This window comes from Spinacia oleracea, chromosome 3 (assembly GCF_020520425.1).
Source record: "Spinacia oleracea cultivar Varoflay chromosome 3, BTI_SOV_V1, whole genome shotgun sequence".
In the NCBI taxonomy this organism is placed as follows: Eukaryota; Viridiplantae; Streptophyta; class Magnoliopsida; order Caryophyllales; family Amaranthaceae; genus Spinacia; species Spinacia oleracea.
Genome location: NC_079489.1, coordinates 107,621,032 through 107,693,120, shown reverse-complemented (window position 1 = coordinate 107,693,120; position 72,089 = coordinate 107,621,032). Strand labels below are relative to the sequence as shown.

General features: G+C 37.8%; 1 protein-coding gene across 2 annotated transcripts; it reads left to right on the top strand.

The window, feature by feature from the left end:
* The first annotated feature begins 41,060 nt into the window (after positions 1-41,060).
* LOC110788478 (protein ESMERALDA 1) lies at positions 41,061-61,090 on the top strand. 2 transcript variants are annotated; one of them, XM_021993117.2, is made up of 10 exons: positions 41,061-41,590; positions 44,355-44,427; positions 47,297-47,364; positions 47,480-47,568; positions 48,439-48,636; positions 53,058-53,262; positions 53,392-53,559; positions 57,687-57,854; positions 57,957-58,147; positions 60,331-61,090. In XM_021993117.2, exons 1-10 carry the CDS (start codon positions 41,213-41,215, stop codon positions 60,491-60,493), a joined length of 1,701 nt encoding a protein of 566 aa, XP_021848809.1. In that variant the 5' UTR covers positions 41,061-41,212; the 3' UTR covers positions 60,494-61,090. The 2 variants fall into 2 exon arrangements, with proteins under 2 accessions (XP_021848809.1, XP_021848810.1); XM_021993118.2 differs by having other exon boundaries at positions 41,530-41,590; positions 44,355-44,432.
* The last annotated feature ends 10,999 nt before the right edge of the window (positions 61,091-72,089 follow it).

Genomic DNA, 72,089 nt, shown 5'->3' with positions numbered 1-72,089 from the left:
AGAGCACGTGTAAAAGAGGCAAAGACTACTTATCGCCCAAATGCAAGCCACACGACTTCTACATTAAGGATTAAAAGTAGCAAAACATTACCTACCACGGAAGGGATAGCTCGCACCTACACGAGTAAAACCCCAAGGCATCTTTCTCAAAAGAACCTACAAAAATCGTACGCCAAAAGGAAGCATCCCAACATGCATACTTGGGGGCTCCAAGCTACGAAACGACTATAGCAAAATAAAAAAAAAAATCGAAAAAGCAAATGTTTGAACAATCGAAAGGGTACGATGTTTAAGCCCGCTTCATGAATGGGCCTGAACCCTGTCAAGCTTCTAAGCGAACTATTCAAAATCAGTCATTGCTCAAAAAAAATGATTCAAGCAAACTGATTAATGGACCGCACACAACGGCCATTCTATGAACGCTCGTTCGCACATACATATCATCATTCACGAACACGTTCAAAAAAATATAAAAAACGATCAAAGTCTTACACCTCAAGGTATGTTCCTCGGGCCATATAGACTCGCCCGACTATTGCAATAACTGTACGCCTTAAGAGCAACAGTTCCTTAAAATAATCGCCCCAAAGCGACAAGCACCGTAGTCCACCAATCGGCTAAGGCTTCTCAAGAAAATCATCACGTTCTAAAAACAAAGAAAAAAACAAAAGAAAAGAGAATACATAGAACTTCCAAGTGAAATAAACGAATGAACAAGAGGCCAACTGTGTCATCAAAAGACCAGCCCGAACAACACTTTCAACGCCCCACCTGGGCGTGAATTATTTCAACGCCCAGGCCTGGGCGCCAAAAATGTACCCATGCTCAAAAAAGGCCCTAACTTCTAGTGGGCCCTGTCATACTCATTCGACTTGAAAATTGCTGAAAGTCGCACCTCACGACTTTGTTAAGAGTAGCACACCACTACAAAGGTCGCTCGCACATACGAGCATGACCCCAAACATGATTACAAGATGCGAAAAACAACCGACGAGCCCCAGTGCTTGGGGGCTCACGAAAAAAATAGACTCCAACGAGGAGCGCGTGATCAAAATCACATTCCCGGACTGCGCCATGCACCATGTCATGTTTGGATATCTCAAAAAATATATTGTTAAACAAAAATATACACAGTGTGGACCCACTTATAGGACACATCTAAAAATATTACGACCCACCAACAGGTTGTAATCACAAAAGCCCTTCTACATAGACAAAATAAGAAATTCAAAATGGGCTCGCCCACCCTCAACGGGCGGGGTCTGCGTCTCTAAGCCGCGTAGGTCCTCAGTTTTCGAAAAATAAAGTCTTCAAATTTAAAATAGGCTCGCCGTCTTCAGCCGGCGGGGTCTACGGCGCAAACCACGTAGGTCCTTATTTTCAAAAAAAAACAAAATAAAAAAAAAAATTCAAAACAGATTCGTCCACTTCTATCGGACGGGGGATCCACCCTCAGCGGACAGGCTCGCCATCTTCAGCCGGCGGGGTCTACGTCACAAACCGCGTAGGTCCTTATTTTCAAAAAACATCAAAACAGATTCGTCCACTTCTATCGGACGGGGGGTCCACCCTCAGCGGACAGGCTCGCCATCTTCAGCCGGCGGGGTCTACGTCACACCGCGTAGGTCCTTATTTTCAAAAACATCAAAACAGATTCTTCCACTTCTATCGGACGGGGGGTCCACCCTCATCGGACAGGCTCGCCCACCTTCAGCGGGCGGGGTCTGCGTCACTAACAGCGCAGGTCCTTAGTCGCTGCAGCGATAACTTTTATTGGTTTTCCCTTTTTCCAAAAATTAAAGGATTGGTGTTGGATTTTCCTTCGTTTTACGTCCTATAAAAACAAGGGGGTTTTCTCGTTTAGCTAGCCCTGAAAATGAGAATCTTTAAAAACGTTTTACCTCGTGATTGGGCTTGGCCAGGCCCAATTACACTTTACAGCTTTAATTTCGAAAACATCTGTAGTTACTCCCAATGACAAAGTGAGGGAGTTTCTACGCATCTTTAGATCCTTCCAATGACAAAGTGGGGAAGTTTCTATACTATCAGTTGACAAATCCCAATGACACGTGAGGGATATGTCGACACTTCAAGTGATGACCCTTAAGTCAAATGTTATCACTCGGGGGCTCGTGAGACCCTCGCAAAACAGGTCACATACACCATGGCTTGTGTGACGCACTCCGTCTAATACTTTGACCATCGTCTTACTCCAAGACTCAGTCAAAGTGGGGGCTAACTGTAGACACCTACTTTTGTCCCCATTCCCGCAAGGGAAAGGTTCGATGATGAAAGCATAAAAGCTCCACTTGACAACGCATCTCCTATAAAATAAACGAATCTCGATTCCCCATTTCATTTCACCTGAAACCTGCTGTTTATAGAAACCTGCTAAAAATAGTAACTGCCGTAAAAGGTAGCGTCTAAAAGTGGAAAATCATAAAAGATAGAAACCTGTCAGAATTAGGTGTTGCACTCCAACATAAATCCTAAATGAGATAGAAAACCGCGAGAATCCTATTCCTAATAGGATTCGGAAATAAGAGTTACGTATTAATTAAAATCCTAACGAACCTAGAGTTTGTAACGGGCCCAGACGCATTCCGTCATGAAATTGATACGCGCTAAAAGACTCGAATTAATCTCAAACTCTCCGGATTCTAGGAATTCGAATCTGACAAAGAAACGGCCCAAACAGCAATTTCAACGCCCAGCCCTGGGCGCTGAAATTGCCAGGATCCTATTTTCAACGCCCAGAGCTGGGCGCCGAAATCTTTGACGCCCAGAGTTGGGCGCTGAAATTACCTGGGTACGTCTCTTTTCCTAATTCTTTGTGGATTAGAACTCTGCAATTCTATCTTTCCACGAACTCTTCCCTATAAATAGGCCCCTAGTTTCGACGTGAAAGAACAAACAACAACACATATATTCTGAGTATTGACTCCAACCCTTAGCCTAAGCCTCTCGCTACGAAACTGTTCACGCGTTCTGTCGCAATCGATCCATAAATCGAACAGAACGTATCCTGTCCCATAATTGAGATTCGTTAAATAAAAAGGAGAAATAGCAAAGTCAAAGTGGTTAGTTTTCTGAGAACCGTGACGCACCTCTCAAGGGTGCGTCGTAATGTGTCCCTATTCGATGATTTAACTGCTTTCCTCGCCCTTTTTATGAACTGTTAAACTAACCTAATATGATTGTTCTATCACGCCTAACAAATATAATATTCTTGGAAAATTGGATTATCATGCTAGGTCCCTTAATGCTATTTAAATCAGATAATCACGATCGAATTAGTATTATATGTTGCATATTGCTAAAATCAACTCAGATTAGTTTAATAGTTAACGCATGTCCCTTCAATTATTTATGCTGAGCTAGTAAGGATATCCTGCCTCTGGAGTTATCGACGAGCGAATTACTCCTCTCGGTAGTTACAGTCCCCCGAACCCTCAATCTCTACCTTGCGGGTGTATATTGAGAGGTCCCCACACCAGGGATCACAAGGGAACCTACGGCCGTCGTGGTCAAACATAATTGCACTCCCTTTATGTCACGATAACCGGGTTTTGTCAGTTTTTCTCATTGTCGTTAAAAACTGAATGGCGACTCCTATATTACTAGTCAATTGGGTGTATACTCACAGGAAATCCAATTACACTTGATTGAATAAAAAGAATCGTCACACCCACGAGGGACAAGGTCGCGCATTAGCCTCGCGCTTTTTCGACCCCCTCACAGTCATGCGCCATTTTGCTTAATGTTTGGCAAGGTAGTTAATTGGGGAGATCGAATTTCCATTTTTACAAGACCAGTATCATAAGTGCGGCTTCCCTCTTAGTGTGTATTGCTTTACCCCCATGGTAGCTTTATGGCATGCCGATTTGGATATTTTCATGGTTCGTCATGTTGTATTCATGGAAAATCTTTTTAGTCCGTATTTAGGGGTACTTCAAGGAGCGAGTGGCTCGAGAGAACTACGATGGTCGTGACCCAATGTGATCATAAGCCTTGAGGCCATTAATAATTTTTTGCCAATGGTATTGATACCTTAGGTTCACTTTGGGGGTTGTGCGACTATGGAGGAATGATTTTCAAAATGTGACTGTTTCCATTTTGCAAATACTATAACATATTCTTTTATTGGTGAGAGAGAGTATTGAGGCCGTAGACTCTTAGCAAGAGATGACAATTACATATGGGTGCCTATTGATTTAAATGTCAGGAAGGGAGACTCAATATGGTTTAACCTTTTAACTTGCAGAACGACACCAAGCATTAGGACTGATTCTATGGATAAGACAACTGAGACTTAGGATTTAGATTGTACTTCAGCATAGCCTAGTCTAGACTCGGATTTATTTATTTTTCGAACATTAATTTTCTTGAAAACTTCATTTGAACATTATTTTTTTGAATACTTGGCCCATGTGACATTTAAGGTTATTTCAATTAGCGTGCTCGGTTTTGGTGCCGAACATCGTCGTCGTAGGAGGCCTAACAACGACACAAAGAGTTATTTATTTTTATGAGTCGCTTTTATAATCGAGTGCTTTTCTTACGCCTTCGCAGCAAAAAAATAAAAAATTACGAACGGTTTTTTTTGCTACGTGTTTTCTTTTTCGCGGGCACTGAGGCTGTTGCGCCTGACCAGAAGGCCAAGCAGCAACTTCAGCGCCCGGCGTAGGGCGTGAGAAATTCTGGCGCCCAGCCAGGGGCGTTGAAAATGCGTCCCTGGCTAGTTCTCGTTTTCTGTTTGCGTCTACTTTTGTTTATGCGACTTCGATTTTGCGTGCTTGCCTAATAACGTCCTTTACGCGTTGTGCAGCGTTTGTGGGATTCGTTACAGGCCATCCCGAGCGTCGCTTATTTTTGTGGCGATCGTTCGGGTTTGCGGAACACGTATTTCGGTATAACTCTTAGGCAAATTGGTTTATGAATGTTTGGGCAATTTTTAAGGTCGTTGGTTTCGCTACACATAACTAACATTCCATCATGAGGCAATAATAATATGTCATGTAGTTTATGATAGGCTTCTATGGGTAGTTATTTGCGTCTGGCTTGGTACCGCTTCTATCGTAGATCCAACACCTGCCCCAGTCGAGGTAGTGTCTTCAGCAGACGAATTTCGCTCAAGAGGCCAACCTGCAAGTGCAAGCCAATAGGGCATGCAGGCGAGAGGGACCTAATGGGCGAGCGATTGGGTTTGGGACGGGTGTACTACTAGCGAAAGTGCAGAGTGGACAACATTCGAAGCGTATGCACCCCCGGTTGGCGATGGGTATCCTTAGTCCCAACTCCCAAGATGAAACACCAAGGGAGCCAAGATTCGTTATACGGTTCTTCCCGTTCACATTAGTAAACTGATTTTCAGGTCGTCCCAACTTGATTGGGAAATAAACGCGGGGTAGGATCGTTTCACCCTTCGGCTATTTTGATTACCTACAAGCACGAGTATTTCCTTCACTATGCCCAGTGGAGTCGCCACTGTGAGGGGGTCGAAAAAGCACGAGGCTAATGCGTGACCTCGTCCCTCGTGGGTGTGACGCTTTTTTTTGTCAAATCAAGTGTAATTGGATTTCCTGTGAGTTTACACCCAATTGACTAGTAATATAAGAGTCGTCATTCAGTTTTTAACGACAATGAGAAAAACTGACAAAACCCGGTTATCGTGGCATAAAGGGAGTGCAATTATGTTTGACCACGACGGCCGTAGGTTCCCTTGTGATCCCTGGTGGTGGGGATCGCTCAACCTACACCCGCAGGGTAGAGATTGAGGGTTCGGGGGACTGTAACTACCGAGAGGAGTACTCGCTCTTCGATAACTCCAGAGGCAGGATATCCTTACTAGCTCAGCATAAATAATTGAAGGGACATGCGTTAACTATTAAACTAATCTGAGTTGATTTTATCAATATGCAACATATAGTATTAGGTCGAACGCGATTATCTGATTTAGATTGTTTTAAGGGACCTAGCATGATAATCCAATTTCCCAAAAATATCATATTTATTAAGCGTGATCGAACAATCAGATTTTAGTTAGTTTAACGTTCTCATAAAAGGGCGAGGAAAGCAATTAAATCATGGAAAAGGGACACATTACGACGCACCCTTGAGAGGTGCGTCACGGTTCTCAGAAAACTAACCACTTTGACTTTGCTATTTCTCCTTTTATATAACGAATCTCAAATTATGGGGCGGGATACGTTCTGTTCGATTTATAGATCGATTGCGACAGAACGCGTGATCAGTTTTGCAGCGTGAGGCTTAGGCTTAGGGGTTTAGAGTCAATACTCAGAATATAATTGTGTGTTGTGTGTTCTTTTCACGTCGAACTTAAGGGTCTATTTATAGGAAAGAGTTCGTGGAAAGATAGAATTGCAGAACTCTAATCCACGAGCAATTAGGAAAAAACACGTACCAGGTATTTTCAGCGCCCAGAGCCAGGCGTTGAAAATAGGGTCTGGGCTGTTTTCCTTAGTCAGATTCGGATTGCTAGAATCCGGAGTATTTGAGATTTAATTGAGTCCTTTAGTGCGTATTAACCTTGTGACGGGATGCGTCTGGGCCCGTTACGAACTCTAGGCTCGTTAGGATTTTAATTAATACGTGACTCTTACTTTCGAATCATATTAGGAATAGGATTCTCTCGCAATTTCTATCTCATTTATGATTTATGTTGGAGTGCAACACCTAATTCTGACAGGTTTCTATCTTTTATGACTTGCCACTTTTAACAACTACCTATTACGGCAGTTACTATTTTTAGCAGGTTTCCATAAATAGCAGGTTTCTATAAATAGCAAGTTTCGGGTGAAATGAAAAGGGGTAATGAGATTCGTTATTTTATAGGAGATGCGTTGTCAAGTGGAGATTTACGTTCTCATCATCAAACCTTCCCTTTCGGGAATTGGGACAAAAGTAGGTGTCTACACTAGCCATATTACAAGCCCATGAAAAACCCCATTGGTTACTAGTCCCAAGCCTAGCTTGGGGGAGCTAATAGTAGTGAGGTGAGGGAGTTGTAGTGTGCTACATTTTGAGCACAAAGTGGGTATTGAAAATGGAGTTCGTCTTATCATGTTTGTTGTTGAAAATGAGTTGAAAATGAAAAGAGATGAAAGAACAAAACAAATGTGAAGGTTGCTAAAAAAGAAAGAAAATAAAAAGAGAGATTGAAAAAGAAAAGAAAGAGAAAAATCTATTACTCTCATAAAAAGTTCAAAGTGTTGTTTCAATCAAGTTCTGCAAATTCATATCCTTATGAGTGATTGGTTACAATTGTGAAAAAAGGCAAGAAAGTATGGTGTTGGCTATTTGTTGTTTTGTCATGTGTTGAGTGGGAGATTATGGTCATTATGTTGATTGATCACGGTTGTTTTTAGGATTTATGCTCCCCAAAGCCAAGGCTTTAAAGCTCACATTATACCCAAATTTACCGCACCCTTACCTAAGCCTAACATTACAAGCTTTGAAGACCTTCCGACCTTTGTGCATAGAGTCGTACTTATGTGAAAATAGTTGTTTATCAATGCAAGTTATGACATGACACATTTCAAATCGACTACTAGGTTGAGTGTATGTTTTTCTAGACACATGAGTGTTGTGAGTTTGGGAGGGCATTGTTCACTTATATGTTGGGAGGAGAGCGAACGGGTACATCTTTTACCCGCCACATAAATGAGTGATGAGTGTGTGAGCACTAGTCTTGAATTCCATTGTGCACTTGTGGTTCGCTTTGCGTGACGATTGTTAGGGAGGATTTGTGGTTGGGTGGATTTGATTGGTTGACATTGATGCATGCTCGTTAGATTTTGCCTTGAATTATGTTTTTCATTTTGAAATATGGTGGGGGTGAAGTTGGTCTTGTATTCATTGATGATTTTCTTGCTTAGGGACAAGAAAGGATCTAGCTTGGGGGAGTTTGATATGTGTGTTTTCTATAGAGTTTGTACCCCCGTCCCTTAGTACTTTTTGATCTCAAATAAGCTATTCGGAGCGATTTTTAGTACTAATGTGCTCCTTGTAGTGTGTTTGTAGTTTCAGGTTCATCATTGTAGGAATTAGCATATTTTTGTGCATTTCCTACTCATTTCAATCAATACAAGAGATTATGTAATTTCGAGAGCACAAACAATAAGTTTGAAGAGTTTTGAAGCAAAGCGAATAACGAAGGAAGTACAAAAATGACTATAGTCCACTATTTTAAGCATAACTCAAGTTCTACAACTCCAAATGATGTAATTCTAATTGGGTTTGATCCGAGACTTCAATAGCTTTCCAACAAGTGGTCACTCGCCTAATTCCGACGAATAACGAAGGAGATATGACGTTTTGAAGATAGAGGATTGTGCAGTTTCAACACGCGCCCGATCGGGCGGGCTTCGCCCGATCCGGATCGGGCGGTCATTCTGGGCGCTGTTCTGGGCATTTTGCAACCGCCCGATAGGGCGGAATTTCGCCCGATTGGACCGACTATCGAGCACATCGCCCGATCGGGCGACGCCAACCTCCAGCGTATTTCGTGAGTTTTTATTTCCGAGTTTGGGCTCTATTTTGGGCAAACTATAAATACTAGCCCCTTATATTTTTAGTGACATCTATTATTTTAGTTTTGAATACTTAGTTTATTTCTAGTTTTCTCTCCAATTATTCAAATACTTAGTTTTTAATTTCAAGTAAAGATTCAAGCTTTATTATTTATTTGTTCTTCAATTCGGTATTGCTTCTTACTTTAATTCGTTTTATTGCTTTAATCATGCTTTCCATTACGTTAATTGCTTTGTTATTTATTATCATGAGTGAGTAGTTTAATTTCTAGGGTTTAGGGGATCCATGAATGCATGATTGGGATTATATGTGGACTTGATTATTGATTGATTGATTATAATTTCTATAGCTTATTATTATTGCTCGTCAATTCTGTTCGGCCGGACTATTTTGATTTGAGTTTTATTAGCCTTAGATTATGCGCCGAGAGGTATAAATCTGATGTTTTTGGTCTGTGTCTATTAGATAGGAATTATTTCTAGTACGTAGCGAGAGCCCGCTAGTTGTTCTATCCTAAGGAATTCATAAGATTCGAGAGATGCATGTTTTCCTAGTTATGATTGTTAATTGATTGTTATTGTCCGTTGTCCAATCCCGATCTGCATTTATGGTGAACCGCTGCCCTAGATTCCTTTAATATTGTTATTTTCCGATTTGATTACTTGTTTTAGTTTAATACACAAACCAATCCAAACTCTTGTTACCAGTAGTCTAGATTAGTAATTTAATAGTAGAAAGAACGCATGTTTCCCTGTGGATACGATCCCTGCTTCCCTTGCTATATTTTTAGTTGGTGAATGTTAGGTTTATCTTTGATAGGAGTGCGATTTAGCCTGTCAGCTAGCCACCTCCCAACGAGCTTCCTCAAGCTGAGACTCCAATGAGCCAAATCTGTTGCTTAATTGCGTCAACTCTTCTTCCTTTTTCTTGTGCTCCCTGGCAAGATCTTCCATCTCCTGGAAGTTCTTGTCAATCTGATGAAGATGCTTTGTGTTATCAGCACAAAAAGTAGCCAAGGAATCAACCGTCTCTTGCATGGTGAAACGGAGTTCCTCCAAGGAGGCATAATGTTGATCGCCACATTGAACGGCGAGATTCCGAGCTCTGCTCTCTCCTCCTTCACCAAGGCGGCGCGCCACTCCTTCAGCGAGTCTAACTGAATAAACATCTGCAGACCAGCAAAAGTTAGATTATAAACATAAGAAAAGCATAACGTCACAAACCGCGGAGTAAAATAACTTACATCCAGCGCACAAGATTGCAAGGCCGCAAGTTGAGTTTGGGCCGCTTCAGGGAGAGTTTCGGCATACTCTGTCGAAATAGCACTACGCGAGCAGCCCATAACTTTAACCTTGTTGTAACACCCTAATAATTCCTTGCTTTTATAAAACCATTTTCCAACTTAAAATAAAGGAATTACTAAAGTATTACACCGTGATAACGGTTAAGGCTGTTACCAGAATTACGCAGCGGAATTTAATGTCAACTAACTTTAAAACCAAACATAAATGATAATTATTGAGGCCACCTACAAGTTGGAACCATAACGGCCCAAAAACCAAAGTATTAAAAATCCATAAACTCCAAAACATAATTAAAGTATAATTTAAAAATAGTTTTAAAGTACGAAAGCATGCAACTCTCTCAATCATCCCAAGCCACATGATTTCGATCGTACTTCGATCTACCAACCTGCTATATTATTCTACTCCCCAACAATGCAAGTGCAAATGATGGATCATCATAGGGTCATTAAGGCAAAGGCCATGACCAAAGGACACAAAGCACGTAGTCAGCAAGAAGCTGAGTACTTACAAGACTAGAGTGAAATAAAACTATAAACATACATCACTCGCTAAAGTACTAATCAACATGCAAAAGCCATTTAATAAATAACAAGCAAATCATGAATACAAGACTCGACTCTTGACTCGACTCTTGACTCACAATTTAATTAGAATAAGCTTCGAACAGGCCAAAATAATATTCCATAAAGAAAGGGTGTTGGGAGCCAACCATACACCAAAAAATAAATAATAAATATCGGACCATACCGAGTGTCCCGCCATACCAACGGAATTCCAGCGCATAAAATGAATGAAACAACGTCTTGTATCATTAGTAGGAGAGCAAACTTTCCGGCAAGTCTCCCCCCATTGTTCATACTCAAGTATATACGTTCCAAGAGTTTTGAAGCTTGTTCTGGTTGCACTTTACGTTTAATAATATTTTATTAATGGTGAACTCGAGACTCGAACACACATACGTTCATACATACAATTAATAAACGACAACCAAAACAATTCATTTTAATTCCTTTAGGACTTGTGATCAATAAATCAAGACGTAGTGAAATTACTACCAAGTTTCTTCTGACCAAAGGTGAGATTCCACATCATGCCTGTTAACATGAGGGTTGTTCCCTTGCACGACAAATCCTAATTCATTTCATATAAAATATTCCCAACTGAACCCTACATGTGCGGTGGCTTACGTGAGCTAACCCTTCACATGTGGTAAAATAAATAGTACAACGTGGTACGAATAATTGGCTCAAAAGTATGCTAGACATCCCGTACAGTAGCATAACAATAAGTAATTCATCCCTTTCATGTGAAATAAACCATACATGCATAAATATTGAACAACATGATTGACAATGAAATCCATCACTACTACAAAAGCCTAGGTTTCTAGACGCCTGGAGCTCAGCACCTGGGTATGAGCGTTGGGGGGAAAAATTAATTTACGTTATTTCACGACGCCTTTCATCGTCTAAAACTCTCTCGACCATTTTTGGCGTCGAAAGTACACGTGAAACCCACGTGATAGCTGGCTAATTAGCTACTACTACATGTTAGCCCGCAACTTCAGTTCTTTGGAAAATAAAAACCGCCTAGTTGAATAGCCCTCACCGCCTCTCATCTCTTGCTAAAAAAATCTCAAATCTACTCTCCTCTCATTGGAATTTTAAGGTTCTCCCTCAAGTATTTTCCTCAGTTGTGTTGTCTTGTGATTGTATTTCTCTTTCTCGCCTTCTCATTGTTTTTCTATGACCTGTAAATTTTGTTCTTCATATCAATGGGTTTAAGGTATTGTGAAAGGTAACATTATTTTTTTGTTTATTATTCTTTTTGCAATTTTCGTTCTGTTTTTCAAAATCTGAATTTATATGGTTTTTAGGTATTTCTTTGCAGTTGAATCATATTGTTTGATTTTCGTTCTTTTCATATAATTAGTTTAGATCTGAGTAATACCGAGTTCACTTTAAACTGGGTTTAGATTTGTCTATGTGAAGGAAATAATGCCCTTGGTCCAAGTATGCATTCTATGTTAAGTCTAATAAATGCGGTTCAGTATTAATTAACAAGTTAATAATTCAGTGAGATCAAGTGAGCTGAATGCCTAGCTAGAGGCCGCTTCAGTTCAAGTGGAATTAATGATATTAATCCACAGCTTACTCTTGACTGAACCCGTAGGGTCACACAAATAGTACGTAAACGGATCAAGTATTTAATGGCATTAAATACTCCATCTATGAATATTCGGAACCGACGGATCTTGGTTTCAGTGGGAGCTAAGATCGTCACAGGCAAGAAATGAATACTCCGGAAACGATGATATTGCCGGAAACGGAAATATGGATCGTATCGGAAATATAAATATTATCCAAGTCGTAGATGTTGCCAGAAACGGAAACATGGTACGTATCGGAAAATATTATCGGAAATGGAAATATTGCCAGAATCGGAAATATTGCCGGAAACGGAAATATTGTCAGAATCGGAAATATTACCGGAATCGGAAAATAATTCCGGAAACGGAAATATTAAATATTTGTTCGAAACGGAAATTAATTCCGGAATCGGAAATATTAAATATTGTTCGTATCGGAAAATGAATTCCGGAATCGGAAAATTTAATCGGAAGCGCATCGTACGAATAAGCATCGGACGAGGCCTGCCGGACGAGGCCCAGCACGAAGCCAGGCCATCGCCCAGCAAGCCAAGCGCGCCGCACAAACAGCCACGCCAGGCCCAGCAGGCTGCGCAGCGCGCACAGCGCGCACAGCACGCGCAGCGCGCAGCGCGCGCGGGCGCTGCGTGGGCTGCTGCTCGCGCGCACGCATGGGGCCCATCGTGGCAGCCGTGCGTGTGTGTGCAAGTGTTTGTGTTCGTGCACGTTTCCTAAAACATGCAGAGTTCTATTAATGATTAAATTCCTAATTTTATTTGATAAATTAATTAAATTAGAGTTCTTGTAGGATTCTAGGTTTAATTAATTTGTATCTGAATAGGATTTCGATTCCCTTTCCATACCCCTATAAATATTAGGGCTCACAATTTATAACAAGTTTCAAAGTATTCAAAAGTGAGTTTTTTGAGAGAAAATTAAAACACACATCTTGCTCATAAAAGTGCCGAAATTTTCTAGTACCTTAAGGGCGATTCTAGTTGGTCAATCTTAAGGCGGATCCGGACGTGCTGTGGACTATCTACGGAGGGACGACACTTGGAGTCCTAAAGACTTGTTCTTGTTCGGTTCGGGCGCAGCTAGGGAGGGCACGCAACAAAGAGTATGCATCTAAATTATGCTATATGATTATGTGTAAATAATATGTTGTCCTGGGTTAATGGTTGTTTCCGCATGATCTATGTAATGTCATATGTATCATAACCTAACAGTGGTATCACGAGCCCCTAATTTTCATAATCTAAATTGCATGAACATGGTAAAATATTACAAATTTGCAAGAATTAAAAGGGGTGATTAATTTTCGTAATTGTTAATTAATTGCAAATTGCGTTTATTTAATTATACGTACGCAGTTTTTCGGCAGTTTCTTCGTTACTCATCCGAATTGAGTGATTTTTGTGTCAATTCCGCATGTAAAAGGCATTCTAAAATTTTGACAAAAAGAGGTTTTTTCTGCCGAACCCAGAATTCTCAAATTCGAAGCCTAACTATGACTTTTCGAAGGTTTTAGTTTTTCGAATGCAAAATTTCGTAAATTTAAGATGTTAAATTAAATATTTGCGATTCTTGTTGATAAATCTTGAATTTTTGATTGACCTACTGCATATGTTTAACAAGTTTGAATGCCTAGTCTTGTTAATTATGCAATCTAATTTGTAATTATGATTAATTTGTTGAAAATTAGAATAATTTAGAATTAATTTGATTTTCATAATTAATTGTAATTTAATTAGAAACCTATGATTAAAAACCACCATAAAAATTGTAAATTTATGATAAATTTTAAATTTTTATGACCTAGACTTGAATCCATAACAATCGGAAATCAATTGGATAATAAATTTTCGATTTTTCGCCCTAAAATTATGAAATTAATATTATTTATTAATTTGTCATTAATTTTAAATATAAATTTTAAATTTTTATGCGATTCGTTCATAAAACTTGCACGCACGAAGCAATGGACGCTTCGTGTTACCCTTAAGGGGTGTTGTATAATGCGGGCATGCGACGACGAGCAAGGGAGCTCGTCGCCCGTGCGGCACGAATGCAATGAGCAAGGGCGTAGTGCACGAGCACAAGGCAGCAGCCCTGCCTTGTGTCGTGTGCCACGAGCAATGGACGAATGGGCATGGGCGAAGGGCGAGCCAAGGCAGTCGCGTGTGGGCAGCAAGCGAGCTGCGCCACAACGCGCGCTGCCTCGCACAAGAGCGCGCAGCCTCGCGCGCAGCGAGCGCAAGCTCGCGTGCCACGAGCGCTGCGCCCAGCATTGCTCGCGCGCACAGCGAGCGATGTCGCCCGCCCAGCGAGCGATGTCGCGCGCCCAGCGAGCAATGGCTCGCGCGCCCAGCGAGCGATGTCGCGCGCCCAGCGAGCGATGTCGCGCGCGCACTGCGAGCGATAGCTCGCGTGCGATGAGCGCTGGCGCGCGCAGCGAGCACCAATGCGTGCGGAGGCTTGCGATGGGGATGCAGCAGCTATGCGACGAGCGCATGGGCTGCGCGCACATGGCCAGCAATGGCTGTGTGCGTGCGGCCCATGGGCGTGCAACGCGTAGGGTGTTTGCGTTACGATTAAAGATCGTTTTGAATGTTTAATTTGAAAATTTCAGTTCACGTAATTTTAATTAATTTTAAAATTAATAATTTAAATTATTTTCTTGGATTTTAATTTTGAATATTATAATTATAATAAATGTTATTTATTCTAATTATTTTACTAAAATTAAAATCATGAATTAATTTAAATACGATTGAAATTAAATTAAACTTTTTGGATTCAATTATAAATTGATATGAGCTTTAAATTTTAATTAAATTTGTATGTTTCCGGTTGGACTAGAAATACATTTTTATGTTTAAAATTAGTAAAGCATATAAATTTATTGGTTTAAGTGGGAGCGCTTTTAGTCATAAACTCTTGATTAGGTCTACAAATCCTTAAGGTTAAAACAACTTGATTAGAATTAATAAGGACTGGATAATTGGTAGATTATTGGTGCCCTTGATTAATTGCTGCAAATGTTTACGTGATGCATAATGTGTTTTACTAACCAGCTATGTGGGCCATTCATGATAATGAATGGGTGAATGGTATATATTGTATATGTACTGTTTTGCAGGTTATGAAGTGACTAGTATGGCCCAAATAGGATAGAAAATATGGTCTGCGTACCATTAATTTGAATGTAATTGGTCTAAAGTACCAAAGTTGTTTTTCAATTCAAATATGGTCTGCGAACCATCAAATAGTTGTAATTAGTTATAACTTATCCTATTTGAAGAAAATGGTGCCTCCCACGGAGATTTTCAAGACGGACTTTGAAGTCAAAGCTTCAAGATGAAGTCGGGCCATACTAGATCACATTTATCTTATGCATGTTTTAAGTTATTTATTGTTTTAAATATGTCTTAAAATGCATGAGATCAAAAGCTTGATTATGTTGCATGATTAAGGACTTTAGTTCACTTAAAATCTAACCAACATAGTAAGAGCCTTAAGTTCCAAACTTAAAAATTGAGTTAAAAGGTGCCATGCCAAAATATACACTTGCTTGGATATCCTTTACATCAATCTAGTAATAGTTTTCGCTCAGCGAGGAGTTACTTATTGGTCCTAAAGGGGCAAGGTACACAAATAATTGTGAGTACATGTTAGTTTTGGTGAAACTCAACGATATAAGTAAGGAGTCCTTTTATGTCGTGGCAAATTCGATAGGTTTACCTAATAAGTTCTTAGACGTGCCTATCAACCAAGAATAGTTTCTAGACTATTAGCAAAAGGCTTTTGCTTACCTAAGATGTTCTAGGATTAAGTCGACAAACTGTGCTTAGTTCTTCAATGATTTTAGGATCTTGGAATCATTTTATTCACACCTGCCGGAACACATAATTTGAATAAAATGCTTAATAAACATTGAATTATGCATGTATGCTAGAATTTAAGTTTATTAAGAGAAACTGTGAATGGTTATTTATTTGTTTATTCTTTTCAATTGTAGTTTTTAATATGGCAAACAACAATTCATTCAACATTCGATCAATTCTCGAAAAGGAGAAGTTGAACGGGAAAAACTTCCTTGACCGGCAAAGGAACTTGCAAATAGTTCTTATGCAGGAAGAAAAGGAGTATGTCCTGGATGAGGCGATGCCCGAAGCTGCAGGCGACGGGGTCACTCAGGCAGCCCTCAATCGTTGGATTGATGCCAACAAGGATGTGAAATGTCTAATGCTCGCCACCATGAGTGCGGATCTGCAGAAAACGTTCATCAACTCAGATGCTTTCACAATCATCAGTGAGTTGAAGAACATGTTCCAAGATCTGGCTCGAGTCGAAAGATTCGAGACTCATAGGCAAATTCTTGAGACCAAGCTTAAGAAAGGCGAGCCCGTAAGTCCACATGTTCTCAAAATGATTGGACTCATTGAGAATATGAGTCGGCTGGATCAGCAATTTTCTCAGGAAATGGCTATAGACACCATCCTACATTCTCTTCATAGCGGGTATGATCAGTTCAAACTGAACTACAGTATGAATAGTCTGGACAAAACGCTCACTGAGCTTCACGGTATGCTGAAGACTGCTGAAAAGACGCTCAAAAGTGATAAGCAGGATGTGCTTATGGTGCGTGGGGGCAAGTTCAAGAAATCTGGAAAGAAGAGGAATGCTAAGAAAGGTGGCAACAAGGCCAGCCCAACTAAGCAAACTGGCGCCAAATCTGCAAAGAGGAAGGTCAGTCAACCCACTTCTGAATCCGAATGCTTCTACTGCAAGAAGAAGGGGCATTGGAAGAGAGATTGCTTGAAGCTAAAGGAAGATCAGAAGAACGGAACAGTCGTTCCATCTTCAGGTATTTTCGTTATAGACTGTATACTTGCTAATTCAACTTCTTGGGTATTAGATACAGGTTGTGGCTCACACTTATGTTCCAATCCACAGGGACTAAGAAGAAGTAGAAAGTTAAGCAAGGGTGAAGTCGACCTACGAGTGGGAAATGGAGCACGGATTGCTGCATTAGCTGTAGGAACTTACTATTTGTCGTTGCCCTCCGGGCTAGTTTTGGAACTGGAAGAATGTTTCCATGTTCCAAGTCTTACTAAAAACATCATTTCAGTTTCTTGCTTAGATGCTAATGGATTTTCCTTTTTAATAAAAGACAATAGTTGTTCGTTTTATTTTAAAGAGATGTTTTATGGATCTGCTAGATTAGTCAATGGACTTTATTTATTAGATCACGACAAACAAGTATATAACATAAATACCAAAAAGGCCAAAAAGGATGATTCAGATCTCACCTATCTGTGGCATTGTCGATTAGGCCATATAAACTTGAAACGCTTAGAAAGACTTCAAAGGGAAGGAATTCTAGAACCATTTGACTTAGAGGATTATGGTAAATGCGAATCATGTTTACTTGGCAAAATGACAAAGCAACCTTTCTCTAAAGTTGGAGAAAGAGCAAATGAACTATTGGGTTTAATCCATACAGATGTATGTGGACCAATGAGTACAAATGCTAGAGGTGGTTTCAGCTACTTTATCACTTTCACTGATGACTTCAGTAGGTATGGTTATGTCTACCTAATGAAGCATAAGTCTGAATCCTTTGACAAATTCAAGGAATTTCAGAGTGAAGTAGAGAATCAATTAGGCAAGAAGATTAAGGCACTGCGGTCTGATAGAGGCGGTGAATATCTGAGCTATGAATTTGATGACCATCTGAAAGAATGTGGAATTCTATCAGAATTGACTCCTCCTGGAACACCACAATGGAACGGTGTGTCAGAACGGAGGAACAGAACCTTGCTAGACATGGTCAGGTCAATGATGGGTCAGGCCGAACTTCCATTAGAATTTTGGGGACATGCACTGAATACAGCTGCACTCACTATAAATAGAGCTCCGTCTAAAGCTGTCGAAAAGACTCCATACGAATTATGGTTTGGAAAGCCTCCAAATGTGTCTTTTCTTAAGATTTGGGGATGTGAAGTATACGTCAAACGATTAATTTCAGACAAACTTCATCCAAAATCTGACAAATGTATCCTTGTGGGCTATCCAAAGGAAACAAAGGGGTATTACTTCTACAATACATCTGAGAACAAAGTGTTTGTTGCTCGAGATGGTGTCTTTTTGGAGAAGGATCACATTTCCAAAATGACAAGTGGGAGAAAAGTAGACCTCGAAGAAATTCGAGTCGAACAACAAACTCTAGAGAATGCTCAAGATGACATTCAGGATGAAACTCAGAGATCTTTAGAAGAATCTGGTGAGAATCATGAGCAATCTAGAAATGTTACCCCGCGTAGATCGCAAAGATATAGATCTCAACCGGAAAGATACTTAGGTATTTTGACGAACGAGAGCTATGACGTTCTATTACTTGAAAGTGATGAACCTGCGACTTACAAGCAAGCTATGACGAGCCCTAGCTCCAAGCAATGGCAAGAAGCCATGCAATCTGAATTAGACTCCATGTCTGAAAACCAAGTATGGGATTTGGTCGATTTGCCAGATGGCTACCAAGCCATTGGAAGCAAATGGGTTTTCAAACTGAAAAAGGACAAGGATGGGAAACTTGAAGTTTTCAAAGCTAGATTGGTCGCAAAAGGTTACAGGCAAGTCCACGGTGTGGATTACGATGAAACCTTTTCACCAGTTGCAATGCTAAAGTCTATTCGAATAATGTTAGCAATCGCTGCATATTACGATTACGAAATATGGCAGATGGATGTCAAAACTGCTTTCTTAAACGTCGTTTTAACAGAAACTGTGTTTATGACACAGCCTGAAGGTTTTGAGGATCCAAAGAATGCTAAAAAGGTATGCAAGCTAAAGAAGTCAATCTACGGATTGAAGCAGGCATCCAGGAGCTGGAATATACGTTTTGATGAAGCAGTCAGTGACTTTGGTTTCATCAAGAACGCAGACGAATCTTGTGTATACAAGAAGGTAAGTGGGAGCAAAATTGCTTTCCTAGTATTATATGTCGACGACATATTGCTTATCGGAAATGACATTCCTATGTTAAACTCTGTCAAGATTTGGCTTGGGAAATGTTTTTCGATGAAGGATCTAGGAGAAGCACAGTACATATTGGGCATCAAGATTTACAGAGATAGATCTAAAAAGATGATTGGACTTAGTCAAAGCACTTATATCAATAAGGTGCTTGATAGGTTCAAGATGGCGGACTCCAAGCGAGGCTACCTACCCATGTCTCATGGAATGACTCTAAGCAAGACTCAGTGCCCAAAAACACTTGATGAGCGTAGACGAATGAATGGGATTCCATATGCATCATTGATTGGTTCAATAATGTATGCTATGATATGTACACGCCCGGATGTTGCGTACGCACTCAGTACTACGAGCAGATACCAGTCAGACCCAGGAGAGGCGCATTGGACTGCTGCCAAGAATATTCTGAAGTACCTGAAAAGGCACAAAGATGACTTCCTGGTCTATGGTGGAGATGATGAATTAATTATTAAAGGCTATACGGACGCAAGTTTCCAAACCGACAAAGATGATTTTAGATCACAGTCTGGGTTTGTCTTCTGCCTCAACGGAGGAGCAGTAAGCTGGAAAAGTGCTAAGCAAAGCACCATTGCGGATTCTACAACTGAAGCGGAGTACATTGCTGCACATGAAGCAGCAAAGGAAGCTATATGGCTAAGGAAGTTCATAGGAGAACTTGGTGTAGTCCCCTCCATTAAAGGACCAATAGCCCTGTATTGTGATAATAACGGAGCTATTGCACAGGCAAAAGAGCCTAGACACCACCAGAGAGTCAAGCATGTACTTCGTAGATTTCACCTTCTACGAGAGTTCGTTGAAAGAAAAGAAGTCGAGATAAGCAAAATTGGAACTGATGACAACATATCAGATCCATTAACTAAACCTCTGCCGCAGGCGAAGCACAACTCGCACACTGCAGCTATGGGAATCAAGCATATTGGAGAATGGCTTTGATGTCTCTGTTTAATGTTTTAAAGTTTTAGAGTTTAAATCTTTGTAAAACATTATTGGTTAATCATTCACAATAAATGAAATAAATTCATTTTTCCATTTAATTTGTGGTTTATTAAATGATGAGTCCCTTCAATTTGACGATATATTCAAGATAGACTGTCAGGACCAGTCCTGTGACTAAGAAATGTCTATCAAGTGAACTTGAATGTCAAAGGTTGAAAATGGTCCCTAATCGGAGTTTTCTATAAAATTGGACGCATAGAAAACGTTAGACGATTAGAATGCAAGATGACTAGTAGTTCTGTTTCTTGAACTATGTGGACATGGCAATGTCATAATCATTTGCATAGATACTTACTTTGGGAAGACTAGTATCGGACAAGACCTATGAAACTTTACTGTAAGAGATGAAAGTCTGTCATAAGTAAATTTCATTAAATTATTAGACACTAAATCCTCAATACCTGAGTGATTTGAGATTACTTGTTTGAGAACTGGTTGCTTTGACTATGACCAACCGTCGCACCGTAAAAGGAGGCTATAAAGGCAACGCTCAGGTAATCACCTATCAAACGAAGTCTAATCTCAAGATCGCAAGATTGGGATTGTCCTCCCATAAATCGGGATGAGATGCTTAAAAGTTGTACAAGGCCACTCGGAGAGCTAGAAACTGTGAAATGCATGGCCGTGCTCGGATGAATCATAGGCTATGATTATCTGTTTATTTGATCAGTTGAACTCTGAAACCGAGGAACACCTCTGGACGTAATAAGGATGACAAATCTTACCTTATGTTCAAGAGCAAGCATCGAGAGACAAAGGAATTAGGAAATGCACACTTGTCCCTAAGGACAAGTGGGAGACTGAAGGAAATAATGCCCTTGGTCCAAGTATGCATTCTATGTTAAGTCTAATAAATGCGGTTCAGTATTAATTAACAAGTTAATAATTCAGTGAGATCAAGTGAGCTGAATGCCTAGCTAGAGGCCGCTTCAGTTCAAGTGGAATTAATGATATTAATCCACAGCTTACTCTTGACTGAATCCGTAGGGTCACACAAATAGTACGTAAACGGATCAAGTATTTAATGGCATTAAATACTCCATCTATGAATATTCGGAACCGACGGATCTTGGTTTCAGTGGGAGCTAAGATCGTCACAGGCAAGAAATGAATACTCCGGAAACGATGATATTGCCGGAAACGGAAATATGGATCGTATCGGAAATATAAATATTATCCAAGTCGTAGATGTTGCCAGAAACGGAAACATGGTACGTATCGGAAAATATTATCGGAAATGGAAATATTGCCAGAATCGGAAATATTGCCGGAAACGGAAATATTGTCAGAATCGGAAATATTACCGGAATCGGAAAATAATTCCGGAAACGGAAATATTAAATATTTGTTCGAAACGGAAATTAATTCCGGAATCGGAAATATTAAATATTGTTCGTATCGGAAAATGAATTCCGGAATCGGAAAATTTAATCGGAAGCGCATCGTACGAATAAGCATCGGACGAGGCCTGCCGGACGAGGCCCAGCACGAAGCCAGGCCATCGCCCAGCAAGCCAAGCGCGCCGCACAAACAGCCACGCCAGGCCCAGCGCCAGGCCAGGCCCAGCAGGCTGCGCAGCGCGCACAGCACGCGCAGCGCGCAGCGCGCGCGGGCGCTGCATGGGCTGCTGCTCGCGCGCACGCATGGGGCCCATCGTGGCAGCCGTGCGTGTGTGTGCAAGTGTTTGTGTTCGTGCACGTTTCCTAAAACATGCAGAGTTCGGTTAATGATTAAATTCCTAATTCTATTTGATAAATTAATTAAATTAGAGTTCTTGTAGGATTCTAGGTTTAATTAATTTGTATCTGAATAGGATTTCGATTCCCTTTCCATACCCCTATAAATATGAGGCTAGGGCTCACAATTTATAACAAGTTTCAAAGTATTCAAAAGTGAGTTTTTTGAGAGAAAATTAAAACACACATCTTGCTCATAAAAGTGCCGAAATTTTCTAGTACCTTAAGGGCGATTCTAGTTGGTCAATCTTAAGGCGGATCCGGACGTGCTGTGGACTATCTACGGAGGGACGACACTTGGAGTCCTAAAGACTTGTTCTTGTTCGGTTCGGGCGCAGCTAGGGAGGGCACGCAACAAAGAGTATGCATCTAAATTATGTTATATGATTATGTGTAAATAATATGTTGTCCTGGGTTAATGGTTGTTTCCGCATGATCTATGTAATGTCATATGTATCATAACCTAACACTATGTTGATTAGAAATTTGCGATTATATCCCTAATTCGTGCTAATTTAGGGTTTTTAGGTATTTCTATGCAGTTGAATCATATTGTTTGATTTTTTTTCTTTTCATATAATTAGTTTAGATCTGAGTAATAAGGAGTTCAATTTAAATTGTGTTTAGATTTGTGTATATTGATTAGAAATTTGCAATTCTATCCCTAATTCCTGCTAATTTTTTCGTTTTTGAGTGTTGTTGAAATATTTGTTCTTTTTAGCTTGATATTCTATCCTCACTGAAAGCTAAAGTGTTTTGTATTTAAGGGACCTAATAAGTTTAAGATGGTGAACAGAATAGTATGTACTAAACATGCTTAATGTTGGTTATAATTGAGTTGATCGCCTCTAGATCCATTGCATCTATGTCGTTTTTCTGCTGTTGTAGCTTTAAATGACTACGAGTACAAGAATAACTTTTCTTTCCAGCTTTGTACAAGCCAAATTTAGCCCATATCTATTGTAAGGCTAGTTTGTATTTGTTTCTTGATCAAAGTTTTCGAGTGTAATAAAAAGTACTAGCAAGAACCTAAGAATGGACAATTCGTGATGTAAGATGAGGTAGAAAATTTGATGTTTGATTCATGTTTTTACATATATTATACATGTTCTTGATCAGTTTCTGAAAAGTAGTATTATGAGTTACTATTGATCTATTATCAGTGTAATTTATTGTTGTGCAATATTGGTGATGTTATTATCTATTTGAACATTACAGACCCTTCGCTATAATGTATTGTTATTTAGTCTTTTAGGACGAAGCTCAATTTATTTGAATTTTCTTTGCTCTGTTCCAAGCCACTGACTTTTTCCGGCGTCTAGTTATAGTTTTTTTGTTATTAGTTATAGTTTTGTGGTTACGAGGACTTAACTCATGTCTATAGACTCCTACAATTGAATTGGATTGTTTCATTTGTATACTATACATGTTTAAGCTCAGTTATAGAAGCCATATGCCTTTCTGGTTTATCTTTTTGCATTACTTATATCTTTGATTTCTGTTTGCATTTGATTAGATAATGTTTTTAAAATTATTTTTGAGTACTTTTTTTAGTTTTTTTAATTTGTTCTTTTTAAAACTACTTCATTTCCCAATTTGTTTTCTTCAGAAAAGCTCCATTAGTCTTTGTTACTGCCCGGTTATTTGTAAGTTGGGTGAGCGGCAAGTTTTTTCCTTGCCTAGGAAACATACAGTACACTGTAAGTTGTTTCTGCAATTAAAGCTTAACTAATTGTAACATAACAAACCAAAAAGTTTGTAACAGAACAAACCAAAAAGTTTGTAACAGCACAAACCAAAAACGGGAGTATAGCTATAGATTTGATATAATTAGGTCTAGAGAGTGCCTAGTGGTTCTATTTGTAAATTTTCTGAGTGTTTCTAAGTTTGAGAATTTGACAGCAACTCTCTTGGTTTAGTTGACTGGATCTACTTTTTATAAGAAGTATTATTTGTTAGGTGAATTCATTGGTATTGAATTTTCTACCAAGAATATGCTTAGCTTGGTTTGCAAATTAGTTTTCTAATTTTAGAGTTTAATTTTGAGCTTCAAATTTCATGCATATATCCGAATTTCGTCTGAAAATTATACATCAAAAGATTTTTTACAATTCCATTCTTTTATCATCTGCAAATTTAATTAAAAATGAGCTTGTTTCCTTTTGACTTCTACCTAGGAGCTACATGTTTATCTTTTATGTGGCAAGATAAGTATTGGGCAATTAGAATTAAGGACTTGAAGTAGGCCCTACTAGCTACTTATGCGGTTGGAAAATATTCTTTTTCACTAGGCTTCGGGATGTACTCTGTATCATTTTCATGTAAATGCCTTGCATTGTTACTCAGATGCTTATTTATAGTGTTTTTAATTGGTTTTGCAGCATCCTGCATTGGATTTCTCCTTGCAACTAGGTTCTTGAAGACACCAGAGATGGACCAGGAACATAAAAATGGCTTTTAGGTAGTTAAAGAAACTTGTGTTTCTTCTGAAGCAAAACCATCTTAATCTTTCATGGTTTTGTTTAATGGGCAGCGGTTGTAGACTACTCTGCTTACCACCTGAGACTAGGATGCCTTTTCGTGCCTTTCTTGATGCTAGCCTTATAAGGACACCCATCTCAATAGGCCAAGTTTTGTTAGCTCTATGTTGTGTTTAGCTGTAGGGTCGAATCTGTTATCGACGTGAACTTCAGGGTGCACTGTCAGGATAACTCTTTCCTTACTCTGCAACTTCCTTGGGTTTAGTTATCGTTTTAATAGGGAAATATATATGTATCTTGTAATTTGTTGCAAGATCAATTATTTTTTAGGGTTCATTTGATCTAAATAAGTTGTATGTGGCTCATATCCCCTATTTCATCTTGAGAATGGTCACAGAATAATTGTAAGTGATTCCTCAATTATGCAGGGCATATTATATTAGACATGGAAAGCTTAAATAGCAAACGCGGATAGACTACACGAGAGGAAAATTTTGGCATCTTTACAATCAGATTTGACAAAGTGTTGGTGACAGATCCAAGTTAATGCCCAAGAGGACTGCAAGGGATTGAACTCAACATCAGACATGTGGATATGGTATGGGTTCTTTTGTTTTAGACGATTTTTCTACGAATTTTTAAATTTTGAAATTGAATTATGTCGGAGTATTAGCTCTTCATTTGCAGCTTTGTTCTCGTCAAATGGGGGATTGCTTCCCAGTTCATTTAATTCTACTATGTTGTTAGTAGATTTAGTTGTATATCTGTTGTTTCTTTGTTTTAGTTATCGTTTTCCCCCATTTCCTATGATTGTTTTAGATTTGTGTAATTTTGAGTTTGCTTTGATATTTGGTTAAACTCCTGCTTCATTTTTGGTTTACCATGTGGATATTTTGGATTATGAAAGTATGAAATGTGCGCTAGAACTTATTGATACTTGTATGAGACTATGGACTATGACACTGAGTAATAAATACTTGTTTCTCTTCTTTGCGCCATTTTGGGAATTGATTTGTTTCCCTTCATTAATTGATTAAACAATTTGGGTTTTCATATGCGGATTGAAAACTTCTATTGAAATTTTAAGTTACCCGTCTTTGAATCCTTCGATTCCTCCCCAGTTGAATTATGCTTCCTTTATGGACACTAACAAAGTTATTTATCACACAATTAGTCACATGAAACAGCAGCTCCCGAATAATTAATGGCATATTGTTCCAACCACATGCTCTCCATCATAGAATTTCACCAAAACATGCCATTTCCTTGTTGTGAGATTGTTAAATTTACTTGTGGTGATAAATTTAAGTTCGTATAATCCGATTGGTGATGCTCAAGTTCTATAACTCTTATTTGGTTTCTTATTATTGATCACTTGAGCTTATATTTTAAAATAAGAGGGTTGACAAGTTTATGGTGGACATAAAACTCATAGGATATTTGAGACAAATCAATAATTACAAATTTTACACTCTAGTTAGTCTATTTTTCATGATTTTTGTGTTGTGATGACTTCTTGCTTCCCATCTAGTAATCCTTTTTTTTTATCGTTAATTTGTATGTTTGGTCTTTATAGTCTTAAAATTCTAACTCAGTTCTTACTCTTTGCAAAATTGTGGGAGTTGTAGAAGTTAAAGAATAATGGAATTGGAGTATGACGAGCTCTAACAGGATTTTGGTCGTCTTGTCCAATAAGATAAATATACTAATTCTCTTTTTTCCAATGAGTTTCTGTGAATGATAGGAGACTTGAAAGTTCTGTATGAAGGCCTGATTAACAAGGTATGTGGTTATTCACTTATTCATATTTCCATATATCAGTTACATATTTGCATCATCCATTGGCTTGCTCTTTTTTGTTTCTTCCATAATCCCAGAATACAGGATTTTGCATCGGGTTGTCAGAACAACTTGAGTGAGGGGATGCTAACCGATTTAATCTGTATAATCAAATGTAGATTCAATTCGTATTTTGGAAACACAGGTAAGTTTGTCTTAGATATTGTACACAATAGCTTTTTGTGTCAGAATGTGTTTAACCATGTGTTTAACCGTAGGATTGTTTATGCTAGCTAGTCATTCTATGGAACATATCTATTTTTTTTTTTTTAATGTTGACTACTTTAACTTGCCTTTCTTTCCCAAGGTGGTTAAGCATGTGACATGGAGGATATTCGGCGGCTTCAAATTTGCGAATCGAGAGATGACAAGAAGCTCCAAACTTGAATATTTTACTGTAAATTATGTAGCTTATGAGCTTTATAAATAATTGTATTAGTATATAGTACATCCTAGATGGTTAGTTTTTCTAGGTTTTTGTTCTTCTTAGGTTTGATTTATGATATTTTGTACTATTTGGTTAGGATTTCGGTTAGTGATATAGATGCGTGTATTTTTGGATTCTGATTAGTAACATAATGTACATACTATGAATTTTAACTACTTAAGTTTTTATAAGTTAATTTTATTGTAAATTGAAGATCAATTATTCAAAATTCGAGTTTCATTGATTTTGTGTTTTCCTTTACTTTAAATTTACAATTGTGTTGGATAATGTTTTATTATGTATGTACATATATTAATATATGCGACACAGGAATAGGTGGAATAAAAGAGCTTATATATACGATACAGGAATACGTGAAAAAAAAAAGCTTATACAAATAAATCTACGCTTTCAGGCGCCGTGAACTTAAATTTCTAGACGCTTCTGGGCGTCGAGAACATTAAAAAGCTAAATGGTGAACAAAGCGGGAAAAAATGTTATCGACAAGGAAAATGAATATCTGGACGCTTAAAAGCGTCGAGACTAAAGACAACGAACAAAAATTTGGGACAACATAAGGCGTCTACATTCTCGACGACAAAAAGTGTCGAGAAATTTTCGACTCTGATTTTCTCGACGCTTTTGGAAAGCGCCAAGGGATAATTTTGCGACGCCTTTATGCGACGCAAAATGGTCTTATTAGCGTCGATAGATGACGGGATTTGTAGTAGTGCATACTCATAATAATTCCAACATGCTTGTTCAACCAATAATTCAATAATGCCAATATAATAATCCACATGATCGTTCACCAAAACAAATATGAATCCACATAATATAATTCACATCAACAACAATCATGTAATGTCCTTGACAAATAGTGTGGTCGCCCTAGACTTGTACGTACCTGGAATACCTAAGTACGTGGGCCACTGTGCGAATCACGACTCAAAGCTAGAAATCAACTCCTATAATTAAAATAATGAAACTTAATTATTATCTATGTTTACTAAATTTCCAGCAACTTTGTTTAGTTTTAAAACACTTGAATTAATTAGAACTTAATCATTCGATCATTAATAAAATAATAGTCACAATCAATCGTTTAAAACCCTAGCATGAAATTAATTTATTTTCATGTGTAAAACCATTAAAAGTCGACGTTTTAAGTCTTTACAATATTCTGAAAAATATAATTGATTATCATAATTAAATTTATCATCTAATTATGCTAATCAATCGCCCATAAGGCTTAGATTAAAACTCTAATCATAGTTTGTAATTAAAACTAATAAAATTGAAGCTTTAATATATACTTCAAATCTGAAAATTATAACATTTCAATTCAAAACATTCTTCAATAATTCAAACATACAAATCATCAAAATTCGGTGTTCATAACCGATCCCAGCATTTTAATTAATCAAAACCAATAATAATAATATAATTTAAATACGGAATTGAAATAGAATAGGCAAGGAAGAAGAGAATTATACCAATCCGGCCTATAGCACGGTACAATCACGAATTGAATGTGATTGGGCGAAAAAAAGAATTAACGGAACACAACAAACACACAACACACACGAAGGGTGTGTTGCGTGTGCGGGCAGCGAACAAGCAAGCAATAGGGGCGGTGAGGGCTCGGCGCAGCAGGCACGAGAGGAAGGAGAGAGGCGAGTGTGCGAGTGTGTGTGGGGGCGAGGGCACCGACAACACAACAACAACACACGGCAACAACAGCAACCATAGCACGCAAGGTGTTGATGTGCGGGTAGGTTGCAACGACGAGGGCGAGAGAGGGAGTGTGAGGGACAAGGCACGAGAAACACAGCAAGGGAGTGCTAGGGATGGTGCTCGAAGGCACGGGGTGCAGCAACGAGCAGCAGCGCTCATGCTGAGTGCTCGGGTGAGGGGCGACGGGCAAGGAGAGAAAGAGAAAAGTGAAATACTGCAGCAGGAATTTAGAACGCTCATAACTTTCTATAACTCGGAATCAATCAATTCTTGAAGCAAAGTTCAAGAACTTTTCGAGATCTACAACTTTGTAGAAGAAACTATTTTCTGAAAACGAACGGAAGTAGGAGAAAAACGGTCAAACATAAGTTCAACGAAAGGAGGAAGAATTTAGGGTTAGGGTTTTACTTTTAGGTTTAATGAATAATAGTGTGCGATTTTGAGGGTAAGCACCTATATTTATAGGCTTAGGAAACTCCAAGATGGGCTAGGCTTTAGAATTCCCTTTCGGGCTTCATTAAGCACAGGATGGGCTTGTTTAATTTGTTTGGACTTGAACTTGGGATTGAATTGGGCTTGATTCATTTAAAATCGTTTTACTTTTGAAACCCAATTAAATTCCCAACATTAAATAATAAATTCGTTTGGTACTAATTAGACTAATAAATATTCTAATTAAATAAAATACATTTAAATAACATTTAAATGCGTTTTAAATTCTAAAAACCATAAAAATACTTTATAAATATAATAAAATATATTTATAAAATGCAGAAAAATACGAGGTATTACACCTGTCCCTGGAAGTAAAGCGGCCCGACGAGGGGATCTGATCAAGCTTAGCGTCTATCGCTTTCTAAGGATCAGGTATCTCTATTGGAAAAACAATAGCCTTAGAATCCATGAGTGAGACTATAGAATTGCCAGACGAAGAACGACAAGTGCTTACGATGTTTGAATAATACTTACCCCCCGAGTTCCTAGCCCTCTCATCCGCCTTGGGAGGGATGTTGCGACGAACGGCTTCCGGAATACCTCCAAAAGGATCTGGGGAGTGGAGGCCTTATGCGTCGAAAACACCCTACATGATCGTTTGTTGACGTTTTGATGGCGTCCCCGCCTCTAGGGACGGCTCCACTACAAGATCTTAAGAAGGCTTGAAACGTGGCTCGCCCGTCCTCCCAGCTTTACGTCTTGCAGACGGTGCCACTATGGTCGAAACCTTCTCCACCGCCTGATGAGCCAGGGCAGCCACGATTAGGTAAATAAATGCGGAAGGTCAGGACTCATGGACAAGGGAACTCACCTTTTTTCCGTCCGCCTGAAGTCCGACCACTTTATCTCCTTCCTCAGCCTCTTGCTTCTTCATAGCCTTGAGGGTGCTCTCCTAAAGCACCTCGGCCAACCAAGTCGGCATATCCACCCTACCCTTGGAAGCATCATTTAATTTCTCCATAGCCTCGTCTGCAAAAAAGAGAGTCAGTCAGAAACTATATATCAAAAAATAAGACAGGAAAGTCTATATAAAATCATCACCCTCGGCATATACGGACACAGGCCCACAACCGAGAGGAAAACAGTATCCTCAAACTGATCTAGGTGGGGCAGCCAGCCCTCAGGCACCCAAATCGTCTTTGAACCCACTGAGAGAGACTTGACCTTTAATAAAGGGGCAATTCGCTTCCAGAGGTTCGCAGAGATGGGAAGAAGGGGATCGCTCTTCCCTGCAAAGCTAGGTTGGATTGTCCAACGAGTCATGCGCTGGCACATCACCTCGTCAGTCGTATGAATAACAACCCACTTCTTCCGCCAGTGGTGCCACTTGGACGCTTTCCCTACCACTGTCCTATAAGCCCCTTTGTAGCATAAGACAAGCCAACTCTCCGCCGCATGGGGGAATTTAGACAAAGTCACCAACCTGAGAAACGCCGGAATGGTGGGGACAATTCCCTCGAGCTTGCATCTGGCAATATACCCGAAAAAACTAGCCCAAGAGTTAGGCGTCATCTGATTGACGCCTATATTGTAGCCGTCCAACATCTCCAAAATAAACGGGTGAGGAGGAAATCTCAACCCGAGTTTTAGAGTGGAAATGTAGACGGAAAACTCGCCTGGTATCAGGCCAATAATGGAGCAGTCCGTACCTCCAGGCATTCTTAGGCTATAACCCTCACCCAGGTTCAACGAGTCACTATAATCACTCCCTTTAGCCTGCAGATAATCTAGCCACGACTGAAGAGCAAAGATTTCACATAGATGAAGATGCCCCTCCTCGCTCTTTGTTGAAGAAGGCACTGTTTTCTCAGAGCGTCCAGGCTCCACGATCTCCTCCTCTCCCACCTGGAATGAAGAGTGACCCTCGAAGTCAGGATCCGTGCTTATCCTTACCATGATACCATGCACAAGGCGAAGAGATGGCTTAAGACGAGGGGCATTAACCTTGCTAAGAGGACGCAGAGGACACAAGGTCGTCGTCCTCGAACAAACCAGAATGGCTCGCCACGAATATAAAAGAAGTATAGATGACAAACAATTTCTGAAGATAAGAAAATTACCTTTTGGATCAAAAGAACAAGTCCCCTAAAAAAATTGCAAAAATTGAAAATGAGAACTTCCAAGAACAAAGTATGAACACTGCGGTGGCAATGAATCATCTGTTGGTGGCTGATTGATGCCTGAAATTGCCTTCTCTCAACTGCTCTCTAACGCTTCGAAAAAATGAGAGGGAGTGAAACTCAAAATGACAAGTTATTTATAGAGGGGTAAGAAGTGAAGGGCCCCGGCCATGTGTCACTGCGGCACAGGAAAAGTCAAGAAATGTAAAAATAGAATAAGGAGTTTTTCACCCTTCTTGAGGGGAAAATGATGTGGCCATAACTGGAAGTCCACCTTGGGCCAACCACAGAATGACACATGGAACCCCCATACTTTCTAAGCAGATGTGCAAAACGTTTGAACATATTTTCCTTAAAGACAGACACAAGAGGCCCAATTAATTGGAAAGGCCCGACACAAAAAGGCACCTTAAGCCCTTTTATTTTAAATATCAGATGAGGACACATGTTCCCATCTCTGAGGCCATCCAATCATATGGCTAGGGTTTTGGAACAACTCCCAAAATCCTAGTCCTATAAATAGTTCATATCCCAAGGTAAAAGGGCTATCAATTCATTCCTACCTACCTTAAACTATTCTGCTCTACCTTCTCTCTAGAAATTTCTTCTCTCTCTAGCCAATACTTACTTAGGCATCAGAGGGAATATTCCTACGGGAATATTCTTGTTTTGCAGGTTGCAGGAAAATCGTGTCAGCGCATACTTGATACCTCCGAGGAAAGGGTGACACATCATCACCAACAAAGTTCCCACGACATGTTTGTATAAGAGTGATCCTTAATACTCAAAAAACAATTTAACTATTCAATATTTGATCTCTCTGCATTCTTAGTTGAGGAAAAAACATAGGTTGCTAGTTTGTTTCAATAATTGGCACCTTGCATAGGCTAATCCACTTGCAATGTGGTGCAAAACTTAATTTATCATTTTTTGCGACGAGCATTCCCGCGCGATAGCGCGCGGCACAACGCCTAGTGAATAAAAAACACTAAAACTATATGCAACACTTTGGACTATCGCTCGAACCCATTTTCGTGAAAAAATAAAAAATTGAAAATAAGGAAGAAAAAATTGTTTTAAATAATCCAACATTTTGACGATTTTCGGTTAATAATCCATCCTTTACACCACATTAACAATTATTGCACCCAACCGGTCAACAACCCATTGCAGCAGATAATTTGTCCGTGTGTCATTCAATAATTCACTATAACTTTTTTTTACTTTTTCCGTTTCATTCCTTCTTCCTTCTGTTTTTTTTTTCTTTCTTCTTCCTTCTTTTAATATTTTTTTAAAATTATTGACTTTATTTTTACTCAAAAAAATGTGGATTGATATTCACCATTTCCATTATCCTCTGTCTGCCATTTTCGATTGGTCAATAAGGAACTCACACTGGCTTCCTCTAGTGCCCGTCATTTTTGCATGGTCAATGAAGGAGAGATGAAGAGGGGGGAGGAGTTGTGAGAAGGAGAGATGAAGGGTGAAGTAGATGTTTTTTTAAAGAGAGAAATAACGGGGAGGAGAGTACTCAGAGTAGTGCGGCGCATGAGAAGTAAGACATCTATTTTTTAATCTTTACAAATAGGGAATTTTTTATGTATGCCATTTTTTGAAGCTTTAATAAACCAACTGCAATTACTGCGGCTTCATTTGATTCAATTTTAGCTTATGGAGTAGGAGATAAGCTACATCCGATGGAAATATAAACAAAACATCATTACCACAATCGAAATCTTCATGTGCCTCCTGAATATGACCGGGATACAAGCTGCTCCGGTTACTAACTGATATGTTGGACGTCCTCCTATTGGTCCAGTATCGTGTTACGAGCAATGATGTGTTGTTGCAGTTATTTGTGTATCGTGTGTGATTTGAGCTATGGGGAAAAGTCTATACATAGCTCACAGGCATATGAAAATATTATTGTCCAATTGGTTAGACATTGTGAACGTGTATTATCAAAAATAATTTATGAAATTTAGAATAAAACATACTACGTATGTGTTATGACCATGAGTCCACTAGCTACACATATATTTCATTGATATACTTATTCACTATTATGTTTTATGTTTGTATAAGAGTGATCCTCAATACTTGAAAAATAATTTCACTATTCAATTTTGATATCTTTGCATTCTTATTTGAGGACAAAGCATAGGTTGCAAGTTTATTTCACTAGTTGGCACCTTGCATAGGCTAATCCACTTGCAATGTGGTGCAAAACTTAATTTATCGTTTTTTTGACGAGCATCCCCGCGCGATAGCGCGCGGCCCAACGCCTAGCGAATAGAAAACACTAAAACTATATGCAACACTATGGACTATCGCTCGAACCAATTTCCATGAAAACAAGGAAGGAAAAATTGTTTTAAATAATCCAACCTTTTGACAATTTTCCGTTAATAATCCAACCTTTAGACCCCCCCCCCCCCATTAACAATTATTGCACCCAGCCAGTCACCAACCCATTGCAGCAGGTAATTTGTACGCGTGTCTTTTAATAATTCACTATAACTTCTTTTTTTTCTTTTTCTTTTTCCGTTTCATTCCATCTTCCTTATGTTTTTTTTCTTTCTTCTTTCTTCTTCCTTTTTTCAATTTTTTTAAAAAGTTCCTTACTTTATTTTTTACTCAAAAACCGTGGACATATATTCACCATTTTCATCATCCTCTGTCTGCCATTTTCGACTGGTCAATAAAGGAGCTTACAATGGCTTCCTCTAGTGTCCGTCATTTTGCCTAGTCAATGAAAGAACTCATTTCCCCCTTAATCTTCTCGAAGTACGTAAATTATAAAACATAAATTTATTTCGTTTTATTTCTTTCCTTAGAGATGTGATATGTATCCATTTTAGTTTGAAATATATGTGAGGTTAAAATGAATAAAATGGAGGTAAGAGGAGGAGGGAAGAGGAGCCGTAGAGATAAGGAGAGGGAGAGAGAAACCGATGGAGGTGGTTCGATGTTGGGGGATGGAGAAGGGGTTTGTGTTTCATGGAAACGGGGGTGATTTTTGTTGGGGATGGAGAGCGGGGGGCGAGATAAGAGATCATAGAAGGTTGGGAGGGAGGGACTGAGAGAGGAGAGATAATGTATGGTGGAAAGGAGGATGTAGTGAGAAAGAAGGTTATTACAGAAAAGAGGAAGACAAAAAAAAAATTAAAAATTTTGACCTTCGTAGTCGGTTCCCAGTCATTTAGGTATAAAAGTCAATAAGGTTACAAATGTTAGATTACTAGATTTTAAGCCCGTGCGTTGCACGGGTTTAGTTAATAATTATTGAATTGTATGATGATTAGTAGTAATGATTCTTAAATATTTTCTATTTAGTTTAAATTTAATAATAACTTTTCAGTATTCATTAGAATTATTATTTAATACCATAACAGTAAACATTAATTTATAGCACAACTAAAGCACGCATATGCAGTACTCTGTAGAACTAATAAGTGGAGTAATAAAACTTCTACTAACAATCTAGATTTAATTTGATGCCCATGATAATTTTTAGTCTTTTTATTGTATTTGTTGTCTAACATTTTTTTTATATTGTGTCATAATTTTGATGTTTTTTTTATCAATAAATAAAGATAAGCATGAATATTTAGATGCTAAAAGGCATATAAATTCAGTAATATCCGACTCCGTAATACAGAGTAAATTCTACAAAGTATATTATTTTAACTATATATTTCTAAAATTTATCTTTTATGCGGATATATATTAGGATGAACATAATTATATTTGTGAATTTTATCATCAAATATAAGATAATTAGGTTAACAAATAAAGTTTTACCACATGATTTATGATTGTTTAAGGGGGTAAAGTGTACCTTGAAATACGGAGTACAAATATGTGAATTAATATTGTATTTGTAAGAAATACTTCGTATGATCCAAGAGGTAGGCTGAGAAAGTATTTGTAGTGCATGTTCAAATTTTAATTAAGTTGTAATCAATATTTACCCATCAAATTTTAATGAAGGTGTAAATTGTACTTACATAATCTATAGATATGAAAAAAAATTATACATACACTTAGAATAATTTAAAACAAATCTTCACAAATTTAATTATTTGATAAGCTTAATATTACTTGTATTTTTGCTTATTTGCTTGGTCCGATCCAAGTCTTTAATTTTATGGCTACAACTACCTCCCAAAATAAAACTCATTTTAATTAAAACAAAAATCTTGATAGATTTGTGTAGTATTAAATAAATAAAAAGATGAATAGAAAATAAACAAACAATAAAAAGAAATCACCAAAAGTGATTGTGTTCCTAAAGAAAGATTTAAGATAACATAAACACTCTACCAATACTCACAACTAGTATAGATGTAATGCTTCACAAATCACAATATAACAGATCGATTAACAATGAGTTCAGGCCCTTAAACGTGTCTTTCCTCTGGAAATGCATATAAACCATTAATGCATAACCTTAGTTTACTGTTTATGTGCCATTGAGCCATAAAAAATCCCACATTAACAAAAAATAAATAGCAGAACACATTCAATACCCTAAATAATCAATTACTACTAAATAAATACTACTTCAATTAGAGTTATTTCCTAACAACTTAATCTATAGTTTTAACGCAGTATGTAACCAAAAATCTAGGATTTCTCCGGCAGCAATAACACAGTCAAAACTCAAAAGTCAAAATCCAGAAAAAAAAAAAAAAAAAAAAAAAAGTAAGCATCAAGTATCTAACAATTAAACCATAAATTTCAATAAAAATTAATAATGAATTCCAGAAATTAATGCAATTCCCAAGTGGAAAATGCTTGAGAGAAACAAATGCCATGTGAGATTTAACATCATCAGTATTATGCGAAAGAAAAGTCCTCACTAAACCATCCAAAACGCTCAATTTCTCGAATGAAATCTCTGATTTCAATAACTCATTAATCAAATTCAAAGTTTTAGGTTATAGGTTTTCTCTTTCCTCACGATACTTTGAGAATTCTTCGGGGAATCCATGAATTCCAAAGATTCCATCTATAGCCAAGAAATTTTTGGGGAGTTTGCACTTCAATTGTTAATTTTGGGTTTAAGATCTTGTGAAATTATAGGGGAATAGAGGAGAGAAGAGGAACCAATGTTGTGTTGAACGACATCACTTTGCATGATTTAAGCTTAATTCAGCTTGCATCGTTGAACGCGAAAACAAACCAATGGATGCCACATGTATTTTAACTAAGGGGACTAAACTTTTAACCAAGGGGACTAACCTTCCATATACTTTGGTTAATTTCAGCCGAAAATTGAATAGTAGGTCCTAAACGGTGAAAACAAAAGCTATAGGTCCCAAACGGTGAAAAAAATTAAAAGTTGAGTCCCCATGTTTTTGCTTTACTCTCAAATAAACACAATGGTCCAACTTGTTTACTAACATACTCCATCCATCCATAAACGATTGCTCCATATTCCTTTTCGAGATGTTCCTATGGCGTACTAAATAAAGTAAACTAAAAGATGTCAATTTTTTTTAGAATTATACTCATATAAGAAGATAGAACTTAAAGGGTTAAAGATTAGTTAGATACTCTTGAAAACACCATGGTAAAGTAAATTTTGCATGGACCTGTAGCAACAAAAACCAAGAAAGAGAAAGTTAATGTAAAATGATTTTTTATTTTTTACTTCAATAGAAAAGATGAAATTATAAATGGAATACGTGTTGGAAAAATTAGGGCGGTCAATAAAAAACCGTGTCGTAAAAAAAAGTAGGAAGATTATAAAAAATATACTTCACTTTTACAAAACTTATAACCTAACAAAAGGAGGACTATTAATGCATTAACATAATACATACCTTGATCCTTATGCCGAATATGCATGCCTGCATATAAAATTCTATGGAAATAACAAAAATAAGTGTGAGTATATAATATAAACGAAAACAACATACTTTTCTATAAGCTAATGTAAACGAATATGTCTGGGCACAAAATCAGATGAAAAATGCGAAAACTACTACGGAGTAAATTGTTAGAAGGAACGTAATAGCAGTATACAAAACAAAAAAGGAAAAATCCCTTTGTTTTACAAATTCCAAACAAGTACACGACATGGATTTTTTAATTTCTAATCAGTATACTACGTATATTACTTCATTCACCATACCAATTAGATTTTGCGTAATAATTCCTCTTTTTAATAATTGCTAGAATTTTCTTGTAGGTGACATTTGTAGTATCATCGATAAGTATCATCTATGGCTTTATATACTCCACAAAAGCACAAATTACAACATTTTTATCGATTAAAGTGGATGATTAACATCATAATTCTATGCATTAAAGATACTTTTAATTGTTTATTGAAAATCAAATTCTATCTTTCTCTTATCTTAAATTTCAATTTATTTATCCTAATTAATTCGTCAAATATGCTTATGTGGCTCCTTAATTTTTTAATTGTTTAATAAATGTATTATCTTTATTTATTGGTTAAAATAGGATGCACGCTTATGCGATGCTCTAATAAATAAGAAAATATACCTCCTTTAATAATTTTATAAGAGATGTATTTACATTAAAATTCTACCAGAAGATTTTTTTATTTTAAATATTTAATTAAGAGTAGCACGAGTGTATTATTTTGTACTACATAAATTAAGATTTAAAATCAGGTATGTTCTCTTATTCAAGATTACACCACATTAGCCATACACATTCTCCTCTTCCATTCCACCCATGCATGCATGCATTTCAATCCCGACCCTTATATATATATATATATATATATATATATATATATATATATATATATATATATATATATATATATATATATATATATATATATATATATATATATATATATATATATATATATATATATATATATATATATATATTAGATTAAATTAGATTAGATTAGATTATTTGTCGAACAATCCCACTTGCATGGACCCGGTCCACACTATAATTAGCGTGGACCATGTATTTTCGTAAATTTGCAGTGATGGACCAGAGAATTTCACGTGAACTAACCCACCTACTTCCCCTTCTTTCTCTCCCTTCCCACCACACCACCCCTTCTATTTTCTCTCTCCTCCCTTTCCCCAATGGCTTCCGAAGAGGACCAGCCTATCTACAACAACGACGATTTCAACGATGATGACGATGACAATGAGCCTCTTAATGGTGGTGTTCCTGACGACGGCAAGAGAAACGAAAGCGCCGTCTTCTTCGACGAATTTGCGGAGTTTAAGCAAGTCGTCATGAGCCAAAGTAGTAAAAACATCACTGGTAACAATCACTGGGTGGTGTTGCTGCTGATGATTGTTGTGATTCAATTTGAAACAAATTCGATTTCTAATGCCATTTTGACTATTTCACATTTGAATTGGGATTAGCTATAAGGGATTTGAGTTTTCTGGAGATTTCAATTGGGAATTTGGGATTTAGGGGGTCAGTTGATTAGTTGGAAGGTCCTGGGAAATGTCGACGGGTACAAATGGCGCAACCAAAATGAAGGTGGTGATATTTTGGAGTGATGGAATTGAATTGGATAAAAAGAGTATACTCCGTATAATTATTCTTATTTTGGCATTTTAGTTGGTGGAAATTAGTGAGTGATGGAAAAAGCTCAACAAAGACAATTTAATTTGATAGTACTATTGTAGTAGCAATCCCACTTGCATGGATGAATGGATATTGAATCAATGATGTACTTAATTATGTATATATAAGATTTGACTCTTTTATACTGTCATATAGTAAATATAGTTACTCTTCTATATCATATAGGCATATAATATCTCTTTTTATTCTATAATTACTATTATATATCATATAGCTAATGTTATCAGAAAGAGTAACTATATTCAAAATAAGAGTAATTATATATTCATTATTGTAGACAAAAAGAGTAAATTATAGAAACTATATGTTCTGCAAAAGTAACTATATTTTCAAAATAGTAACTATGAAAAAAATATAGTCATTTCGATAAGAATAACTATACTATCCAAAGAGTAACTATATCATATACAAAATTAATTTTAACTGTAGAACAATTACAATATTAGAAAATAAACAATATGATATAGATGCTTCAGAGTCTATATAGTAACTTTTTCTATTATATAGTTACTATTATATATCATTAATTACGGAAATAAAAAATAGTAACTATATCAAAAGTAAGAGTAATTATAACTCTTGAACGGTAATTAAGAAAAACAAACTACATGATTGGTTGTTTTTAGCTACGACATTCTAATTATTTGCATCTATTAAATAATCCACAATAAACTCAATTGTTGTTTGAACTAAAAAATACTAATTTTCACGTCTCTTCCTTACACCATCACGTCCTTTCCTTCCTCGTCCTTTCCTTCCTTTACCACGTCCCTGGTTTTCATTGTTGTTAGAATTTTCTTATTCTTCTCCTGCTTTTGTTTTCCTTGCAAAAGTTATTGTTTGCATGACTTCAATTCTGGATGCATCATCTTTGTATTTCTGAATCAATAATAGTTTATATTATGCATCATTTAAATATGAAAAAATAACATAATAACTATGTATAACATATAGTTTTTATTATGGATCATATATTAAATCTTAGAATTAATTATGGCAAGATACTTGCAAAATTGCAGATATAGTTATTGTTATAGTCATATATATAGTTATAGTTATAATAATATATTCACTCTTATTGCTAATAACATAGAGTACAAAAAAAGAACATAGTAATAACATAGTAACTATTAAAAACATATAGTTACTATTATACATGATATAATATCTATTAATATTAATGATAGTCATGCACTACCAGAGTTGCATATATAGTTATTGTTATGATCATATAGTTACTGTGATCATAACATAGTAACTCTTATTACTAATAACATAGAGGACAACAAAGAACATAAAAAGAACATTATAATATACATAATAACTATACCAAACATATAGATATTATTATACAAGATATAATACCTATAAATATTATTGATGGTCATTTAGTCACAGAGTTGCAGACATAGTTGTTGTGATACTAATATACTAACTCTATCCATAATATAATAACTCTATCTCTAAATAAAAAGAATAAGATTAAAAACATGCACAAAACATAATAAACTAACATAGTAACTATTTCAAACATACAGTAACTATTTAAAACACATAGTAATTTAGCAACTGGGGAATTTGTAGGCCCAATCCTTTTTCAAATTTCTTGCATCAATTTGTACAAAAGCACAAACCTTTTGGATTATAGTCACATAATCATGAATTTTATAGTCAAATATAGTCGATAAATCATTATAACATACAATAAGCAAATATAATAGTTAAAATCGCATAGAAACTCTAAAAATCACATAATACCTCTTTAAACCATAAAGTTAAAGTATAACTCATATAGTTACTATTTAAAACCGTGAAGTCACTGATCGAATTCACGAAGTGAAAACGATATTCCGGAAAAACACAAACGTTAATTTCTCCAAATCAATAAATATTTTCAATTTTAAATAAAAATAGACTTAAAATACTTTAAAAAACAACAACCAAGATGTGATCTATCAAAAATTCTTGCGATGATTTGTAGACGAGCGCAAATTCTTCGATTCGGTTTCGGTAACGACGAACTTCCTTCTTGATCTACTACTTCCTCCATTTTTTCCTCATCTAATAGATCCAATTATGAGAATTATAAGATAATTACGAAGAAAATCGAACAAAATTGACAAACTTTAGAAATTTTGGCAAAAATCTGAAAAATATAGAGAGAAATTAAAGAGAGAGAAACGAACATGATGCAGATCTGAAATTTTGAAAAATAAAAAGAATGTAAAACGTATATAAAGTAGGCCAGGCTAGAAACAAATCGCATAGAAACTCTACAAAACATAAAGTAACTCATTAAAATACATCGTTACTGTAATACACATATAGTTACTATTTAAAATCACGAAATAACTGTCACGTGACAATTACACATGTTGCCCAACCAAATTACTTTGTTGCCCTGGTCCGCACTAAATTAACGTGGACCGGGTTTATATTAGTGTAAATATTTGTCGAAAGGTTGGACTATTAACGGAAAACGGTCGAGAGGTGATTATGTAAAGTAATTATTTCCAATAAGAAAAAAAAAAAACATTTAATAACGTGCGCATCACATCAAATCAAATAACCCAAATTCATCCCCAACCCACATCACGTCATATGACGTAACTTTTAGCAACACACTTCTATAGTCTGCACAAGAGGAGAGAGAAACTACAGAGACCATCTACAGAGAGAGGAGAGTGTGTGTGCCCTGTGCAGATGCAGATACAGATGCAAGCATACAACAGGCTGCCGAGCAGCGGCCACACAACACCATCGCCGCCGCAGTCGCCGTCAGTGAGGTCACCGAGGTACCGCCATGGCCGTAAGCAAGGAAGACCGGGACCACAGCCGCCACGAACTGTGGCGCATCGCTTGGCTTATTTAGTTCTCTCTGTTCTTCTCCGAAGACAAGGGATTTTTCTGTTTGCGCCGTTAATTTATATCTCTGGGATGTTGTTTTATATGGGTACTGTTTCGTTTGACGTGGGTCCTGTTATTTCTCACCATCCTGCTCCTGGGTCGGTTTATCGGAGCCCGCAGCTGTATTCGAAGCTCCGGCATGAGATGGATGCCGATAATTCTACTGCTGACGCGGTTAGTTGATTTCTGTTTCTTTCAAGATTGTGATTGATTTATTTTTTTCGGTTAAAATTGGATTTGGTTGTTGATATGTTTGTGGAGATTTGATGTGGGCTTGATTGTTTTTGTCGATTCAGGTTTTTGGGGTTAGGTAGGATATTAGGTATAGAGTGAGAGGGGGATTATCTGCATTGGTTTTAGCAATGCGGGTTGTAACTTTGATGATTTGAGCTTTGACTTGTGTTTGTTGAAGCGAAAGCAAGATTTGGAGTAACGAAAGGTGATTTTGATCCGTGATCTTGCTTCTTGTAGTGGGATAAATGTGACCTTATGATTGATGAGTACACTAGTCTTTGCAAACTATTTGAAGGTTATTAAGACCATTACTTCCAATTAGTGAAACGCTTTACAGCAAGGTCCTTACCTACTGAAATACATTAACTGAGTGTCGATGGGAAGTGTCCGATTGAGGTCATACATTTTTCGATAGAGTTGAGATCTTGTTGTATGTGAATATACAGCAGTAATGCGGAGTTTGTATATCTTTGAACTACAGCTGCATAATTTCGTCCTATGTTACCTTGGTTTACTATTATTTGTGAAAGCATAAAGCGTATAGCGTAAACATATTGGCAACATATCATGATCATATACAATGAGCAGGAGGTAAACTTTCACGCCTCTAACAAGAACCCATAGGCAAGAGAATCATTTCCACCCCTTTCCACATTTGCCCGGGTAAATTGGTGCTATGGGATTCTTTGTCCTCATTGCCTTCCAATATCACTTTGCAAAATTTTATCTAACAATGGAAACAAGCTGAAATAGTTTCAACCATTATGGGAGTTATGACTTTTGAACATAGAGTTGCTAACCGGAACATACTGTAATCACAACCTGCTAGAAAATGAGTCAAACCAGTCCGTACTAGGTTGGGTGGAGGCATTCAAAATCAATGCATATTGATTTTCCAACCCTTTTCTATTCCCCCTAATACCTCTCTCTTGTTGCACTCTTACTTCATAGGATTAATCTTCACTCTCCTTTTAGGAAGTGACAATTTAGTTTTTATCCTTTCAAAACGATTGCTGTCTCATGAAAATTTATTAAAACTAAATTATTAATATTAATAATATTCTAAAATATGATATTGATAGATACAATGTATTACGGAATATATGAAAAGGTAAATGACGCTTTGAACATTTTGAGTGAACTCGAAACTGAATAATTTAGGCGACAAACAGTCATTTCTTGGCCTGAGACCAAGATGGTCCAACCTGTAAATAACCTGAACCCAATGAAAATGTTTTCCACCTTTGATAACCATGTTCAATAAAGGAAGAGTAGGAGTTTAGATTTTTTGTTCTTGAACTTGTTTAGGTTGCAGAATGTGATGATGTTGCCCTTTCTATTGTGAGGTTTTGAAGCCAATCTTACAAAAACTCAAACTCTCATAATGAAGCCATTCTTTCTATTGGTTCCAACAATAGTGTGATAGAAAAGAATTGCCTAACAGGGCCCTTCTTCTGCTCCATAGTTCATATATGTCACTCTACAAGTTATACCTTTTCACCAACTTGATTGCATACAATCATAAGAGTAGAAGTTATTCCCCTTATTAAGTTGTAATCCAAACTGAGCATGCGTGAAGGTTGTTGAATCTGAAAAGAAGGGGTTCCGAAATATAGCTATTGCTGACGAGTGATTAATAGCATAGCTAATAGGAAGTAGACAAGTAAGTCCTATTACCAAGGATATTCTAGTGAAAAACGTCCTTTGAATATGTAGAATTTTTTTCAAATGGTTCTCTAATAGTTTTCTATAATTCTTATCACTATTTTGGAAAAGATTAGTAGCTATGTTACTCGGACTCTTCATTTTACCTCAAGTACCCGATTACCCGTGTCAGATCTCCGACACTCGGACATGGGTATAGTCACAAAATACTTTTTCATAGTATTTTCTTGCGTATGTGGACTTGAAAGAAGTTTAATTGCAATCCCGTTGGGGAAGGAAAGGAGAATAAGGACCAATTGGGGAATTAAACTTTGATGATTATGTCGGTTGGCAAACACCATGTTTAAGAATATCTTTCTAGTTGGGAAATTCTTATCTGTAATTCTGTTGGTAAAATTTAATAGCGGGAAATTGGAATGGAAAATGTTATTTTCTTGTTATGAAGGACTGTTATTTATTGGCATTTATGGTGGGTGCAGAGGATGTGGAAGGCTAGTATGGGCCTGTAGAAGGGAAATTACAGCCTATATAAATCATGTCATGTAAAGCTGCAATCCTTTATGTGATACTACCTTAGTTATGCTATTAGTGCATGGCCATCACTGCTATTGCTACTGGGGAATGTTTTTAAGAGGTCGGCCTAGCTTATTCTATTGTTTTGTTGTCTGGGAGGAACATTAAGACTTCCAGGATGTACATGGCGAATTGGCGAGTTACTTGTGGGGTAGAATATTCCGTCTAATTGATGAACCAATGCTTTTGGATTTTATGGGGTTTGTCTTTCGATTATGTCAAGTCTGGTTGACATGCTTTGTTTACACAATTATCTAGAGATCCCATTTTCCTCTATGATTTGTATTTCATAATTTTTTAAACAATCATTTCGGCAAATTTCTGTTTTCAGAAATAGGCTGCAAACATCCTGGCCTCTCAAGGTGTCTTAAAATCGATTAAATTTGCACATGTAATCATATATTTTGCTATAGCTCGTAGGATGTGGGTTTTAGTATTTGACTTGAGGTTATTTGCTTTCGTGTAGATATCAACTATTTGGAAAAATTCTTACAAGGGTGGTGAATGGAAACCATGTGTAAACAAGTCTACTTCCGGAGGTACGGTAATAACCTGTTGCTGAACTTGAATTTTGTTATTTGAAATATGTTGTGCTTTTGATGTATATTTAGTTATGCTCATGATGACTATTGACTTCATAGGAATGAGAAAGGCACCGATGTATGGTATATTGGCATGTAGTGAGAGTATACTTGCTTCCTCTTCATTCAGGAGTATTTTTTCAGCAGCTGTTGTTCTTTAGTAATTGCTATTTCTTTTGTGTTATTTGGTAATGAATTAAAATTATTGAGAGTGATAAGAAATAACTATCAAAATTGAAAGTATATTAGATCAATCAAAGAGTGTAGGGGAAACATTAATAGATACTACCTCATTTTCTAAATAGTTGCACCATTTTGACTTTTGACACTATTCAATATATATTGTGTTATTGTGTTTGTCTCAATGTATATATTTTAAAAATAAAAACTTTTTGTCGTTTTTACTAATACATAATTAATAAATATTAATGGTCAAAGTTATGCGTTGACAAACGTGAAAGTCAAAATGGTGCAACTATTTTGAAACAGATGAAGTATATATGTATGCATTTTATAGAAGAGATTCCTTGTTGAATTCGCATATTTCATGAAGTATTAGCAGATGATTATCCATGTAGCCTGCCATATTTGGAGTTGTGAAATTTGGAGGTGATCAGCTATATACTATTGGTTCCAAAGGGGCTGGCATCAATGCTATAAATATTTTTAGATAACGATAATCTCGTGAATAGTGAAATAATACTTTGTCATTTGAGGGATCAGCAAATCTCATAAACTATGTGAGCATGGCAACAAAATTCCACTTTCATAGCAATTTGACTAATATAAGACTCATTGGCATGAGCTAGTGATGCTTTGAAATCTGAATTCTTTGCACTTCGTGAAGGCTTTCTCTACCATACCATAGACACGAAAGCTTACCGAGGCTCAAAATTTTGGAGTTCTCTGTAGTTGGTTAGTAGCAGGATTTTCTGATGATAAACTTATTCCTCAAATTGAATGTGAGAAAGTCCACTGTGCTACAATCCTTCCTTTTGCTGCCAAACAGTAGGAAGATTCTCCAATGAAGCACGTTAGGAGCAGTATAGAAAGATTAGGGTAAAATTAAGATGAGGATACTTGATTTACTAAGTTTAGTGACAGGCGGGATCACATTCTGCACTTAACAAAATTGGTAGATACCTTTGTCACGTGCAATGTATAGGCTCAAGGCGCAACAAGGCGATTTGGAGTTCCCTAAGGCGCGCCTCGGTGCGCCAAGTGTTTAAAAAAGTGCGCTTAAAGCACGCTTAAGCCCTGAAGCTCGAAGCTCTAGGGCAAAACGCTTAATTAGGTCTGAGCGAAGCTCTTGTGATTAAGCCCGCCGAAGTGCGCTTAAGCGCATGAAGCCCGCGAAGTGCAATAAGCACGCTTTTGGCGCTTCATTGATTTTTTTTTTTATTATTATTACTTTACGTTGAAAGCTTTTTTATATGTTGTTATTGTGTTTTGGACCACTCCCTATTAATCCTTAACAATAGAAAGTATACCAACAATCCAAAAAAGAAGAAAAGAGAAGACAACAGTCACAGCAGCCGACCCTAGCTTCTAGCTTCTGGATAAAGACTATGTTATATGCTTTATTTTTGTTAAAGCAAGGAGTAATATATTTTTGTTAAAGCAAGGAGTAATATATTTTTGGAAGCAAATCTGATGTTTATATATTTTTGTGGTTATTTTAGTAAGATATATATTCATAATAGTAAAAATCTTTAATTCTTAAAAAGTGCGCTTCACTTCGATGAAGCCCGCGCCTTGCGCTTGCGCTTTGCGATTAAGCTCTAGGACTCATATCGCTTTAGTGCGCTTTGCGCTTTTTTATACACTGGGTGCGCCTCGGTGCGCCTCATTGAAGTGAGGCGCCCTAATAAAAAGTGAAAAAAAGTGAAAAAATGGTGCGTGCCTTGGTAGGTGCGCCTTTTTCGCGCCTCAAAGTGCGCCTTTGTGCGCCTTAGGTGCGCCTCATCGAAATCGCCTCGCCTAGACAATAAAAGGCGCTGGCTCCAATCGCCTTGCGCCTCAGAGCCTAGGCGCGCCTTTTTATACACTGGTCACGTGCATACTGTAATGGGGAACAAGCACTTTATCCTTCCCAACATGACTACTGACTACCAATAATTTTCTTAAAATGATACCTTTGTCGTAGTAATTTTCATAGTAAATTCTACTACACATATCAACCACCATATACAAAAGAGGCAAGATGTGCTTCTTATCCTTATCTTGGTAATTTTTATTAAAGGACTTGCCTGAACAGTAGATTTTGAATGGATATGCAGTGCAGACAATTGCTTGCTTACACATTTTGTTTGCATGTTGTTTGTATAGATCATGGTAGACAAAGACATTATATGCACAAACATGAAGCTGTATAATTTCTTAGATAATAATGACCTAAATTTGGCAGTCGTGACTTCTCATTATGTTAAGAATGACAACTGTTAAATGGTAGTACGGAGATATTTGAATAGCGAATGTTGTTAGCTTTGATCAAGTTAGGAACTAAGAAGCCATTTATCCAATTGAACTTACATTTTGAATGATGTATCTCTCCTTAGTCTCTCCGTTTGCTCCTCCACTCCCCAGTTCATGCAGTAACCGTAAAACAGAACATTCTCAGTAAATTTTTTTATTTTTGTTTTGTTAGTTATCTTAACCTTATGTTTTTGTTATGATGCTTGCTAATCACTTGTTTTTATTATATTGTGCTGTATCCTCAGCTTGGCTGATGCAGTTTCATAGAGTGTATTAGTTCTTGTGGATGATTATTAGCTACATATGTTCATATTTGAAAAAATCTGAACTGAATCGTCTGTCTCCATAATAGGCTTGCCTGATTCGAATGGTTTTATTTATGTTGAGGCAAATGGCGGCTTGAACCAGCAGAGAGCATCGGTCTGTTCATTGCATTGAATATAGTCCATTATCCACTTTCCACTGTCAATCTTGTTTTTCTGAAAGTTTTCTGACTTTAATCTAAGTTTTGTTCTTTGGTTGTGGTGATGGCCAGATATGCAATGCAGTTGCTGTGGCAGGCTATCTTAATGCCACACTTGTTATTCCAAATTTTCATTATCATAGCATCTGGAGGGATCCTAGGTGTGTTGTGGATGCATTACTAGATTTGATTGCATATGATTCACGTTTTAGTATACAATATTTTAGAGTGTAGATGTTCCATAATATGGATGTCTGTAAAAATTTGGAAGAGCTCTTCAATTCTAGTTTCGATGAATAATAACCTTAAGTAGTCTTTTAGTTGAAGGATTTGTTTCTAATAAGTACTCCCTCCGTATTTTAAAAAGAGATACACCTTCCTTAAACGGCCGTATTTTAAAAAGAGATACACCTTCCTTAAACGGCCGTATTTTAAAAAGAGATACACTTTTCTTTTTTGACATTGGTCTCCACTTCCAATTATATTAATATTTCTCTCTTTCTTGTGGTCCCTACACTTACTCACATCATCTTTTTACTATAATAAATAATTGACCCACTACCCTACTTTTATCTTATTTTAATAAATTCAACTCACTCTCCTAAAACTACATGCCGGTCATAGTGTATCTCTTTTTAAAATACGGAGGGAGTAATACTGATTTGAAGTCATGTCCACATTTTCTATAGTTTTCAAAACTTCTATTTTTTACCTCCTCTGCTCTTCTATTGTCGCAACATGTGCGTTTCACAGTCGCCAATGCAAGTCTTTGACCATTTGTTTAATTACATATTAATATAAATCATGAAAATTTGAGATTTTAATTATACACTTTGAAACGTATCTCACAAGATCACATATGGTAATATTTTTTTTAATTCCTTGGTAAAAGAAAAAGTACGTTTAAAGTTTGTGAAGGTTGAACAAGTCTTTTTTGCAATAATTAAAGAACAGATGAGGTATTTATTTTTACATCACATATTGACACAGGGCTATTTGTTCTAGAACTAATTTTTCTTTATGCTCTGCAGTAAGTTCAATGACATATATGATGAAGAATATTTCATGAGTATGTTGCAAAATCACGTACGTGTGGTCAATATGATTCCTGATTACCTGATGGCTCGTTATGACCACAACATGAGCAATGTTTACAATTTCAGAATAAAAGCGTGGTCTACTATCCAATTCTATAAGGACAATGTGTACCCAAAACTGCTTGAAGAGAAGTGAGTAAAAATCTTTTCCCTCGTTTAATTCATAAGATTATGTTGGTCTTAATTATTTATGGATTTGGATTGTTATGGTTTAACTTGACTTAGACCACTTGGTTGATGTTTGATAATTATTGTTTTTAATTCTTAGTTTTTCTTTGCATTTGTTTTCCAAGAAAAATGGATGTAGCGGTAATATAGCGGTAATAGTCGTAATACACGTAAGGTGTGAATCGTTGTTTTCCAATTAGAAATGGGAAAAACTGGTTACAATAATCCAACCTTTGGGCGGTCTTTTTAAAACAATCCCACTTTTGATTAATTGAGGATACTCCATACTTTTTATAATTTTTACCCTATCTTTTCTAAATGGTCCACATGACTAGTGATTGGCTACATAGGTGAAAATAATATGACGTGGCCTAATTTCCTCAAAAATCCATTTATTAATGATACATGTGATTACCTTATTGGCAAGCACATTCTGTTTTCTTTTTCTTTCTCTCTTCCTCCTCTTTTCCTCCTCCCTTCACTGATCTTCTTCATATTCCTTCTACTACCCCCACAACCACCCCCAATGATACTCTACAAAAATCAGGCCCACCACCATACCAATGTCATTCCACCAATACTAAGGCGCCACACGGCACCTTCTCCTCTGTCTCAATAAACAACCACCACCATTGTCTTAATTAATCTCACCAACGTCATCGTTGTCCAACTCCAACCGTTCCTCTAAGCTTTACCCCTTTCAATTGCAGTGGAATAAACAACATTAGAATCGACGACTCTTGTAACCTCGATCCACCTTAAGCCATGTACATCCTTGACATTCGGTCAAGTGAAAAATAATTTCTCTCTCATCCTTCCCCTTCTTCCACCTCATCTTCCACTAACTTGACATACCTCTTACTTTAATCCTACTTTTTCTTCTACAATCTTTACTCAAGGTCGCTAATTTCTCTTCCCTACGTTTTACATATACCCCACCTCAAATTATCTTTTCGACACAATTATTTATTTTAACATGTTGATTAATTTGAAGTTAAATTATAATTAATAAAATAAAAAAAATATTTTAGTTATTATGTGATATTTTAGTTTCTGTTTTTATATTTTTTTAATTTTTTTAATTTATTTTTTATTCTTATTTTAATTTTTTATTTTATTTTTAAAATTCTTTTTTTATTTATTTTATTTTTACATGCTATTCTGAAATGTACTTATTTTACTTATTCATTTATTTTAGACTTTACTTACTTTTTATTATCTCTTACAATATTTCTTCTATAATATATATACATTTTTCTCGTATCTTACTTTCATTAATTCCACCTTCTCTTCCTTGCTTTTTCCTTTTTACTTCCCGCTCCTTTCTGGTTTGATTGGTGACAATGACGATCTCCTACGACGATTCATGTTAGCCGACCCCAAATCATTTTGGGATTAAGGCTTTGTTGTTGTTGTTGATGATGTGATATTATTTTTATTTAATTTTACTTGTTAAATATTATTGATATTATTATGTAATAAATATTTAATAAAATTAGTTATGAAAAAAAAATTACGCCAAATAATGGGGTTGTATTGTGAATCATGCCAACACGTGCACGTAATGTGTTGTGTGAGTTTGCAACATTGAGATTGTTGCCCATTTTAATAATGTAAAATAATTGCCTATTGGAATGTTGCCCAAGGGTCAGATAGTTGCCATGGGTCAAGTGATCTTCCATCGTGACATGAGTATGCTGTCAACATTGAAACAAACTTCATTGGTCATCTACTGACAGGAGAAACATGTCAACATTGTTGATGGTCTAAATGACTTGTGAGACTGCTAGTGTGACAAATCCATAAACAATCACAAAAAATAACATTAACAATCTCAAAAGCAAAATTGAAGAATCACACTACCCTAAATAAGTCAACAATAACAGAAATAAAATCCCCAAGTTTATTGGGATGAGGTGTAATTGAAGATAGAAAGTGACAAAAGAAATTATGAAATTTCCATGGAAAACTGACAAACTAGCTAGAAGAAGAATAAAGTGGAAGAATTTAGAGGGAGAAAGTGGGGAATCAAAAGGGTAGAAGAAGAAGATTTTAAGGGAGGAAGATTGTGATTGTTGTGGGCGCTGTGATGCTGGTTGGTGCTGGAATTTTCAAGATTGGCAAGGGAAAAGAGAGAGAGAGAGGAGAAGGTTCATGGTTTATTTTATTTTATCAAAGAAAATTAGGTCCAAAAAATATGACATGTGGCTCATACTACCTGTTAACAGGTTAACTCTGTTAGAGACTGTTTAAAGAAGATAATCCTAAAAGGCGGAATTATTCTTAGTTAATCTAATGTTGGACTGTTATAAGCAGATTGCCCAAAGGTTGGTATACTAGAATCAATTTTTCCTTACAAATGTGGTACTTTATTATTTGTTTGGGGGGGGGGGGGGGGGGGGGGGGAGAGGATGGGTTAACATGGCACCCCTCCCAAGTTCCAGCTCCATATTCCTTCCTTGTGGCTACCTCAACTGCATCCTTAGTCCCCACCCATACACACACAAAAAGAGAGGCCTTCCACCGTCACCATGCAAAAATGATGCTCCTCCCCCCGTCTTTTTGTTTTCTTTTGCTCTGGTACCCCAAATTCCCCATTCTTCTTCTCCAACTCCGACAGACCCATCCTCTCCCTCGGTTTCTCATTTAATTAACATAATTAAGTTGGTGGGTGATATTGTAAATTCGTGGGACTGAGAACTGGAATAATATTTCAAAATGAAGTGACAAAAATTTCCTTGAATTATTATTCCACTAAGAAGCTTCAATATTTTCTTTGGTTGCCTTGTAAAACTTTTGGTGGTCTTGAATCATCGTGATTACACTGAATTGAAATATAATAACTACTAAATTGGGAATTCATTGCTAATAGAGACATCAATTAGCCAATTATTGGATGTACTCTTCTTTTATGGCTATTGGCAATTTGATGTGATCTGAACAAGGGGGGATTAGATGCATCATGCATCAATGAAGCATGAGTTTGTCTTCAAGTCTTCTATGAATTCTACGTAATTTTACTTTCCGATGTGGGCAGAGAGTGGTGGGTCTTGGCGGGTGTAATGAGAGGGGAGGGGAGGAGAGGGAATAAAAAGGTGAGAGAGGAGGCTAGAAATGCCTGAGTGGGTGTGGTGGCTGGTTGGGGTGGGTGTGGTGGATTGTTCAGGCAGAGAGAGGAGAGAGAAGGGAGGGGGAAAATATATAAATATATGTTTTACTGCTTAGCCAGTTTTAGGTTACTCTAGATCATTTTGTACATGGTTAGGATTATTTTGAGTTAACCCATACTTGGGTTATTCTAAGCAGATGACTGTATTGGAAACTGCAGATTATTCTCATCAACTAAAAAAAATAAAAATAGTATAACCATAAATATAAAAAAAGAGCTAGAGATTTAGTACCAATAATCCTCCTAATAAGAAGATTTTAAAAAATGGTTCTATCGTTGTACATCTGATATGGTCCTTCCAAGAATAGTCCCTGAAGCATCTCCCCTCCTATCATTTTCCATTGAGGAATAAACAAATTGATGATATTCAGTGAAAGGGGCCTGGTGTTATCCAGAGGAAATATTAGAACAAAAGCTCTCAGCTTATCTTGAGATAGCCATATTTGAGGAGTTGAGATCATGTTCAAGTTCACAGTTCCTTACTTCCATTTCGTATTTTCCCACCATTAGCTTGTCAAGTATCTAAAACAAGTTGTATACTCGTACCGGGCTTTCCTTAGAAGATCCTTCCTATTGTTTTTTAACCTTATTGGATATGCATACCTTCATTGTTTTACACTTTTACTGCTTAACAGGCTGTATCATTTACTAAACCCATAAGGAGTTTTTTTTAAAAAGATAACTTCATCTGCTTTTTTAGTATTCATCATACTCATAATTCTTGTAATTGGTGTTATCGTTTGTTTTGAAGTGATTCTAGTATCTTAATTATCTGACTTCTGAAGAAGTACTTCCATTAATTTACTCGGATGGAATTTTTGTATAGAGAACCTGACTGGGTGACTCCATGTCTTGACAGACCTTCATGTTCCGTTATAGAAGTTATTACTGTTTGTCTTCTTTTCTTTGTTTTTTGTTCTTTATTTTCTATTGTCTATTTTCCTCTATCCTTTTGGGGGGGGGGGGGGGGGGGGGGGGGGGTTGATATAGTCTTTTCTTCCATTCACTTTTCGGAAGGAGTCACAGAGGTGATGTTAAACTGAAGTTGTAACTATCGCTGTTCGTGTAAAAGAATTCAAGTCTGAGATATACAAAATATTTATCTTGACCCAACAAAGGAATGTTCTTGTGTTGATCCTTTTGGAATAACACCAGTTGTCTTCATGTTGTTTGTTGTGTTCCTTTGTGTATTAATGCTTCGTCATGTACAACTTAGGGTTATAAGGATCTCTCCATTTGCGAATCGATTGTCATTTGACACTCCTCCAGCTGTTCAACGGCTTAGGTGCTTGGCAAATTATGAAGCTTTGAGGTTCTCAAGTCCAATCTTAACATTGGGGGAAACATTGGTTGCAAGAATGAAAGAGCATAGTGTAAGAAGTGGTGGCAAATACGTATCTGTGCATCTTCGCTTTGAAGAGGTTAGATGGCGTTGTAATTTTCTCATGTTGCCTGCGTGCCGAGAGTTTGCTTCTCTCAAGTGCCAGCGTGCCAAACTTTTATGGTTGTCATTTAAATTGGTTGCTTCATATTTTTCTTGTCAATCTCAGGATATGGTTGCTTTCTCTTGTTGTATATTTGATGGTGGTAAGCAAGAAAAACTTGATATGGAGGCAGCAAGAGAAAGAGGTTGGAGGGGCAAATTTACTAAGCCTGGCAGGATAATACGTCCTGGTGCTATCAGAATCAATGGAAAATGTCCACTTACACCATTGGAGGTAAGCACATGTCATTCTGAGGGCTGAGGCTCTTAGGTGGTTTTAACTGGCGCGGTTTATGCCACCCCCCCCCCCCCCTCTCTTCAACCATCTCATTTTATCTCATTTTAAGACATATAATAACCTTTTCATATTTGACAAAAAACCTTTGGTGAGTGTCTTGTGTTTTGTTGTTCTCCAGTATGGTTTCACAGGTATCTTTGTAGGGATTTGTTATCTTTATCCCCCCCCCCCCCCCCCCCCCCCCCCATGTGTACTACTGTACTAGCATACTTTCGTATTGATGTAGGTTTCTTCTTGGGCCATGGAGTACCATCTGAGAGGCTGTTTCTGGTGGACACTTACGCTAAACATATAACCTACTGTAGTCTTGACAATGATTCTCTGTCTGCTGAGATCACTTTCACTCATCCGTTTTTGCAATGGGACTGCTGGTTTTTACCTTTTTAGGGGGGGGGGGGTATAGTATGGGGTGAGGTGGAATTGCGGACAGACCAAAGTAATTTACTAGAAGACAAACCTTAAGAACTGTAATATTTTGTTATTTCATTACCTTCTTTTTTAATGTGAGTGAAAAAGTCCATGTCCGTAACTGCTGGCATCATGATGTATCCCAGTGTCCTAGCCCAATTACAAGCTTTCCTCATAGGCGTAGAAAAACAATTAAGAAAGTACCTCCCTTACGTGAAAGTAATTCATTAGGTATCCATAAGCCCTAGCTTTTCAAATATACACAGGATGCCCCTGAACTAGAGTGTAAATTACAAAATTTCCTTAATGTTAACTGCCATTAGATATTTCTACGTGTTTCATGAACAAAGGCTTTCACCATGACACCATTATATTTAGTGTAATTTACTTAATAGCCATTGTGACTCTCCCTTTCTTTTAAGCTCTGTTTTATTAAAAAAATTGCCCCTATCAGAAATATGGGGCCTGGATTAAAAAACTGTAATGTTATAGTTGTTGAAGTTCAAAAAATTGACCAGTTCTCCCTCTTTTTCTCCGTGTTAGCATAATAGATTTGAAAGAAACCATGAAATAGCTGAGGAAGACTGCAATATTTGCGGAAACTAATATTCAAATTGAAAATCGACCTTGAATACGCTAAATAAGTAAATATCAAACTGCATTAAATCGGCATGCTTTAAAGAATGGGTCAAGGACTTTGAGGATTTGGTTAAATTACCTCTCCATGATTGTTCCCCTCCTGTTAAATTAGATTTTTTTAAAAAGATGTGCTACTATTTCATTTCGTTTTATTTCATGTCTGCCAAGTCTAAAATTAGTTGCTCACAACTTACAACACTTACTTGGCCAATATTCTTGTATTTTTCATTTATAGACAAAAGAATAAAGAGCAGCAACCCATGGTTATTTGTTTTACTTTTCTCCAATAACTTAAGGATTTAGGTTTGAACTTTGAAGGGTATTTCAGGATAAGCGAACTTGACGGAGACTGAAGCTTATCCTAGGTTTTTCTTTCGATTTTTGAAATTCGAGTTACTGAACGAAAGCAAACATTCCAGAAAACCTATTTTTTATAAAAAAATTTAACCCATACAGACATCTTTTAAATGAACCTCCTGTATTGAAGGCAAATTTGATTTTCAAAGAGTTATGACTTATGAGTAGCATCTCAAAGAGCGTAGGTAAAACATTTAACAGAAAGGGCAGTGGAGAAAAGCGTGCATGATAACTTTGTGCCTTGCTGAAACTTAAAATGGAAATGTTAAGAGCCCTTTGGTTGTGTGATTATTGGTTGGCACTCCTATTACAGAGACAGACCAAGTCAAAACCTTTACAACAAAGGAACTTCGACAACAGTCTCCTACACAACTTGGAAGGAGATTCAAGCGTTGGACAGCTTCCAAGAATTAGTATGGGTAGTGTTCATGTATTGCTTTGACCCTGAAGAATTTTATGAGCCTTTCAAATGTACGTCGTCCTCACTAGACCTGGTTATTGGGCGGGTTGAGTCATAAAAGGGTCACCTCGAAAAAGGTCGTTATTGGGCGGGTCAAAGCGTGTCGATAATGGGCTGATCAATAAACGAGCAAGAAATAAGACAAATGTGAGCAAAAGGGAATACATAGCTATACATATAATTCCTCCCTTTTTTTATTTATAATTGCACCTTTTGGGTTGGTAGCATAGAGTAAAAGAGAGTAAATAGAAAAAGTGCCTATGTAAATACAAACAAAAGGGAGAAAATATGGGTGACAATGGTAAATAGAAAACCTTTATAAAAGTAGAAGGGGTATTTGGTGACATCTATGTTACTCAGACTCGGGTACGAGTGTCGGATACGGGTACGTGTCCAAGTGTCCGGCACGGCTAATTTCCTTAATTTCCTTAATTTTAGACCAAAATGAAGTGTCGGAGTGTCCATACCCATGTCCAAGTGTCGAGGATCCGACACGGGTACTTGAGGTAAAACGAAGAGTCCGAGTAACATAGTGTGTAACACATGAAAAGACATCTGGGTTGGGAACAAAGAGAAAAAGAGAGTAAATAGCAAAAGCGCTATGTAAATACAAACAAAAGAGAGAAAATATGGTAACAATGGTAAATAGAAAACCTGTATTAACAGTAGAAGGGGTATTTGGTGTGTAACACATGAAAAAACATCGTGAAATTTACCATAAAAGGAAATGGAAAATGGTCCAACTTTCAAATAAGGCAAATGGTATACTTATGAGAAAAAGAAGGCAGTACTATTTTTTATCACAATTATTTTAAAATCCAAAATTACTGTGCTATAACATCTACCCTATAATTGGCCCTTTCCAATAAGAGCCCTTTTAACCTATGTTGGACGGAGACGGATACGATGGCATATACAGGTATGAGAAATGGGACAGGAAACGCCAAATTTCAAAACTGCAGGGTACAGGTACGACATGAATAAGGCATAAAATATTTAAAAGTTCAAAAATAATAAATAAAAATATCATAAAAAATAGGAAATAACTAAAAGAAAAGGTTTCTTTTAAACAAAAATCAGAAAGAGGGGTATCACGTGACAGTAAAAACAAAGAGGGAGAAAACACCAATATCATAAAGGAAGAAATCAGAAAAGGGAGGGAGGGTTCACGTGGCTGTCAACTATAAATTAAAAATATGGAGATAACAAAAAAAACAAAGGAAAAAATAATATTCAGAGCTTAAGTTCCAGACTGGGGAGGAAGAGTAAAATTTTTTTTTTTTGAAACCATAGAAAGAGGAGATCAAAGAGAGAGACTGAAAGAAGAGGAGCAGGTCGGAGGAGAAAACTGCTCCAAAATGCATTCTAGGAGAATCAAATTAAACGGAAGAAAACTGCTTCTAAATGCATTCTAGGATATCCTTCAGTCTCTCTCTCTTCGATCTCTGCTATCTTCTTTCCTCAAACCTGCTAGCCTGATATCTATCCTTCCTTTCTTTTTTAAAAATAGTGGTTTTAGTGTATGGGGACGCGTTAAGTAATTTACCGTCTGCGAGACGACCTCCTTTTTAACCGTGCCATTTCTGTTAAAACCCACACATCCTCAGAATTTCAGAAACGTTCCTTGGCTGTCCCCGTAACGGTACCGTCCCCGATACGGGTACCCTTGGCTTCCACCTGTCCCTGTGCAGCATAGCTTTTAACTTGACCCTAACCACATCCAATAACCAATAACCAGGTGCAGTCCGTACTACCATGATCATAGTGGAAATTTTGAAGACCTCACCCGTCCTCATGCAACTCTTGGCCAAATAAACTTTCCTGGAGTTTTTGGCATAAGAGCTACAAGTTATCCTTTTGAAGTATCACAAAGGCCTGCCTTGTTCCTTTTTCCGTGGCTTAAATTTAAGACATGCTTCCTCTATTTCACGGTAGATGCTTCATAGAGAAGTGGCACATTGTTTATGAAAGTTAAAGAGAAAGCGAGGGACCCCTTTTAGGTATGTTATTCCACCATTTACCCCCAAAATTTGGTCCACGCCTTTTAGTATGAGGTACTTTTGTAGTTTTAGGTGTAATACCTTTCCAAACGCAATGCATAGAAGTATAGTGACATTTCCATTTATAGGAAGTGTAGCAAGTAGTATAAAGCAGAAAGTTGTAGTATAAAGTTGACATTTTTGTTTGCTTTCTTAATCAGGTTGGTTTGATGCTTCGTGGTATGGGCTTTGACCGAAACACATCTATTTATTTGGCTTCAGGAAAGATATATGATGCAGAAAGAAATATGGCCCCGTTATTTGAAATGTTCCCTCTTTTGCAAACTAAGGAGATGCTTGCATCTCCAGAGGAGCTTGCACCATATAAGGTTTGTATTTTTGCATTGCTTGTATCTTATGCTTTTTATTTTTGTAGTGTTTCTTAATCTTTGTCCACCCTTTTGTCCCCTTTGTTTTTTCTTCTCTCCCAGAATTATTCCTCCAGGATGGCTGGTGTAGACTATACTGTTTGCCTACATAGTGAAGTGTTTGTTACAACTCAAGGTGGTAATTTCCCTCATTTTTTGATGGGCCATCGGAGATACTTGTATGGAGGGCACTCGAAGACAATTCGTCCGGACAAGCGAAAGTTAGCTCAAATTTTTGATAATCCTAGTATTGGGTATGTATCTATCTCGTAATTATGGTGTCTTTATGTGCTTAGTTGCTTACTAGTAACTTTTTGTGTCGAGTGGATTTGTCTGTTTTCCCATTTAAAGCTTTTAAGAAGTTTGGATCGATTTAGATGCTTTTGTGGTGGCACTAACTTTTCTTTGAGTTTTTGTATGAATACTTTTGACTTCTTTACATTGACTCAAAAGGAAACCTTGGGGTTTTCCCCCTTTTGACATTCCAATTTATTAGTGTAGTTGGGGAAGTTGAGAATGTAAAGCACATTAGACATTCATGGAGTTGTTGAAGTTAGGAGTTAAGGCACTTTTCCAGGCCTTTTGTTTAACTTCTACGGTAGTAGAAATCTTTTGTTTTCTTTAAAAACAGAATCATATAAGATTATCCGAAAAAGTTTGAACTATTGCCTTTCAAAACTCTAAATATATTCTTCCCCTTGGAATTACTGGTTATTGGATCTGATGTTGGATATAGAGTTTTAGGAGGAAAAAGGGAAAAAAAGTGTTTTCCTTGAAGAAAATATTCTGTATCAATTCAGTAATTTCGTTTGAGTGGATTCGTTAGATTTAAAATCTCGAGGGAAATTATCGCGGTTGTCTTGAGGTTTATCCAAGTTGACCTTGTGAATTCTGGTTTTGCAAATGCTTGAAGTAACCTTGAGGTTATAAGAAATTTCTATCCCATATAACCACAATACTAATCACTATTGGGAAGTTAACGTCGGTAAAATATAACCTGGTGTCTCTCTTCTCCCTTAGCTTACAACTTATTGACTCCCCCCCCCCCCCCCCCCCCCCCCCCCCCCCTCTTCCCTTTTCGACAGTTTTACTTGTGAACTTTTGGTTTTTATTTTCAATTGTAGTTATTAATTTTATTTTCGTCAATCTATATCAAGATATTATGGAATACTTGATTTCTTAGATATTTGGTATATTTTAGTAGTACGTAGAAAGAAAGTACTATAACCATATTACTTTCAAAACTCCAGTAACTATTTTGTAAAAAGCGTAACATTTGACTACCTTTTTTAATGGTATAACTCCACTCTTTAACCTTCGTATTTTTGTTATTTAACCTAAATTTTCCATTACACTATTTATAGTTAAATCTTAGTTTTCCACAACCCTAGCATTGTTTTGGAGGCAATTCTATTGTTACATGAGCATGCTATGGTGAAATGAGACGATGTTTTAGATATTATTTAGCCAACAATTTATATTAAAAGTACTATGTTTTTTTTTTTTTTGCTAATGGTCCTTCGTACTCCATCCTAGATCCGCCATTGGCTAAATCTCAAGGTTACGCTGTATAATTTCCTTAAACTTAAATCTCAATGCAATTTGGATACAGTCTTGTCTATTTTTTGATGTTGACTTGAATTGCCTTGAAGAAGTCGGACTCTGGGTTGTCGTATTCTTTCCTTAGATGATGGTCTCTAGGTCAAATATTTGGTAAGAAATTGGTCTTACACATAAGACGGTCACATATGAAGTATAAGTTTTTGTAAATGTTACTTCGTACTTGAGCTTGGGGAAGAGATAATGCTGGGTACATATAAAGGGTAGGTGTTGATAATGTGTCTTTGCATGTAAGGTAGTTATCAACTGTATAGATTTATCTAATCAGCAGCAAGCTTACAAGGCAAGCAAAAGCATAGAAAACAGAAATGCAAAATTCGATCCCAAATCAAAGAAGATATTAAACATATTGAGAAAACATACTACATACCTTCGAACGAATTATTTCCATAGGATTTTTTCCTATATACGCCATGAGTTTGTTTGACAGATGAACACCATGCTTCGGCAACCGTTACACAAAACAGTTATCCTCTGTTACATCATCTTCCTTTTGCTTCTTTCTGTTTTTTACCCTTTTCTCTTATTTTCATGATTTTTCCTGCATGTGTATTTTTTGGGTTCCTTTTTCTTTTGGCTGAGGGGGATTGTGTGAGCTGCATTAGCATGGCGATGGTTAAAAGTGTTGCTTGAACCCTTGTGTAGATATTGGTTCTTTGAGCTTATTTATTGTGGATTGAATTGTATCTTTTCTCCCCTCTTCTTTTTAACTTTTTATTGGTGTTTTATTAAAAGATGAGTCCTAGAGTGAACTGTAGTTGCAACCTTATGATATTAACATCAGCTGAAGTTCATCTTTACTGGTCTGCATAATCAGATGGAGAACGTTCAAGAGGCATATGCTACATATTCGATCACATAGTGATTCCAAGGGCTTCGAGCTCAAAAGGCCAAATGACTCCATTTACAGCTTCCCATGTCCAGACTGTATGTGTCATATCGGTAAATCAGAAGATTCGAGATCAGTGTCTGCAACGTGATCTCCTGTCATCAAAATCATATGGGTTATATTTCATGTTAATTGTTCTGCGAATGTGGCTAACAGCCAAAGCCCTTTTTACATTGATTCTTTGATTCTTTTCTCTTTTCCCTTTGTGGGGAAAAGGGTAACACAGTCAGTTTTGGAACTCCAAAGATTTGGTTGGACGGAGTGGTCTGATTATTTCACCAGAGCACGGCATCACATCTTTTTGTACATGATCTGGAAGTGGAAGTGAAGCCACATTATTTTTCCATTGGAGGAGTTGCTCTGGCATTAACAAGCTGACTCTGGCATTATACACTTGGTTGCAGCTGCTGTATCTAACAAGCTGCGAAATTATCTTGCGATATTTTTATCCACTAATTTTTGTCCATTCTTTTTTTTTCTTTTTGTTGATTGTATATGATACGATTTACGTGTAAAGCTGTACAAAGCATTTTGGAGCAAGTAATTCATTCATTCAGAAAAGTGATGTACTCTTGTGCGCATGCATCTCTCTCTTGTTATGGCAAAGATAATGTAGAAAGTATATGAAATATGCTGCTTCTATTGTACTCGTTCATCTTAGTGGGAAGGAATTTGGCTGCTGAGACAACATAATCCCAGAGTGCATTAGGTTAAACTCTAGAATGAGGTATGGGTTTAGATGTTAAACTCAAGTGAGTTATACTTGCATACCCATATCTTAAGCCAGATTTGGTTCATCAAATTAAATTTAAAACTCAAATAGATCTAATTTTGTTTTTAACCGTTATCCTCTTTTTTCCTCCCTTCATGAAACAATTCTTGCTACTCCAAGATAGACATGTTCAACGGGCTGGGGGCTCATTAAAAGCCCGGGTCTACCCTGCTTAAAAACGGCTAAACCCTTTTTCTTTAAATGGGCTTGGCTCTTAAAGAGTTAATTATTGATGGGTATTTAAAGGGTTGAATTTAGCCTTTATAGGGTTATGGAGTTAGGTTTAAAAAGGATCTTCATAGGATCATGTTAAAAGACGAGTCCTACTACACGTGTTTCAATACATTAAGTATTTCTTTTTTTACTTATTACAACACTCTTCTTTGGACATTAATATCGCATATAGGTAACAATTATAAAAGTTGATATTAGGAATCCTCGTATTGTTTCTAATTTAACAAGACCTCACTTGACTATGTTTTTTCTTACATATTGGTGAAAGAAAGATTGTAAAAGTTTGTTAATAAATAGTGCCCGAAGGAGAAACAATGCAAGTATTGTGAAAATGAGGTAGTAGTTGGGAATTAATGCTAATCTAATTAACATACAGAAACATTCACCATAACCAAGATCATATGCAAACGTATAATTAAATGTAACATACATTCGTAGCGTGTACTCCCACTAGCCTCACGAACACCATCAAGAAGTCCACGTGTAGTTCCTCTACAATCGTCCACGATACGTTCGGATCCGACTTGATTCCGTTAGCTTAGAACTTTCTCAAGGTTGTTTGGCTTTTGGGAAAATCTAAATTTAGAGGCACACATAGAATTAGGGTTCTAGTCTGTTGTGTGTAGTATGGAAAACAACTTAGGTTTATTGAATAAAACCCTAAGAGCAAATAGGGTGAGTATTCGCCAAAGGCAAGGAGCTTTAACTGACCACTAGGCCCATACGCGCACAACACAACGCACACAATCGTTGGGCCAAGGGCCGCGCCCAGGCCAGCACGCTGTTGCAACGCATGTACTTGTCTCTCGCGCGCGCTCGTTCAGCGTGGCCATGGGTCTGCTGTTTTGCGGCATGTGCAGCGCTGCAGCGCCTATGGGCCTTGCGCGCTTGGCTCATGGGCTGCAGCGTTGCTCGTTCCCTTTCGTGTTTGTGTCTAATGCCTTAGGGTCATTATTTATCGTATAGTACTTGACGATCCAAAGTCATATGATACAATTATTCGTGTTGCCCGGCCTACGATATACGCAATACGATATACGATTACGATCCGACGACTTATCGTATATTTAATATTTTCCGAACTAATTTCCCGATTAGCAATTAAATGAATTTTCCGACGTTCCGTAATATGCCATTGGTGTGACCTTGTGGACCAGTCAAGAGTAAGCTGTGAGCCTAATAAGGATTAGAACTCACTGATCGGATACATTGCTCTAGCTAGCTATTCCGATCACTTGATCTTACTGAATTAAATATTATGTAATTAATCTGAACCTTGGTATTTGACCAACGCACCTTTGGTGAAGGACACATTTCCTCAAGTCTCCCACTTGTTCTTTAGAAGTGTGTATTCCTATTCCTTTGTCTCTTAGTGTTATTTGGTGAACATAACGTAAAATCAAAACCATCCTTATTAGGTACAAAAGTGTTTCTCGAAATACTGTGTTCAACTGTTAAACTTTTACAGAAGGTTAAACCTTAACTAACCTGAGCACGACCATGCATTTTCACAGTATCTAACTCTCCGAGATCGAGGCCTTGTTACACATTAACACCATATCCTATCAAAAGATAGAAGGTCAATCCCTTCCTGTAGCTTATTAAAGGCTTACTTTGATTCATAGTAAGCCTGAAAACTGCTTTTATAGTCTCTTTTTACGATGCGTCATTTAGTGAGCATCAAAGCGAACTAATTCTCAAACAAGTAATCATAACTACTCATGTTTTCAGGAGTGGTTCTAATCACCATTAATAAGAACGAATTATGACATGAATTTAATATCTTAAAGTGTTCTCATGGTCAATCCGATACAAATTCCAATAAGTATCTATGCGTTTTGACATCCAATTCTTGTTCAAGAAACTAAACTATAATTCTACTTGCAATCTAATCTTTATTAGTCATTGTTTGTCCAACCCGTTTAATGACCTGGATAAGGGATCCTTTGCTGAATCAATATTCAAATCACTTATGGGTGTTTCTTTATCAAAGACTCCTGTTGTGGGAACTTTTGATGATGCTGACGTGTCACCCTTTTCCACGGAGGTATCAGGTATGCGCTGGCACGATCTTCTTACAACCTGCAAAACAAGAATATTCCCGTAGGAATATTCCCTCCGATGCCTAAGTAAGTATTTAATAGAGAGAGAAAGTGTTGTAAAGAGAAGGTAGAGCAGAATAGTTTAAGGTAGGTGAGAATGAATTGATTTGCCCTTTTACCTTGGGATTTGGACTATTTATAGGATGAGGTTTAGGGATTTTCTCCTAAACCCTAGCTATCTGATTGGTTGATGCCTTTAGATGAGGACATGTGTCCTTAATAGGATTTGGATGGAGGGCTTAGTATGTGCCTCTTATTGGACTTTCCCTAGTTGGGCCTATCAAAACTAAAAGAGGCCCAACTACTAGTTTGTTTATCATGGCCTGATCCTGACGAGGAGGTCTGGACACCTAAGCAGCGTTACTGCCACGTGTCTTTCTGCGATACGTCAGGAGTAAATAAAGACTTTGTGCCACATCAATTTCCCCACAAGAAGGGTATTTAGGCGAAGTTTTTTCACTTAATTTTTACCCTTGTTGTTTTGTCTTCTGATATGATGACGCGTGGCACCAAGTCTTTTACTTTTACCCCTCTATATATATCCTACCATTTCGATTTTCTCCCTCTCATTTGGTGAGAATCTTTGAGAGCTATCTTGGAAGGAGATTTCTGGCGTCCCTTACCACCACTAGGCGATTCTTCAAACACCGTGGAGTTCATACTTGTTCTTGAGCACCAATCTCTCACTTTGCAATATTCTAAGGGACTTAGGAAAGCTTGCCTTTTCGAATCAAAGGTAATTCTCTCGTTTTGAGGAAGTTATTTGTCATTTTCGTTGCTTTCCTTTTCTTGTGGCGGGTCGTTCTGGTTATCTGAGGACGGCAGCCTTGTGCCTACTGCTCCTTAGCAAGGTTGATGCCCCTCGACTTAAGCTAGCCCTTCGCCTTCTTTTTGCAGGACCCCATGGTAAGAATAGCCGAAGATCCTGATTTTGAATGTGAGTCCTCGTCTCAAGTAGGAGATGATGAAAACTTGGAAGTGTGACGCTCTGGAAGGGGGGGCGTACTCCTCTTCAAAGAGTGAGGAGGGGCATCTACCGCCGTCACAAATCTCCCCCTTGCAATTGTGGTTAGACGGCTTGAAGGAGGACGACGCGGAATATAGAGATATGCTGAACCTGGGGGAAGGTTATGATTTGAGGATGTTGTCACGCATGGACTACACCACTACCGGCCTGGTAGATGGAGAGTTTGCTGTCTATGCCTCTACTGTGAAGCTGGGACTGAGGTTTCCTCCTCACCCATTTGTGATAGAGATGCTAGACGGCTACAATATAGGCATCAATCAAATGACACCCAACTACTGGGCCAAAGTCTACAGATATATTGCCAAATACGAGCTTAATGGCGTGGTCCCTTCTTTCCTGGCCTTTCTCAGGCTGGTGACTTTGTCAAAGAGCCCCAGAGCAATAGATGGATGGCTGGCCCTGAGCTACAAGGGTTCTTATCGGACGGTGGTAGGGAAGGCGTCTAAATGGCACTTTTGGCGTAAGAAGTGGGTAGTTATTCATACGTCCGATGAAGATATCATACGTTGGATGAAGAAACCTCGCTTCTGTGGAAAGAGCGAGCCTTTTGCCCCAGGTGTCTGCGTAGGAGTGGAAGTTGATCTCCTCCTTCTTCAGGGACAAGCATTACGCTGTGGGCACAAAGAGTGTGTGGGTACCGAAGAGCTGACTGCCCCACCGAAATAAGTTTGAGGACACCACCTTCCTCTCGGATGTGGTCCTGTGTCCATATATGCCGAGAGGTGATGATCAAAGTTGTTTCGCTAATAAAGTTTCATAACTTCTAAATTTTAACTAGTGTTGTTTCTATTTCAGACGAAGCCATGGAAAAACTGGACGATTCCTCCAAGAGCGTCGTGGATATGCCCAAGTGGGTGGCCGAGGTGCTTAGTGAAGGAGCAATCAAGGCCATCGAGAAGAAGGAGAGGGAGCCAGGGGAGAATGCCGCTATCCCTTAGGTGGCCACATCAAAGGTATTGAGAAAACATACTACATACCTTCGAACGAATTATGTCCATAGGATTTTTCCCTATATACACCATGAGTTTGTTTGACAGATGAACACCATGCTTCGGCAACTGCATCATCTGCCTTTTGTGTCTTTCTGTTTTTTACCTTTTTCTCTTATTTTCATAAATTTTCCTGCATGTGTATTTTTTGGGTTCCTTTTTCTTTTGGTGGAGGGGGATTATGTGAGCTGCATTAGCATGGCAATGGTTAAAAGTGTTGCTTGAACGCTTATGTACATATTGGTTCTTTGAGCTTATTTATTGTGGATTGAATTGTATCTTTTTATCCCTCTTCTTTTTAACTTTTTATTGGTGTTTTATTAATAGATGAGTCCTAGAATGAACTGTAGTTGCAACCTTATGATATTAACATCAGTTGAAGTGCATCTTTACTGGTCTGCATAATCAGATGGAGAACGATCAAGAGGCATATACTACATATTCGATTATATAGTGATTCCAAGGGCTCCGAGCTTAAAAGGCCATATGACTCCATTTACAGCTTCCCATGTCCAGACTGTATGTGTCATATCGGTAAATCAGAAGATTCGAGATCAGTGTCTGCAACGTGATCTCCTGTCATCAAAATCATATGGGTTATATTTCATGTTAATTGTTATGTGAATGTGGCTAACAGCCAAAGCCCTTTTTACATTGATTCTTTGATTCTTTTCTCTTTTCCCTTTGTGGGAAAAGGGTAACACAGTCAGTTTTGGAACTCCAACAATTTGGTTGGACGGAGTGGTCTGATTATTTCACCAGAGCACGACACCAAATCTTTTTGTACATGATCTGGAAGTGGAAGTGAAGCCACATTATGCCTCCTTGGAGGAGCTCCGCTTGCAGATGGAAGTCTTGGCGTGCCGCCTTAGTTAAGGAAGAGATCCAGGCTCGCAAGGTCGCCCTTCAAGTTGGGGGGCACCATTATGCTTCCTTGGATGAGCTCCACTTGCAGATGCAGGAGACAGTTACCTCCCAGGCCACAACCCTGACTATTCTTCATGCTGACAACACAAGGCGTCTTTGGCTGATCACCCAAAATCTCACTGAAATGGAAGATCTTGCCAAGAAGCGAAAAGAAAAAGAAGAGGAGTTGCAACAACTGAATGAGAAATTTAGTTCGTTGGAGTCTCAACTTGATGAAGCTCGACTGGAGGCGACCGACTTGAAGAAGATGCGAGCCCAATCTTTTGCTTTGGGGAAGCAATCGATAAAAAAGGGAATGGAGCTGGCGTGGAATATGGAATTCTCGGAGCGTCCTTTCCGCTGGTTTGAAAGGTTGATTTACCACCACATGGTGGTGGAAAAAGCTATAAGGGAAGGACGTTCTCCCCTAGAGTTTATTGAAGACGAGTGACTGGTTGCACATGCCTATTTTCAGGAAGATTAAATGAATGATTTCATTGGTGTGACCTCATTTTATAAGACGTCCTCCTTTTTCTCATGTGCTATTGTATATTGGACTAGATTTCTTTTGGGTGTAGCTGTATATCACTAGTTGTGACTGACCTTTTCTTAGTGGAAATACCACTAATTTTGACTTTTGACTATCAATGCGGTTTCAACTTTTGACATTTTAATACGATTGGATGTTTTTATCCGTGATTTATTATTTTGTTGTGTTTGTCCATGAAATTTTAATTGATGCCATCAATGTTGTTGCCCCTAGGCAGGGACGACAAGGATTTTCTCCATGCGTTTTTCTTGTTTTTGAAGCGTCTATACTATTTTTAGTATATAGCTTTTCGAAGGATACCCCTGTGTTCTAGGTGATCAGACTAGCGAGGGTGCTAATCTGGGCCACTTCTCAGGCCGTCAAACAACTAGGCTTTTCTTCATTCATGAGAGAATGAAGCAATCTCTGGGGCCACTTTTCAGGCCGTGTTAAAACTCATGTAATGACATGCACTTTATTTATAGGAAATTTTTGATTGATAGCTTTAAGTCGTACTACATGATGCGCTTTTAACTAGTGTCTTTTTTTGGTGTATACTAAAGGAAAGAAGAACTGGTTGAAAAGTACTTCTTAACGCTGGGCCAAAAATAATACTTCTTTAGATTGTTCGCGTTGCAAGTACGCAAGATAAGACGTCCCATCATGTCATGAATATGGTAGGTGTCGTCATGGACTTCATCATAAATCTCATATGGGCCTTCCCAAGTTAGAGTGAGCTTCCCTTGTTCATTGGCACGTCCGACGTCCTCCATTTTCCTTAGTAAATAATCTCCCACTTTCAGAATGCGCCTATAGACCTTCTTGTTGTATTCCCTGGACATGCGTAGTTTGTACAGTTGGGAAATATAGGGTGACCTTCATCATCTCCCAGTTGGCATTTTCGTCAAACAGCATGACTTGTAGAGTGGGTTCGTAAATTTCTATGGACAATACGACTTCTACACCGTAAGTTAGTAAGAATGGGGTCTCCCGCGTCAAACTTTTTGCCGTGGTGCGGATAGACCAAAGAACATTTGGCAATTCGTCTGCCCACAAACCTTTTGCCTCATCCAACTTCTTCTTCATTCCTTCAGAGATAATTTTGTTGAACGCTTCTACTTTTCATTGGCTTGTGGACGGCCAACAAATGCAAAACGCGTCATGATGTCGTGGTCAGCTAGCCATTCTTCTAGCTTGGGAGTCTTAAATTGCGGCCCATTATCAAAGATGATAGATTGCGGGACGGAAAAGAGAGTAATAATATTTTCCCAAATGAATGTTCTTACGTCCTGAGTCTTAGTGTTTTTCAACGCCTCAACCCATTTGGTGAAGTAGTCCACGGCTACTATGACATATCGTAAATCACCAGGCGTTGTTGTGTAAGGTCCTAACAGACCAATCCCCCACTAGGCAAATGGTATTAGGCTGATGATAGGGGTCAAAAGCTGCGCTGGTCGACGGATTAAATGGGCAAAGCACTGACACTTATCGTATCTTCGTACCAGACTGATCGCGTCTTCCTTTAAGGTGGGCCAGTAGTACCCACTCCTAAGGGCTTTTTCTGCCAAGGCTCTACCCCCTATGTGAGAGCTACACAACCCCTGGTGTAGGTCCTCCAAGACTTCTTATCCTTTTTGTGGCGTCACACATCGGAGGAGGGGACTTGAGAATGACTTCTTGTATAGGGTTCCATTCCCCATTTCAAACCAGGAACTCCTCTTTTAGATTTTTGTCGCTTGTTTCTGATTCTCAGGGAGGACACCATTCATTTTCAAGTTAATTATATCGTCCATCCAGGTGGACGTCCCATCCAAAACCACTGCTGTAACAACATCAATGCTTTACTATGTTTCACTTCCCATAATACATGTCGTGGGGTGTCGCAGGATGCCGAACTGCCCAACTTTGACAGGGCATCAACTTTGTTATTTTCAGACCGCGGTATTCGTCGTACCTCAAAGTTCTTCAATGGCCGTATCTCTTGGTGGACGCCGTCCAGGTATTTGATCATAGTAGTATTTTTGGCCTCGTACTCCCCATTTACTTGACTGACAATTAGTTGGGAGTCGGAGAAAGCTAAAATTTCTTCTGCTCCTGCCGCTTTGCACATTTGAACTTCACATAGCAATGCTTCATACTCCGCCTCATTGTTGGAAGCTTGGAAGTTAAAACGCATGGAAAATTTGTATATATCTCCTTCTTGGGATTCACAAATGATACCTTCCCCACACCCGTTTTGAGTAGCGGATCTGTCCACGTAAACCGTCCATAATGTTTTATCATTCTTGGGAAAGATGGACCGAGTCATTTCAACAATGAAGTCGGCGAAGGCCTGCCCTTTCACCGCCTTCCTTGGCTCGTACAAAATGTCAAACACATTGAGTTCAATGGCCTAGTTTATCATTCTGCCGACCGCTTCTAACTTAGTGAACGGCCGCTTCAGTGTACACTATCAGCCGATGAGCCAGAAAATAGGGTCGCAGCTTTTTTCTTGCCAAAAATAGAGCTAGGCCAATTTTTTCTATAGTTGGATACATCAGCTCAGTATTCTGTAATACATGACTTACAAAATAGACTGGCAGGTTTAGTCCTTCTCTTTCTGTTAATAGGACGGCGTTGAGAGAGTGTTCTGAAATTGATAGATAGATACACAAGACTTCTCCTTGGAGGGGGCTGACAAGACATGGGAGTGTTCAAATGTTCTTTTAGATGTAGGAAGGCGGATTCTGCCTCAGTCGTCCATTCAAATTGAGCTTTCTTTTTGATGGTGTTAAAAAAGTAGTGGCAATTGTCTCCCGCTCTGGAAAGGAAGTGTCCTAAGGCTGCTAAGCTACCCGTCACTCGTTGCACATCTCTAACTGTTCTGGGAGAAGTCATGTTGATGACGGCTTGTACTTTATCAGGATTTTCTTCTATCCCCCTTTCTTGTACTAAGAAGACAAGAAATTTGCCGGAAGTTACCCTGAAAATGCATTTTTGGGGTTCAGCTTCATCTGATAGGCGCGGAGTGTCTCAAAGGTTAAGGTGTAGTATCCGCTGCTTACTTTTCACAGTCATATTATCAATTTAAGCTTCTATGTTCCTGCCAAGTTGTTTTATAAAGACATTGTTTACCAGACGCTGAAATGTGGCCGACGCATTTTTTAGGCCAAATGGCATGATGATAAGGCGTTTTTCCGTCGTTGAAAAGAAAATCACTCGACCAAAAAAAATTTATAAACCACTAACTAACCGGCTATATTGCTATAGCGGCAAGTATAGGGATCATCCCATAGAAAAGGTGTGCATTGAGTCAAGGCGTTAAGCTAGTTTAGACAAGAGTTGGTTTGAATTAATTTCTAAGAAAACTAAGCTAATCAATCAAGGAATTAAACAATGTAGGGAAATACTAGGGAGTCGGGGATAGCCTAGGGAATTGGGGGAAACGATCCAAACAATCAAGCAATCATGATTATGATGCAACGACTTAGTGCATAGGGGAATGGCATCGAATGACGTGCTCGCCCCCTCTCGGATGGAGCACGCGAAGCATCTAGCCTATGGAAGAGATTTCGCCTAATCCTAAACTAGATAAACTTGCATATAATAGGAACCACCATTCACTTGCACAAAATAGGCTCACAATGTCTTGCCAAACCTAGGCTATGCAATCCAATCAATTCCAATCAATTAGTATTTGCAACTACTACTCAATTAGTCATGGATATCCTATCACTAAATCAATTTAATTACATCAATCAATTAACATTCAACCATCAATTTCCCCTAATTAAGCCCCTAGATTCTCCCCTTTCCCTAACCTAAATCTACTCACTACACATATTTGAAACTAGGAAATTCATGAATTCTAGGCAAGCAATCAAGTAATTGAAGGAGTAGAGGGAAAGAATCAAGAAGTTGAGGATTCAATTGCCAATTCAACTAAGAATTGAGAATCAATGAAACTAAAATCAAAGCAAAGAGGAATTCAAGAAGTTGAAGAACAATCAAAGAACAATAAAAAAATAGCATGAGCAAAGAACTAAGAACATGAATTAAATTGCAAGGAATTGAGAAGATTTGAAGAAATTACAACTTGAAGCTTCAAAGCAATGGAGTTTCTCTCTCTAGAAAACTAAGCTTGAAGAGCAAACCTTCTAAAGCTTCCTAAATTCTATTTCTGAAAATTAATTGTTGTTAATAAAAAATGAAAATTCTATTTATACAAACCCCTAAAAAATAGAAATTTAAACTCGAAAAGGTCAGCCCGCGCAGCCATGCGATCGCGGAGACCCAGATGCGATCGCATCGATGCGAACGTGCCCTGGATCCGTGCGATCGTTCTCAGCGACGATTCTCTTCTTCGAACAGTGCGAACGGGCTCATAATCCGTGCGATCTCACGGTCTTGACTTAGCCAAAATATTCCAAATTCTTCATGTGCTCGCACGAAAATTCTGTACGAGCACACGAAAAATCCGTGCGAGCGGGCTAATTTCTGGTGCGAGCGCACGATGTTCCAAATAGTTCCTGCATCGTTTTTGCGATTTCGTGCGAACACACACTCTTGGAACACGATCGCACGAGCCTGATTGACTTTAAGGCCAAGTCTGCTGACCCGTACGAACATACAGAATTCCCGTGCGATCGCACGGGCCTGATTCGAGCATATTTCCATTCTTTTCCATCATTCTCCAACATTTTACCTAAAAAAGTGCAAGATGGAATAAGGGGAAAAAAATGTAACAAAACTATACAAAACTATCAAAAAGCATAATACAATTCTATAAAATCCTAAGCTTAGAGCGACATAAATGCCGCTCATCACATGACCTTGTAACAGTGTAACCCTTGTTTTCTGACAAAGGAGGTTTTTCTTGGTCTTCAAGCCACAGTGGGATTTGATGGAAACCAGAGTAAGCGTCCATGAAACTCATCATGGCGTGGCCGGCAGTAGAATCTACTAGCCGATCTATCTTGGGCAGGGGAAAACTGTCTTTGGGGCAGGCTTTGTTCAGATCGGTATAATCAACACACATTCTCCATGTTCCTTTTGTCTTGGGGACGAGGACCATATTTGCCACCCAGTCAGGGTATTGGCTCGGCCGAATGAAGTCGACATCCATAAGCTTCTGTACTTTGGCGCCGCG

Bases quoted from the DNA above. Each gene is read 5' to 3' on its own strand.
- LOC110788478 (XM_021993117.2), top strand. From the start codon at position 41,213: ATGCAGATACAGATGCAAGCATACAACAGGCTGCCGAGCAGCGGCCAC. The intron at 41,591-44,354 runs GTTAGTTGATTT...GCTTTCGTGTAG, and splicing joins ATAATTCTACTGCTGACGCG to ATATCAACTATTTGGAAAAA. The intron at 44,428-47,296 runs GTACGGTAATAA...TCTCCATAATAG, and splicing joins AAACAAGTCTACTTCCGGAG to GCTTGCCTGATTCGAATGGT.